We start from the raw sequence: 60,992 nt of genomic DNA, 5'->3' as shown, positions 1-60,992 counted from the left end.
AAGCAGTGGTATCAACGCAGAGTACTCAACGTAATGATAGAGAATATTTAATATATGAGATAAAACAAAAAGAGAGAGAAAAGAAGCCATACAAATTTTTTAGATAATCAAAAGTTACTGTCAATAACAGCTAGTTTATAAAGAACTCTTATATAGGAGCGAATATATGATTATAAAAATTTGTTTGTTTGCTACTATAAATAAATAGAGATTACTGCTTAATTATTTTTATATTAAAAAGCAATTAAAAAGCTTTCATATTTATATATAATAAAAAGCATATATTATAACATGTAGCACAACATGAATTATAACATCAAAGCACAACAGCTTTTTTTTAAATTTTTGTTATCATCTTAAGATGAAAGAGAGAGAATATATATTTATAATTTATATGAAGCATTTGTATTAAACAATTCTTTTTTTTTTTTTTTTTTGCAAGAAATGTAAAAATATGTTACGCTTTAGCAAAGTGTATAAAAATATTCTATTAGTACATAGTCATCAAAATTTATAAGAAGAAAATTAAAATAAAAATCTTTTCGTGCAAATAATTTGAATCTAACAATGAGCCATTCATTCATTCATATGTAGTTGCATGAAAGAAATTTCAGGTGGCGGATGATACTCCAAACAGCACAAGTGGCAAATCGTCTGGAAGTCTGGAGTATCGCGCGAGCGAGAGGCAAAGTTGTCGGAACAGCAGAGCGAAACGTGATAGCCGGAGAATGGAGAACGAGAGGGAGAGGCCACAGTCTGGCGGGGGACTCAGATGTAACTTGCCGCTTGCCGCTCGCTCGAACAGTACATTGCCGGACGTAGTACTTGGCACGCGATTCCCCTCAATTCTATATTGTTTCATATCGTCATACTGTTTTTTTTTTTCGATTCGCGAAAAACACGCTCCGTTTTGGTAAATTACGAACAATGTTATCTGGATAGCCAGATCCGCGAAATAGCGAACTCGTACGCGAAATGTCATCCGAGCGATTTCATAAGTGAGTACATCTCTTTTTGTTCTTTTGTTTTCAAAGAATCTTGTGTATATATATATATATATGTGTGTATCTGTGCAGAATTGCATATCGAGAATGTGCTTTTTCTTCTCTCCCTTTCTCTCTCTTTCCCTCTCTTTCCCTCCTCTTTTTCTCTGCTCCTGTTTTATATACACGCGCTTCCACGTAGGACTTGTCCTGAGGTCCGGAAAGTGAAGAGAAATGTCGTGGAACAAGTACTCGCCTCGCGATTGAAAAAATCTCTGAGTCTGACTATGCGGCTGATTGCGCGAAATGATTCAATAATACAAGGAGGATAAAACGATTAAGTGCATCGAAAGTCATAAACGCAATATTGATAAAATTTAGAAGTTAAATGGGACTTAAAATATATAATGTAGTTTTTTAACATTTTGTTTTACTATTAAAAATGTGGATATGACAGCATAACATTTAAAAAATTTGTTAATTATGTGAAAATTTGATTATTTGTATGTTGCGTTATTTTTTGCAATAAAAACGAGTAAAAATTTATTTTACGTAATATCCCATACAACACTAAAGCTTGCAACAACATTGCTGCAACATTGCAATATTGCATATTGCAGTTTCATGTTGCAGAAATATTGCCAAGATATTATTTTACAATATAACTTCAGCAATGTTACAGCAATATTACGAAAATATTCCAAAAAAAGTATTCGATAATCGGTAGTTCATTCGTTTACCGCTATGCGACGCATGTTGCGCTATCTATTCCGCATTTAATTTTTAGTCACGATGATTATATAAAGTTTACAAAGAGCGACTAAAAAGATTAAAGATATAATAACTATTTTTATTAGCTTAAATTGTATGATATAACCCCAACACAGGGGACTCAGACATTGGACTAAGAATTCTTTTAATAGTTTCCATTCTTATATAAAATCAAAAATTTGATAATAATTTTTTAACATGCAAAAGATACTTTAGATTTTAATAAATAAATTTTGAGATTATATGAAGACAAAAGAGAGATGTGAAAAAACTTGTATGCGTAAATCCACCACAATCTTTTTGCATATCTGAATATTTCGGATACAAAGAGATTGTTAATTTACAAAATTGCAAATTGAGTTTTTTCTTATTTCTCTTAGATATTCTTTGTCACTGAAGGAAGTCGAATGTGTACCAAAAAATTTGCAATTTATAATTTCGTTATTATTATAATACAGAAAATCTATATACACACTAGATGCTGACTCTTATATTCTTAATTTCTTATTATTTTTTTACATGTTAAGAATATTATGTCGATAAATATACATAAAGCATTATTGCATATATATTATATTGCTATGTTGCTGCAATATTATATTGCAATATTTCTGTAGGCGGACATTTTACTGTTGCTGGAATATCATAACAACCTTGCAGCAACATTTCGCAATGTTTTTGCAATGTTGCAATCTTGCAGAAAAATGTTGCTACAATGTTGTTGCAATCTTGCGGTGCTGTATGGGATCTTAAAATATTTTTTTTTTAAATACAGACACACATACAGTATATAATTGGCATTTTACACGTACATAAGCAATAAATTAAATAATTTGTACAAGATCAATAATAATCGGTTTATTACATCTATCACGAGAAATAAAATTGTGTCAAGATGTAATAAACAACTGGAGCGGAATAAGAAGATATTAAGAAAAATCGTATCTCTCTTGATATTTGTATAACTGATGTATATAATAAGTTATTAAAATAGAGATACGTTTCAGCAACACGATAATTAATATATTACGCTTTAACTTTATTAGTATCAGACAAGTAAAAAGAATGATAATAATCTCGCAAATATAATACATGGGATTTATTAAATAAAGATATACTTAATTAAATAAAAGATTTAGAATATGTAGTTATCTCTATAAGTGTAGAATAATCGCAATCACATGGACTGTATATGGATGTAATAGCATTGTGTGCATCAGCAGAGCGCGTGCGGAATTTATGTATGAGAAGAGCTCTTATTTCATTTACCACGGAAATTTATCGCTCAGATCATCTGTAGAAATTCCAAGCATTTCTATCAACTTTTACTCGCAACGTACAGTATTGTACGTCACTCTACAATTGATCTACTAATTTTACAAACAATATACGACACCAAAACTTATTATTCTTTACAATATGTCTTATCGAATTTCGAGATATATTTTCTTAACAATTCTTTTTGTCTATAAAACTGTCTTTTTTTAAATTTCTAAATTTTCAATATTTAATTTTTGAATAGAGAGAATATTAAAAACTGAATATTATATTAATTATTTTCAATTAAATGAAAAAAAGTTTTATTATTTCATTGTTTCTTAAACTTCAGTTCCAAAAAATTTGTAAAAAATTAACTTCAATCGTTAGATCTTTCAAAATAACATAGATTAACAATAACATAATTAATACTAGGAATGTATACAATTTTTATATGAAAATATGTACTTATTAAGCGTTCATAATTTATTTTAAAGAATTTTATATATACATATATATATATATATATATATATACATATATATATATATATATATATATATATATATATATATATAAATTTAGCTCGTTACATTATATTTTTTTATTGCTCAAAATTAATTGCAACTGGGATCATTAATATCATGACATACATTGTTGAAGTCATAAGTGATGAAGTATCAGGAAATAATATCTTCTCGCTGATGCGCTAAAATAATTTTTGAAATGCAACATCGGCAAATTGAAAGTGCCTATTATCCTCCCAAATCGCGTATATTTACGTGTCTCGTGTATTGTGTGTATTGTGTATTAACAGTTTAAATTGTAATTCATAAATAAATATCACGAGCAAAACATGCCGCGGATAATTAAATGTTATATATACATATATAAGAAACGTAGATATGCATACTTCGCGGAACTTTCTGTTCACGATAAAATCCGCGATTGTTCCTTAAGAAACGTGATAATTAAAGTAACGACACGGTTTAAATCAGATAAGATATTGCGATAGATCGCATGACATAACAGAAGTTTACGACACTGTATTTTGAAGAATTATTTTACTAAAGATATGACATCTGTTGATAAATAACGTTTGTTATTTTTTTAAATCATCAATTTATACGTATATATGTATATATGTATACACAAAAACGATATAATATTATAATTATATTATATCGTTCTTTGTTCGATCTATCAAATGTTCTTAGTTCAATTTCTTAAATTCATGGTCATATTAAACGTCAAATAACGATACTTGTAGAAAATTATATCTATAAGCAAGTGAAGATACGATATATATATCATTTCATTTATCAATAAATATATCGTATCTTCATTTGCTTATAGATATAATTTTCTACAAATATCGTTATTTGACGTTTAATATGACCACGAATTTAAGAAATTGAACTAAGAACATTTGATAGATCGAACAAAGAACGATATAATACATAGACTTCTCTTTGTCAAAGGGCCGCCCAAGAAGGAACATTGGACGTTCTGAAAGAAGCTACGAGAAAGGATTGTAACGCGCGAGATGAAGGAGGAATGACCCCAACATTATGGGCAGCCTTCGAAGGTCACATAGATGCCCTGAGACTGCTGGTCACGAGGGGGTACGTATGCTATATAATATCTTTTTGTACTATAATTATATATAAGTATGATCAACGTCATATTTTAGATTCATAGTTAATGCATGTAGCAAGATATTCTCATGTGATTAGATATAACATATTTGATTATCGCAACTTATTGCAAATCAAGTATATAAGATTAATATCTCTCTCATACTATGATAAATAAAGATAAAATAATAAATTGTGCATCAACACGATTACAATATAAGTTACGAAACCAAAGCAGAATATATTCGGCAGAACATATGTAACATCGTGTTTTATTCACTCATACGAAACACTGGTGCCTATCAGGCACGAGGTCGTCGTGCCCCATGAACACGACAGCCCCACTAGTATATATGCTTCATAATTAGTACTTACCTCAAGCACAGTGCTCACCGAACATGCGGGGGACCTTCCGCTCGTGTCAGCTCCAAAATGCAGGAAAGCTTCTCGATATTTTCGACCGTTTATCACACACACTAGTCAAACACTAACAGATTTCTGTAACAAACATCAAAAATAATCGTATTAATAAACTGCAATATATCTGTACATAATTATATATGAATTCTATATATAAATTATTCGTATTTTAAGCGATTGTATCAAGAAATAAATTAAATTGAGAAACTGAAAGATTTAAGAAAAACTACAGAATTATCATTAAATTAATATTATGTAAATTCAGTTGTTATATTTTTGAATATATATATATATATATATATATATATATATATATATATGAAATATATAAAAATAATTTGAATATATATATATAAAATATATAAAAATAAATATGTATTTTTAAAATCTTATTTATTATATATAAATTTTTAAAATTTTAATTATTGCATACAAAATTTACTTATTACATATTCAAATTTTAATTACAAAAACATATGCGAAAAAATTAAAAAATACCAAATAAATGATTTTTCTCGACTTTTCTTGCTAAAAATAGTTCCACAAAATGACTAAAAAATATATCAAAATATATGAAAAAAATTCGGAATATTTTTTATACGTATAAGACAATGAATGAAAATATTTGCGCGTAATAATTACTATATATAATAATTATAATTGTAGATACTTATATTACATTCCATCAACGATAATTATTGTCCGATAGAAACGATATTCAATAACTGATATCAACCGATCTATAACAATCGAAAAACAAATTTGTAATAAATAATTAAGGATAAACTAACCAAAGATCTATCTAAATAAATTTCAACAATATATTTAGCAATATAATTGTTTTTAGATTAGACATATAGCAACAAAAATGATGACTTAAATTGCATTGTTCCTAAAAGTCCTACCAACGAGCCTTCAGTCCTGCTATACCTACATGATAATAATATATGTGCGGAACCGGAAACACGCATTGCAGGTGTCCATCGACTGGCCATGGTGGCGGAAATTGTGATCGGATGAATGAAAAACAATACAACGCATATCCGATAAAATAGTCCGCAGCAAACTCTATATAGGATATTCGCGATCCGAAAATTCTCACTTCTATTTATGACTATTGATGAGTAAGATATCAATATCGCCTCTTATTCAAACAACCCGACTGAACAAAAATGATCATCGCAAAATTCCGAATTGCTACTTCACGCGACATTTTGAGCAATGTCGATATTTTCAAGAGATTGATGCTGCAAAAAAAATTAAGAATTGATAACATTCCCGACGATGTATATAAAAATGTTCGTACAAATGTACATATATATATATATATATATATACACAAATAAATACATACAAATAAATACTTACCAATCGCGTGATGAAATCGACGGTTGAAATATTCAAATATTTATCTCGTTTCGGAAACGAACCGATCGCCAAGTTTCGAGAAATCCGTATTTCTATATCATTCAGAAACTTTTAATCCAATAGATCCCTGAAAATTTAATAAACCCAGACAGCACAAGGATGTCCTTAGGACGTCCAAAGGGCATCCAGGACATACATGTAGGATATCCTCAGGATATCCCATTGTAATCCTCAGATCTCCTCTGGATGTCCTGAGGAAGAGTAAATGATAGCCGTATATTAACCTCTGGAGAATCCAGGGAGATCCTGTGGAACATCCTAAGGATTTTTATAGGATATGTTAGGGATATTTTTCGTATGTTTCAAGGAACAAATTTTAAAATTTAAATATAAATTAAAATTATGTTTTGTTATTTACTGCCAATATTAAAAATCTAATATTAAAAATAGTTCACCGTTCTTTAATATTTGAGGCTTTCGTGCTGTACATGAATATTTTAGGTTTGGCTCCCGGGTTGAATTGTGTAATATTTTCTAAACAATCCAATATCTGAATTCCCTATGTTGGGATTGCATCAGAAATTGAACTGATAGAAAATAATCACATTTGTAATTTCATGTCAGTTGCTCTTTGCAAGCTTTATATAATTCTCATGACCAAATCTCAAATACGAGTTCGCGTGTCGCATAGCGGTAAACAAACGAACTAGCGGTTGAATACTATTGTTTGTAAAGTTTTTGGAATGTTGCGAACAGTAACATTTCTCATAAAATATTAAATAAATAATAATTTTGGATATATGAAAATGTTGCGAACAGTAACATTTCTCATAAAATATTAAATAAATAATAATTTTGGATATATGAAAATGTGCGCATCAAATTCAATTATTAATATTAAACGAAATTAATGTTAACAATTAATTGTACATGTATATGTCCTCTGGAAATCCAAAAGACATCCAATATAATAGACAGGGCAGATATATCCTACAGACATCCAGGGGTTATCCAGTGGACATTTATAGGACATTAATACTTATTATAATACTTAAGATTTCTAAATTATATAAAATAGCCGACACAACTAAAAATAATTATGTATGCATATTAAATTTTTATAAATATATTTATAATAATATATCTTAAAACATCCTACAAATGTCCGGAACCGTCCTGGACATATTCAGGATGATCCTGAGGATGTTTTGTGCTGTCTGGGATATAGTCTATAATGAATAACTAATTTAAAATATTGAGAACCGTAAAACGAAGCACGTCGTTATGTTGATTTCTAACATAATCGCACAAATAGATATGTTTCTATTACTCGCTATATACAATTATGAAATGAAAAGGTTAATACTTTTCCGGCATAATTAACACAATTAATACTTCTTTCTTTTTATATTCTGATAAAATTCGAGACAATCCATAAGATTTTACACGAAGCCGTATGTATATATATATATATATATATAAGCATTCAAATATTCTAAAATCTTACCGAGAGATCGATGTTGGACTGTGCGAAAAGTACGTTACACGGGTACAAGTTTTTTTTAAAACTGTACGTTTCCGAAAAACAGTGATGCCAATGCAAGAATTTTATCTATCGTTCGGTCGCCTTGACCGTAAGTCATAGATCATAAGAAACAGATAGAGAGGACGCGTTTCGAGATACTATCCCTAGCTTAAAAAGAGAGATAGAATTTTGATAAATCCAATTTTTTGAATGTAAGAGTAGAAGAAATCATTGTAAGTTAAAAAAGAATCAGATACATTTCTGAAATTCTTTCTAATTATGCAATACATGCCGTTTACGATTAAGATATTAGATGCACTGTCTATATACTTATTATAGTCTATGTCTATGATCTTGATTACACCGGCAGGGGCGATGCGTGGCGCCGGGCGTAGAGTCGCAGGCTGGTAATCGAAAGATTACAGGTTCGATTCCGCTCGGGTCCCATCCTTCCATATGACCCAAAAAGAAGAGGTTTTCACACATTATCCTATATAATGCCTATATTGGTTTATCATATGTTATCCTATCCAATACCTATATTAGTTTATCATATATTAACCTGTCTAATATCTATACCTAGTTAATGGTGTTATAGACAATTCCTTTCGGAAAGTCTCCCAGCCATATCAGAGAAGAAGAAGATTACACCGGCAGCGGACCACGTGACTTTGACATTCTCATGCTTATTGTTAAATGCGAAATCGGAACCCGAAAATTTTTAATGTGTTTTTTCTCATATTAATGATATATAAATTATACTGAATGCTATATTGAACACGTACATTAATAATGTACATATAATAATAGAATTTATTATAAATATTTGTTATACATATATTAAATATATATATATATATATATTTATTAGATTATTGTTTATTAAAAAAAAATCATTATTTATATTTTATGTGTTTCTTTTCTTTTTCAAATCTAAAAAATCTGTCTCGTATTCATTTCAACATAATGTAATGGTTTCATCGTAGAGGCGATCCGGACAAGACTGATTATTTCGGTAATACATGCTTGCATCTGGCAGCAGCGAGAGGTCATGAATTCTGCGTGAAATTCCTGGTAAAATTTGGTTGCAATATCTGGTCATTGGACATCGATCGACATTCTGCCCGAGAACTTGCGGCGATAAACGGTTGCGAGAGAATTTTACAGTTCCTAGACCTCGCCCAAGCTGATCAAGAATTGAATAGTCGCAAGAAAAGCCGTCTGCTCCGGGAAAAAGCAGAGAAAGATGCGGAGAAAAGGTATAATCGCAAAATAATTATTGATCTCATTAAATAATCTCGGTTTCAATTTATGACTATTTAATAAAAAAAAATACTGGTGTAAGATTTTTTCTTTATATATATAACTGTATTAGAGTTTATTTGATCATAGAAATAGCCATAGATTCAGACATCAGTTATCGATAGTTTTTGTTATTTGTTATATGTTTTTTATTTTAAATATATAAATTTCCATATTGATTATAAAAATATTTATCTGTTAAGATTAAAAGAGTACATGAAAAAACAAAAGATGGCTGAAATTAGGGCGGAAAAGGAACAGAAAAAACTCATAAAGAATCGTGCCTCGGATCGAAGATCGGATTCCGAGGCGATGAATGATTTAAATTCTCAACGATCAGGCGTATTGACTTTTAAAGGTCGAATAAAACCTTCGCCGACATTTAGCGATATCGTTGGGACTACCGCGAAGAGACACGGTAGCACGGTATGTCGGAAAGCTTTAGCGAAGAAAGCCGCCAGTGACTTCAAGGTCGTAGAGGTAAAAAAAAAATTTTTTAAAGTTCGTTCAGTTTTTTACAACTCTAAGAAAAAATAATAAAAATAATATATAAAATTAATTTTTAAACAATATTATCTTTGATGTGACAAAATAAGAAAATAAAAAAAAATTATAAATATATATTTAAAAATTTTTGGGACTTATATCGTATATATGATAATTTCTTTTTACTTATTTTAATGATTAAGAAATTCTATAACATTCCAATTGTAATGTTGTATATGAATAATATATGCCATTATTATAGGTTGAAATAAATGGAAAAAAATCTATTCGAAGTCTGACTGGCGTTCGACGAGATTCCGAAGTTATGTACGTAGGCACATACGATACTGAATCTCAACATATAGGTAGAAGAGGGAAGATCTCTGATGTATGGGGTACTCTAAGCAAATCTCAGAGCACGCCCGATCTCTTAGGTGAAAGGATATATGACGAGGAGGAGGAAGATAGGCAGGAAGAGAATTTGAACATTGCAAAAGACACCGCTTTTCTTCGGGAACCGGCCAGCATCTTTAACCGACCTGGATTCGGTTCGGTGGCCTTTAGAAGGGCGGTTAGTCTTAATATTTGTACCTGTAAACCGTAATTTCATTTACATTGAGTAATCGTAAATATCTTACCTCCGATAAAATTAATACTAAAAAAGCTAAAAAAGAATCATAAACAAAAAAAAGTATCTTAAAATGTATTTTTTATATAATTTCATCTATATGTACATAGATGTTTTCTTTTCTCCTTTCCTTAATTATCTCAACTCTGATAGAGATAATATAAAACGCAACATCTTTTATTTGCAATTATTTTGATGCCATGCTTCTTACACACACATACACATTGTAATAATGGTCTTCATCTCAAATATATCTTCATACGGCTATCTTTACTATAATAACTCGACCCATAGAAATCGGTACGCTTTATGCCGTTGCGTTTCATAATAAGAGCTATTATTTGTCCTATTTGAATAATAATTCAAGAGGAACAAAGAGAGAGAAAGAAATATTGCGAAAATCATTCTGAGAATTATTGCAGAAATATTCGAACGCAATTTTTTAAATGATTACACTATAGAAATAAAAATATTTATCGTTTACATTAAATTGAATAATAAATTAAAATAGATTAAAAATGACAAGAAAATTAACTAATTTTTTATACATTTATTGTATCAGAATTGTCATTTTTATTAATAGATAACATCTACGCTGGACAACCTACCGGTCACGCAGATGGACGTTCAATTACAAAACAGCAATCTCTCTGGAAATGGTTCGACAAATGGATCCATAAACAGTAACAAATTTAGTCCAAATGGACACAACGAAGAGATCAGTATAGGAAGTGCTGGCAGTTTGGCACGCAGGCAAAGTTCATGGGACGAGGATCTGCTTTCAGGCAAGTTAAACAAACTTTACACAAAGTATAATGGAAATATTATTATATAACACAATGTTCCCTGCACAGATAACTTTATGTTCTGTAAGAAGCGTTGTGATAATCTATTATGTTCCCTTGCTGCGTCTTGTCTGCGAGAACGGGATATCACATTGTTAAATTTATCTGTGAACAGAAAGTGAAGAAACAGACGAGGAATGGACACCTTTGCAGAGATTTTTAGTCGCCAATAATCTCACGTCCATACAATCTATCCTGGAATCAGAGCAAATCGATCTGGAGGCTCTAATGTTGCTCACCGAAATTGATATAGCAGCCCTCAAACTTCCGCTCGGTCCTAGACGGAAACTCACTAATGCAATCGCAAACCGGAAAAAAGCACTGAGCATGCCGGAGAGCATTATCAAGGACAGTAGATTATAAGCAAATTATGTTTCATTAGCCATAAGGGATATTACTATTGTCGATGAAATTATCCGTCCATATACTAATGTATGACAACAAGTAGTTATTAATTGATTTATGCAAAAATAAAAATTTTGAAATTCTAAATATAGAAAAGTCAAAAATTTTATGAAAATTTATCGATCTAATCATATAAAAAAACATTTAAAGAAAGAAAAAGATAAAAAATTATTCAATTATACAATTACTTGAATCATACATTGGTAGCACTATTATATATTTAGCAATATATCTATAATTTTTATCACATATCAGGATAATCTTAATATCGAAGTCTTTCGTGCCTTGTAGTTTTTATAGTTTATTTACTATCAATATATATTTTTCTCCATCAATACCATATAAGATACTAAATTTAAATAATCTTATTGGAGACTAAATTACATATAATTATAATAATCATAAATTATCGTCAAAAAATATTGAAAATCAGGAAAAGAAAAAAAAGAGAGCTAAGCACTTGACCACTAAATAAGAATAGAATACAGTTTATGCCATAATAGAAAGAAAAAAATTCAACACATATTGCCATAAAATACACATAATGCCAATGATGTTGTTAATACTCAACATCAGTTTGACATATACTCTAGATTTACATACTACATCATTATATATGAAATCTTAAATATTTACAATAATTAATTAAACATTAATTATTTGTATTAAATCATTTACGAAAAAATCAGACATTAGAAAATTTTAGATATTACTGACAGACTTTATACTGTGTATAATCAAGACTTACACTTTCTATCATTTATGCGTGAAGCGCAATTATTAAAAAAAAAAAGTAAGCAACAATAACAATAGATGATAAATATTGATTATCTTTCAAATAATCTGATGATCTATTGAATGACAGTAATTATGTAGTAAAATTTGATTTTTATAATCATATCTCAAATATAAACGAGAGAGTATTGATAATTACTAAAATATAAATTAAATTACAGTATTATACATACTAATTTCGTAACATCATATATGATGCATATTATATCCATATTATATATAATATAAATAGCACAAGATGTACAAAACGTACACCTTGTTGTACAAAATAAATGTATAACAATAAAAATGTACAAAATGAATATATAACAATAAAGTATGTATATATACAAACATGATAGTCACTATCCACACAAACAGAAAAAAATATATCATAATCATAACGTGGGCAAGAAAACGACCACGAGGAGTTTCTTTCTCTCGTGATTTATTTGTAAATGATTATATTACAAACAAGAGGCGCAAAAATATACAAGCTTCTTATGTTCGCAAGAAAGTAACAGCACCATTTCACGCCTTGTTATGAACACATGTATTCATGTTTGATCAAGACGTTATATTCGTGCAAATCTCACATGTACACTCATTCTCGCAAAAGTGCACCAATGCAACTTGCAGTAATGTGCATCGGAATAATAAAGGAAGCAAAGAAGAATAGACTCGTAAATTTTTTGGTGCCTTACGTTCGTCAAACGTATGTTTATACGTTTCTACGCGTCATGAATGTACGAAATACAATATAATTGTGAATAATATAATACACAAAGTAATTCCTCCTCACTCTCTTCATCACCGGTTTTTAGCTTATGAATATACTATTACATCGGGGGAGAAGAGGTTTTGTATATTGATTTCGTTATATTCTCAAGTATATGTATTTTGTGTTTCTTAGAGACATCTATTAAATGCGTGTCTCTTCATCATTATATTATTATACATTTACATATTTTCGTATAAATATATCGTTATACTCATAAACATAAAAAGATATTTTTTCGTATTTTGACATAAATATCTCTTATATGAAGTTGGCTTAACACAATTTCGTACAAACTTCGTTTGTCGAAACTATCGAATTTTATTAAATTATAATTTTATATTAAATATATCAAAAACCGATTTTTAACAAACAATTTTTAAAATATAATTTTTCAGAATTACATAACACGTATTTGTTTCTTGTATCTAAATTTCAATGTATCTTAATCAACAAAACCATTTTAATTTTAAATTTGGTCGACGCATTGTATCTGTAGATATATTATCTTATAATGGCCCACAGATTTCCGACGAGATAATTCTTCCATGAGAAAGGGAAAGCTCCTCACATGTGGGAAAATTTTTTCGCTGATCTCAAAGTGTCGTCTCGTACGCGCCGGTGGTTTATTACGTAAGATGGGAAAATACCAATTACATCGATGAAATCCATTAATGTTCGAGTCATTTACTCGCAAATGAAAAAAAGGGTATATAATTATCATCGATCTCAATTTGTAAGTAATTCTCGGAAGTAAAGAGAGTAAGAAGCTATAAGTAAATAAAAGAATAATTCTCTATCGTATCCTCCACTGGTATTCGTAAATATGACTTGAGAAAATAATTCTCGACAATATATATTCTTTTCCAAATAAATATTAACCGATCAAGAACAGACATTGTTTCAATTATGCAATTAAGTATCACGAATACATGGAACGGAAACGAAAACAGATCGGTGCGTTTGTAGAGTTGCTTCGACATTATTTCGTCGAATTTGGTGTGCTCGCTTATGGATAAAGTGTACCTAAGTATGGCATCTTCACATACAATATATATCTAAGTAATGTATTACTTTCTTCTATCATAGAGTTACGAAAAGAACGACATTTACACAGAAAATGTTTTCAACAACTGAAATCAGATAGAAGGAAGAAATGTCTTAAGAACAATGCAAACGTACAAATTTTTCAATCGGTCTTTTTACATTATCGTGAAAGCAATACCTTCCTTCCATCATCTGCATGTACAATAGACATGTAAATGGTTCGTTCGCAAAAAAATAAATTCTCCACGGTTGCTGTATGTTCTCACTGACGCGAAATTGACGCATCGTCAACCTCGTCCAGAAAAATGTAATTGAGGGTAAACCCCTCGACATTTTATTAACTGCCGATCGCACGATATCATTGATAAATATCATTGTTAAAGCTATCGCATAGTAGTTAATACTAGTAATGATATTAATTATTAGCGATATATCTATGTTTATCATAATTAGCATATGCTATATTTACAACTGAACAATTTTTGCTTCTTTTATGTGACTGACGCTCGAATAATCTTACGAAAAAACGAAATTGGGATCGACTCCATAAGTAATTTTCAGAGAACGATAACTATTACAGACAGATTAAGCGATAAAAATAAATTTTGTATTTATAAATCAAATCATAACGAATTCATTAACGCGAATCGCAATTCTATTGATTTGTTTGCAGTCAAGACTCCTATTTTCTTGTTGCAACCATATTTAATTATATCATCAGAAATGAGAAATCACATGTGAATCTTTTTATGGAATGCGTCTAAATGAATTAGCTTCTTCTTGCATATATTATGCGTTCAAAAAAATATAGACTGATAAAAAACAAAAATTTTTTTATTATTAATAAATGCATGTATAACTCATCTGCATCTGTCACATACATTTCTAGTGAAAAACTTTTGATTTAATTAGATTTAATTAATTAAGATTTAGAACTATTTATTAATCTGCAAAACAGAAAAAATATATTTTTAATATATCTTTAACATATTTTATCAATATATCTTTAATATATTTTATCAATTTATATTATCAGACGCGATGGCATACCAAAAAAGTAATTTATTTTGATATTTTTCGTAAAAAAAATTATGTGATTAATATATATTATTTCTCATTTCAGTTGTCATATAATTTAATGGACCAGGAATTTTAAAATTGATGCACATTATACGACACAGCAATACGATACGGCACGACATAGTATAGCATGACACAATACGACAAAAACATTTTTTTTTTCTTTTTTGTGACGTATATAAACATATACGTTAAATCGGCAATAATATTTAAAGATAAAGACAGAGGGAACATGAAGTTTTGGATATCAATTGAAGAGAATATTTTGTCATATCATGTATCATTGCCTAATAATGTAAATGACTTCAGGCACGATAATTTAAGTACAAAAATGGTAGACTCCTTGCTTATATATAAAAAAATCCGAGAAATATATGTAATTTTATGTTGTGGTTTTCTATTAAAACTCCTTCGATGATTGAATATTGTTTTGTGAGATCACACATATATAATTTTAAAGTAAAATAGTAAGGTAAATTGTTAATTTCAAGAGATATTTATAAGATTTTATTTCATTATTTGTCTATTAATTCAAAAATAATAAATAATATGATATTGGAAACTTCAAAACTTTTCTTGTTTTTAACATCTGATGAACCCCAAAGTCGATGTTGTTTTGATCTTTCTTTCTCTTCTTCATTCAATAAAGAATCACATAAGATCAAATCTCTTTTTTGACCAAAGTTTATTTTTAAACATTTTTAACCAATTCTATTTTCTAAATTAAAATCAAAATAAAAATGACTATTGTCATGTCTCTTATATATGGTATGTGTGAATACATGACAGTTTTTGTCATGTAATTGTCGTATAATGTAAATCGATTTTTGAAAATCTGTGAAAATACAAATACATGAAAGCAATATGAGATATATTAGCTAGAAATAATGTACATTTACAATCAACCGCTTTCATATTGAACATATATGTGGGGCTCTCATTCTCTGGCACAAAACATTAAACGCATAATCGTTAAGCGTTCTTTTTTTTGTTTAATAAAATACATTGCTATATATCTATATGCATGCATATATATATATATATATATATATATATATACATATATATATATACATATATAAGTACATAAAACGTATATATGTACACATATATACATGTATACATATATTGGGACCATTATCTCATTTATCCTAACAAAGTCTACGTATATATAAGTTTTTATTGAGTGAACACGTCCTTATAGAGCTATGAAGTATTAAATCCATTGTTTATATTAACGTAGACTTTGTTTGAGATGTAAAAAGCTTGGTATCTTTTTGACGATCTCTTCTTTTTTCAACAAAGAAAATAAATCAAATTTTTACTATCGCATCACTTTTTCCTCGCTATATTGATATTGATTTATTATAATAGATCAGTTACACACGCCTACCGTCTTTTATTTTGCCCCCTCCATCTTGCTTATCATATTTGAAATACTTATATTAGAAATTTGGTTTATCATAATCAAGACTCTCTCTTTTCTCTCAGTAAGATCTCTTTAAGAGATATTATCGATTATATTTTCATTATATTCATAACTAGCGCTTTTCATATAGAGTTGAGAAATGAATGTTTTATTAAATATTTTAAATATTCTATATTTCTCTCACGAAATATTAATACTATAATCTTGTAATTTTAATTTTATTTCAATAACATAAGAGTCTGACCACAAATTGAAACCACAAAACTAGGCAATAATAATTTCCATCCATGATAATGCACTTGATGAAATGAGAGCATAGTGTAGAAAAAATGCAAAGAATTTAGAAATAAATAAACAGTAAACAAAAAAAGATGGTATGCATATATATATATATATATATATATCACTTGTATTATATATATAAATAATAGAGGCTCAAATTTACTATACATTCAGAAATACTTCAATATGAGAATAGATTAATCAATTTTGATAATTGTTAAACAAAACTTGAAATGTAACAAAAATCGAAAGTTTTGTGTGTACGGATCATACTATTATAATTTGTTATTATCTAAAATCAATAATATATAATGAGCAACTTAAAACCATGTTTAAGGCCCCTATTTTACCACTACAGCCACATTAAATCATGATTTTAGAAACAAAAAACCTGAATTTATAAAAAAAAAAAAAAAAAAAAAAAAAAATCTTTTTCTTGCATATGTCAAAATAAATTAATTTTTTGTATACCACCACTTGTATTCAATAAAATATTAATAAAATATTATTATTACTAATGACTACTATTTTATATTTATTATATATATACTATTCTACTAATAGTAGAATATTATACTATAATCACTATTCTCTCTATTATTGTAAAAATTATTTTTTTATTAGTAAATATATATATATATATATATATATATATATATATATATGTATTGTATATAACTCATCTGTGTTTTACATTCTCAACGAAAATATATCTTATGATTAGCCAAGATTTATGGCTATTTTTATTAATCCACGAATCGAAAAGCCTTCAATATATTTTACCAATCTATAGCAAGTGCGAGTGGTAACATACAAAAAATTAATCTATTTCAGTGTAGTTAAAGAAAAAAAAATTGCATGATTTTTCATTTCTGACATCACAGTTTAATATAACATCAGTGAAAAAACTAGACATTTTAATGCAAGAACAAATATTTTACAATGATATCTTTTCCCTTTTTTATTTTGTCATAAATTGTGCTTATTAATTCTGAAATAGCATAAAAATATTCTTTGTTTCATTAAAAATTTCGACTATTTATAAGAAGGCAACAAAATTGATTGACAAATATCAAGATACTTATTATTCTGCAAATTTGAATATACATATCAATATATGTATAAATTTAATTTATATAGACTTAACATTTCAATTAGCGTCATACATTTGCTCGTAATTCTTCTATTAGATTGATTTACAGATCAATAATATGATGATTCTGATGATACAAACTTTTGCACATGAAAAGTTGAACTAATCATCATACATTTTAAATAATATTAAATCGTAACATAATATTTTATACATAATAGTTATGCGCTCTCGTTTCTGTGATTTTATATACACAAAGACAAAAAATACATATATATAATATAGTTTCTAAATTTTGATAAAATCTAATATAATTGAAGATAAAAACGTTTGGCATGTGTGTAAACTATTATTTTGCCAATATATTGCCAAAATAAACATCCCACAAATATATACTATATATACATATATATATATATATATATATATATATATATATATATATATATATATATATATAGCTTGTGTCTATATTTAAATTATTTTAAATTATATGCGTCGGTCAAAACTAACTGTACAAATATAGCTTTAAGACGTTAAATAATTTTGAACGTGATATAAATCGAGATCGGCAGCAGAGGCTACTGGAGATACATACAAACGTACTTACCTGGTAGTGTGAACCACTACCGGTTTCCTCCAGTGATTAACATATAACCAGGAGTTATGTAGAGAAGAGTTGAGTTATTAGTCATTAGTCGGATCGATTAATCAACAGGGAGCGAGGGAGTAAAGCTACCATATGTATCGCGCGCCGTTACAGTGTAGTACGCGTACGTTTGTGCGTGGGTGATCCCATATCTACGTCATGCGAAGCGGGTCGTTTATGATGCCGAGCCAATTCGTTGTTAATAAAAGCCGACAATTCGGCTTGTCTTCCGCTACGTCGAGATATTGGAGAACCTGGAAAGATACAATGTTTCACAAAATTTCATCGTTAGTATATTGTTTTATATAAATCTGTTCTATATTTAATTAAATGTGATTGTATCTTAATTATTAATTCTATACACAACACACACATTTCAATATAAATATTATAGAAAGAATTAAATAAATATATTGCAATTTTAAAATAAATAATATAACCATTAAATGTAGAAAAGTTAAAAAGATGTGTAATTATTTGAAATTAAATTAAAAGATAGAAAATAATATACCAGATAATGCAATGGCCTCCCTAAAAGTATGTAACTCAGGGTCTGGATCACTGCCTGTTGGTAATGCTGGAGCAATAACCATACTTGGCGTTTGACTATGCGACGATGGAGAACCGCATACCATCATACGAGGCTTAGGTGAACTTCTATAACATTGCGTCATATTAGTTTAAAAAGCAATTACATTATTCACTTACTTGCTAATTTAATAAAATAGTGTCAACATGGACAACAATCCAATTTAATAATACATTGAAAATAAACTATAGAGAAGACAAACCTATGTGGATGCGGTCGAGGTGGTGGTGGCTTGCCAGCAAGATACGCAAGAAGATCTTCCCTGCGTATCATACGTCTTTTTTTTCTAGCCCAATTCATTATTTCTTTACAATGTTTCTGTTTTCCCATTTCCACTCCCAGATCACTGCATCTCCTCATACAATCCACTGAATCTGTTTAATTACAGACACATATAAATAAGTCTTACACAATATATTCCTGAAACAAGTGATCAAACTTCAATAGCGTATTCTGCTTACAAGAATAAAAAGAGTAGTGTGATACGAACATGAATGCAAAACCGCTATTATACAACGATTTTTTTATTACACATCCACTATATATAAAAAGGTATAATAATAGCTTGCCAAAAACATATATACAAGTATAATTGATATAAGATGCATTACAATGACTTGCTGAAAATCTTTATATGTAGATATTGCAATGTATGATTATTAATTACACTGCTAAACAAACTTAAAAATAATTTCTTAAACAATTTAATAATGCAAACAAATTAACTTTGCATATATAATGTGATAAAATTTTATATATATATATATGTGTGTGTGTGTGTGTGTGTGTGTGTGTGTGTGTGTGTGTGTGTGTGTTTCAATTCTACACATATAATAAAACCTCTTAAAATAAAAAAGTACATAAGCGTTCTTTAATTTCTCGGTATCATATTAATTATAAAATTGCGTTTATTGTTCACAATTAGTAACAGCTGACCCTGAGTGCGGCCAGCCATTACAGGTACTTATTTGTGGCTTCATAAATGACGGTTATATTTCAAGCATAAGTGATATTTCAACAGAAACGAGAATATAAGCGAACGAAGATTAAGCGTAAAAAATACAATGCTTTAAAGCGCTACGGCATGAGAAAATGAGATGGCGGAAGGGAAGGTGAAAACGGAGAAAGGAGGGATGGCCATGCGTTTATCTAGGGGTCATTGTTGACAAAGGTGATCATAAAACTGAGGGACACGCACCTTTGTATAACGATGTTACAGTACCAGCGGCGGTCTGAAAGGGCACCCATAATGAGACGCCCAGCGTGCGGTCTGTAAAATGATAATTAAAGGTTTAAAGGTATATTCCTGGATCGATATAAAACGGACCTATTAAAAGCTGCGAGAACGAAACGTTGTAAGATCGCCATGCGTAAAGGATCGTTCTTGTAACCTTCGCGACGAGACGGACGTGACGATAACCGCGCGTTTACAACGACTGGTCGTCATCGAATGATTCAGGCACTCCATCGAGCATTTCAAGATAGAGAAGGAAATCGGGAAATACATACATCATTGCGAACGTAGAATCACCTTTGTACAATTGGGCGATGGCCGACGCGGTGGTTTGGAATTTCGTCCACATCTGCTGCGAGTAGAGCTCCTTCTCGTTGTGCAGCTGATTCTCGTAATCGGGCTCGGACTCGAGCGCCTCGACGCACTGCTGTTCCCAATTGCTGTACCAGAGGTCCATTATCGGATCATCCTCGCTCCTATCGTCGCTCATCGCTGCCGATCGCGCGATCGACGCACCACCGCTCTCACTCGCTACTTCAATGCACTCACTTACGCACGTACACGCAACGCATACGCGCGCGCGCGCGCGCGCACACACACACGTGCACTACTCAACGAGTCGCACGCGCGCGAGTGATCCTCGCTGTGTGCAGGGGATGGGAGAACCAGAACACGAGAACACGCCTCGCCTATCTACTTGGAGCTCTATCACACGCACGTATGTACACTTGTAGGTGTATATACGTATGCTAGAACAGACTACTATTGCACCGTTTTTCGATAAAATGAATGAGCGATTAAAAGCTTCGATGACGACAATGGCAACGATAACGACGACACAGTGGCGTTAATAGCGTTTCACTCTCTCAGTCAATCTAGTTTATATAGTTTATTATACACAATTCTCTCTCTTTTCGTTTACACTCGTTCTTGCCTTCGTGTGCTTCGCATAACGTGACAAACGTGTGTGCCTTCTGCCTAGAAAAGTCAAGTCGCGGCCATTACAATTACGCTTCGCTCTAGCAGTTCAATCACGAGGAATCTACACGATCAGTCTCAATCACGCATATTTGATACTGTTCGATACGAAATCCAGATTAATAACTCTCCGCGGAAAATGATGAACGAATGACAAGCGTCCTACTCGGAGAAAATTTGTTCTATGGTATAAGCGAAGACTCTAGCTCCCTCTGCAGCGTATCAACGAAAGAGGTAACAGGATTGTGAATCACGCATTCTTGTTCTCTGTATGCACACTCGCTAATTATTATTATAATTTCTTGCTTGTATTTCCGTTTATCGGACGAAATATCATATAATTAAATTCTATACATGGAACGCGAGCATCCCCCATATAACCCTCCGTATAGGGGTGTGTTCGAAAATCAATCAATCAATCAATTAAACCTTCTTGTTAAGTTTCTTAGAATGCTTGATTGTGATTGGTCGATTTGCTGACGGCCTTATGATAAAACGTGCAATGGCCTTTAAGTAGCATTTAATTGACCAAGCAAGACAAAAGTAGCTTTGCTCCTCTTGTCCTGATTGATTAATTAAAAGCTAATTAAGAAACAAAGATACTATCCAAGATTTATTCTCTCTCTCAAATCACTTTATCTTTTATTTACTTTTATTGTATGGAGTTGATATGAATTAAGTCTATTTCCCTCTATATGATACACTAAACTCAATTCATTCGGTATATATGATAAAATTCAGTAAGCTAATATTGTAAGATAGAAGGATCTTTACAGGTAGAATTTTTGTAAGCTTGGTTATACATAAGTACATCATGTATAATCATAACAAATTTATAAAGTATACTGAATTAATTTACAAAAAATTATTTTTTTGTCGCTATTTGTAAACTTATCAATGGATTTGACGCGCGAGCTTGATGTCTTGATTTGACAGCCGTTGCTCCCGATGATGCAGCATCTCTATCAAATTTTCTTTTTCTCTTCCCTATTCCCATGATACCTTTTAAAGTTGGCGGTACTATATATTCAGGTACATCTTTTAAATGTGGCTGCAGTTTCACAGTATGTAATGCCTTGTCTTGCCGCAATGATTGCAGATCTCGCGGATTATCTTCAAAGTAACTTTTCAACTTTTCACAATTTATAACTTCCTGTCTAATTTCTTTTAATCGTGCCTCTCGGACAGCAATTCTTGTAACAGCTTTCCAACCATCTTTTGCACGATAACTGAAATTATTACAATTTTACAAAATGAAATAAATTCGCATCAAAAAATGTTATATTACGTGAGAGATAAAAAAATGAAACAAATAACAATAAGAATAAAAGTATGTTTATACTGTTTTACAATTCAATTATAACGACGTGTTATATATATAAGAATTGGGCAATACATACCGGAAGCCTTCCACTTCTTCCAATTTAAATTGATAAGTCTTAAATAGATTTTCGCAATTGTATATGCATTTTAAATGCTCTTCTACTTGCTCCATCAGCGGTCTTTCTCTGATCGCTACAAAACTAAGGGCAGTTCCTTGATTCTTTCCGCGAGCAGTGCGTCCTGCTCTGTGTATGTAAGAGTTTATATCCAATGGAAAATCAAAATTGATTACATTGGACACAAATTGGAAGTCGATACCGCGCGCTACACCAGATTCTTTGTCTTTCCTTCGTTTATCCTTTTTCGTTTTTATTATATGTGGCTGTAAAAAATGAAAATAATGATATATATAAAAATTTCATTACAACATATATATTTCTTTACCTCTTCTAATGCCTTCTCATCTGATGCTATTATGATGTCGTAAGTGCCACTGTTGAATTGCGAGACTGCTCTACATCTCGAACTTGCCGGTAACTCGGAATTTAAGACACAAGTGGGAATACCAAATTGTTCAAGGAACAATTTCAATTTATAACATCTATCAACTGTATTTACAAAGATTATGGTTTTTCCCCTAATAATAAGAAATAATTTATTGAAAAATATTTTCTATTAGAAAGAATTACAGAGCTCTAATATTATCTAAAACTTCAGAATTAATTGCATTTTTTAAGTGATTTTCGAATATCACACTTTTCTGTCGCTCGCATTTTTGAAACACATAAGTATGTGAAAAAGCTTTAAAAATAAGAGATGAAATAAAGCATTTTAGCTACAAGCATCAAATAACTGTGTTCAAAAGTACGAGTGATAAAAAAATAATAGGTATAAGATTTTAAAATTGTCGCAAAAATACAACTAATTTTTAAAATATTGCGTTAAGATATACTACCTTATTAAATGTAACTTCAGCAAAGCATATAAAATAGCAGCCTTATCAGTTTCCTCTGCAGCCAAAATATAATGAGCTAATTGGGTTGGAGGAGCCAAAGGTGGCTCCTCTAATTTTAAAATTGCTGGATTGTGTAGAACTAATTTTTTCAAGGCTTTGACATCCTCAGATAATGTAGCAGATGCTAAAATTGCTTGGTATGCGGTTGGTAGATAAGTTAATACGTCTTTAATTTCGTTTTCATATCCAAATGAAAAGAGCTGAAATAATTAATGGCATAGTTTAAGCATCATTAAATGATTCTACTTACATAATAGAAAAATTTAATTTGATATTATTTATATTATAAGTATGTACCAGATCAGCTTCATCGATTATTAATGTTTCTAGACTATGTTTCAGCATCAAATTTCCTGCTTTTAGATGCTGCAATAACCGACCAGGTGTAACCACTATAATATCTGGCATTTCATTGAGTAATAGTTTCTGTGCATTTAAATCTGTTTGTGGACTAATGTCAATTACTCTGATTTCTCTATAGCATTTTATAGTCAGCCGCATGATGACATCGTAAATTTGCTTGCACAGTTCCTTACTAGGTGCAACAATAAGACCCTTAATCTGTTGTTTCTTTTGCGTTCGCTTATTTACTAATATTTTCTGGATAAGTGGTATTGCAAATGCAGCAGTTTTGCCTGAACCTGTACGTGCTCTAATTAAAACATCCTTTCCTTCAAGTATCAGAGGTATTGTTTTTTCTTGTATTAATGTGGGCTCTGTCCAACTCAGTCTTGCAATAGCCTAAAAAATTTTTTTATTTCTTAGCATATTCTTCAAATTATTCTTTAAATTATTCATATTACCTTCAATAGTCTGTCGTCTAATTCTAATTCGTGAAAATTTTTCGGTTTTACTTCGTCTTCTTCGTCTAATTCTATCTCATTTATAGGCATATCCATGGTGTAAAGTATAAATAACAAGGTGTGCTATCCTTTACGACGAATTTTCGTCACATTCCGCGCAGCAGGCAGCACCAAGTTTCCGCCATCTTGCAAAATCACCATAGCAACCAATAAGCAACGTGACGATAAAGGCTCCCGCACAACCGAAAATATGGGTCTGTTCTTTGCAGCTGAACTGGCTGCACTGGTTCAGAATTTATCTTTTTCTGTCCCCATTGGAAGGAGAAGGATGGGCTCTGAACTGGCTGCGCCAGTTCAGCTGTAAAGAACAGACCCATATAGAGGAAAGCAAACTATAATTAGAATAAGTTATTATTTTAATTTCATAACTCATACACTTTCTTAAACATACCATAAGCTATTATTTATCATATAGCAAACTACAGATAATGTTTACATTTTTGTTCCTTAAATCCCAGATAGATGAAAATTATAATAAAAATGACTATATTATTATTTCTAACATGAAATGTCACTTTGATACGAGATAACTGGAGTAGGAATATATTTTTGGTTTAACTTGCTACTTAATATTGGTATAGGCAATGGATGGATGTGTGGTTTGGCAGGAAATCTAGTACCAGCAATATCAATTTCATAATGGGCTGTTGGATTCATTATAAAGTCTTTTGTAATAACATGTCTTTCTTGCTTAGATCTTGTTCCAGGGAGACTAATGAATCCAAGGCAAATGAGTTTCTCTGTTACAAAACCATAGCTGAAAGAATAATAGTAACATAATAATGTGCCAATGAAGAAGTAATGTGAAATAAACAAGTGATAACGTAATAATGCAATGTTTAATGAAAAAAACAGATATTTACCCAGCTGATGTAACAGTACCAACAAATTTACCATTTCGATATAATGGTTCACCACCCCATGCCCATACATCTTTATTCAAATCCATACCATCAAGAACAAATAAAACTAATCGCTTTGTCACTCCTTGCATCTTTTGATGTTGTAAAGCAGATTTTCCAATAAAATAGTCTGGTTTCTGTACAGCATAATTATGAAATATTTAATACTAAACCCTATCTAATCTATTTTATTTTAACTCAACTGTCTTTAATCTATTTTCTATTTCAGTATAATTATATTGTTTCTATATTTTAATTTTTCTTTTTTTTTGGCAATTTTCTATTTTTCGATTTTGTATAGTATAAAAAAAGAAAAAGAAACGACTATGTTTTATTAAACTAGAAGCATTCATTTTATCTTCAAATATATAAATGTATACAGAGAATATATATAGTTTCTGATACTAACATTCAGTTTTACTCTGTAGCCATTTCCAGCTTCGTATGGAGTTACATATGGTGTCAATTCTTCAGCCCAGAATGGGATAAATCTCTCTATCCTCATAAAACGTTGCGTAAGAACGCCAACGTCTCTTGCACCATAATCCTTTCCTATAGCCATTAAGGTTGAATAAACATGTAGCGCATATTCCGAGGGTATATAGAGACAATAACCAGGTTCACCCGTATGTGTAAATGCCATTACCATAACGTCTGAAGCATATGCAATGTTTATTGTCTACAATTTCAAAAACATAATTAATTCAAGATGTCCATACAACAAAAAAAGTAAAAAAGAATTATCAACAATGATTAGAAAATAATCTGACCTTGTAAGTGAAAGATGAAAGATTGATATCAGAATTGGATAACTCAGAAAGGAGTTCAGTAGCTTTGGGACCTACTACATTGATCACTGTATATTTTGAAGTTACATCATTAAGACCTACCAAATGATCTGCCGGTAAATGTCTATTTTATTGCATAAAAAAGGATGATTAATTACATTAATAATAATAATAATAATAATATTTACACATAATGCTTAATTAAATAGACACTAATTTAGGCACACACACAATCGAAATAATAAATTTAATTCTTATAGTGAAAAATCTCTTTTTAAAAAAACATTTCTTCAAACATGTTTTTTTTCTTATATTGATATTTTTGTACTAATACTTAAAACTGGATTTTTATACGATCTCATGCTTATGTGTGTCTTCTCATTTGAGATTATAATCAGAAGCAGAATATATCATCTACCTAGACATCCATTGATAAATACGCGTCTGCTGTGATGTGGGCGAGACCATGAAATAACTATTTTTGCTTTGTCGCACTAGTATACAGTCATTTTCATAACCACCTTTCTCATTTTGCATTCCTGTATGAACTATTCCGCCGACTGGTATATTAGCATCATTAGAACACAATTGTTGTAGATACTCTACTACCTCTTCATGACTAGACTGCAATAAAATCAATCAATGAATTTGAAATGAAAAGATAGTTTAATCAGTGAAACCAGAAACTATACATTTTTTATCAAGTTTTAAATAGAAAATAAATTTTTCTCATAGTTAAAATTTGAAAAATGTGATTTGCATAAAAAAAATTCGTAACGAGTTTCTAACTTCACCGTTTTAATTACATCATTCATTTACTTTAATTTCGATCTTTGAAAATGAGCTCATGTCTATTATTCCAACTCCTTCTCTGCATGCTTGAAATTCTTCCTTCATGAAGTCAAAGAATTTTGGTTTATAGAAACTGCCTTTTGGCATAATTGGCTTTTTTTCTCCTCCTTTCAATTTTATATAATACTTGTGAATGTCAAAAATGTTAATAATATTAATGTAAAAAAATTTTGTTGTTCAAAAAACTTACGTCTATAAGTTGAATTAAAATAAAGTGGACGTTCATAGGCCATTTTTACGCCAAAAACTGCGCCACGTTCCTCCAAAACAGAATACAAAGGTGAACAACGTAACTTACGGGCATATTTGTATTCTGATTGATGAGGGTATAATATAGCATAATTTCGACCGACTATTTCCTTCATTCTTTGCTGTAGATATTGTTTATTATTATGCAAATCTAGAAACCTTTGTACATTGAATGAGAGTACTTCCTGTGTTGATTCACCATTTATTATAGATTCAGCGATTTCTTTACCAATTCCACCAGCACCTTTTGAAAAAATGTATAGCTAAAAATATCAAGCTTTATATATAATAAAAATATATAGTAAAAAAATTAACAAATATTAAGACATGTTTAAGAAGTATACCTTGCAATGAATTGCCATTCATTCCAACAGCAACAAAATAATTTTTTACTTCGGGACTTTCCCCTAATATCCATCTACCATCTGGAGTAAAATTATCAGGACAATTATATATATTTGGATATTTCACTTCTTTTAAAATTGGTAATCTATGTATAGCTTTGTCCCATAATAGCTGCCAATGAGCTGGATCATTTTTCACATATTCCATCCAATTTCTTGGAGGAACATGACCGCTTCCAAATGCAGGTTTTGCATTAGGTTCAAACCAGCCAAGTAAAAGTCCACCTATATGTCATTATCATTGACAGTTTTATCATCATCAATAATACATGCAGTTTTAAATGTTACATATGCTTTTTTATCCATCGATAATATTTAACACAATGTTAAAGATATAAGAGAAGAGATATATACCTTGCCATTCTCTCACATATGAATATGAATCAAAATCTCGTATATAAGGCAGAGATGTATCGATTTTTGATGACAAAGGCGGTATGACTGCATACAAATGTTCCGCAGGATATGCAGGAATTCTGACAGGGGTTGTGCATCTTAATCCTAATTCACGAGCCCACTAAAATATTAATAAAAAAATATATTAGATTAATTATGAAAATACTATTATTGTGTATTTAAAATTAATACAAATATATATTTACCATCCCAGCACAGTTAATGAAATATTCACAAGAAACAATACCATGTTCAGTTTTGACATTTTTAACAGCCCCTTTCTCAGTCTTTACTTCTTCTATATGACAGTGCTCAATATATTGCGCTCCTCCTTGCTTTGCCAGCTTTGCTAAAACTTCACAAATTGCACTTAGATTAGCAACAGCATCTTCTGGCACCAAAATTGCTCCTTCTAGATCGTCAACACATAAGTAAGGATGTAATCTTTTCAATTCTTCTTTGCCCAAGATCTATAATATATTAATAATTTTATTGACTTGATTTTAATATGTTATAATGTGTGTACGATTCATTATAATATAATTATAAAATATATATTAGAAATATATATAATATATATATACATTTATTTATTTATATATAATTAACTTTTCCTCAAGAATTCACAGCTATTATAATCTTCAATTGGTTTACTTGAGCACAACCAAATTATATTAAATCAATGTAATATGCATTGTATTGAAAATTGTAAAAAATGAATTATATACTTCACAATGCAATCCAGTTGGTATATTGTAAGCCATTCTTCTTTTAAGAGCTACCATCCTATCCTTGGATTGCGCCAAATTTAGACTACCACATTGTCTCAATCCTATATCATAGCCCATATCTTGCAACTGTTGATATAATTTGATGCTGTATGCAATCAGATTTCTACGTGAAATTGATTTGAAGAGTCCAAGTGTACCAGAACCAAAGTGTGAGGATCCGCTGCCAATCCTAAAATCAGAGAATATTTATTTAATCAATTTAAAAAACTTATTGTTTCCCTAATTGTGTCAATTGCTATATATGAATTTTCTTCTGCTAGATATGCAGTATTTAGCTAAAAGATAATTATGAACTATGAAATCTCTAAGATATAAATTATATAAATTAGAAATAAATTTACGTATTTTGTTCCAGAACGAGAACATCATTCCATCCGTTCAGTATCAAGTGATAGGCAACCGAATTGGCGACTGTCCCCGCACCGGCGATAACAATCTGCGATTGAGATGGTAAGTGCGGAGAGTTTTCGGATGAATAACTCTTCTTGCCGGATGACAATTTGCGTTCAGCATCTGTTGATGAATATCGTAAGGAAGTATCATTTCTGTAGGTTATATATCGCATGCCAATAAAACCCTTCGTATTTTTCTTTTCGAATGACAAACATACACATCTTGAATATGTTCGCCTTAACATTAAACACTGGCAAAAACGATTTGCAGCAGCGAAAAGCGTGTTTTGCAACTGCCGATACCGTTAACAAAAATTCGACGCCAATTGAGCAAAGAGAACAAATAATTTAGGAAGTGCGAGATATATACCTACCCTATACTATACCTCGCACCTCTGTCACAAGAAGAAAAATATAAAATTCGCGCAATCTGAAGCACGACTTTTCGATGAGACTTTTAAAATGGAAATATGCTCTCTCTCTCTCTCTGTAATATAAGTATATTCTATTTTTTTATAATATATATTCGTCATTTGGAATATATATTTTGTTATTGAAATATATAGCGTTATATATAACACAAAAAGTGTTCGTATTATCATCATAAATAATAATTTCTATCTATAATAAAGAATAATATCTCTAAAATCTAAAAGAATATTAAATTATTTTACGTATCATATTTTATGACAACTTAATAATATAATTTTTTATTGAAATAATAAAACTCATATATTACATAATATAATATATAAATATATTTAATATATAATTATACGTATATTTGATAAGAATAAAGATTATTTTATATCAAGAGGAGGGTTTCCTCGTTTTTTTTCATTTTTCGAAATGAGAGATTGACAAAAATTGGCGCTATATTTTATTTGTTCAATATATCGCAATCTACTTTTCGAGAAATCGTCATAAAACAATGACGATATATTCAAATTGATCTAAATTTTACTAAATATTACGCATAAAATATTACAAAATTAATAGTAGAAACGAAATTTACATAAATTATATATATTTTCTGTTATTCTGCTTTTACTGTAAAATGTGTGCGTGGACAATCTTAAACCTTTATAACTTAAAGATATTATGCATCTTTACTTTCGTCGAATTATGTATTATGGCATTCTTGATACTTTTGGTGAGAAAATATCATTTTTTGTCTTACTTAGAATCAATTTTCAATTATATGTTTATTTCAGCATAATACTGAAATGATAGAATTGAAAAAGCGTGTGAGTATTAAGATTTTTATATTAAATTCTTTAGAAAATTATATATAATAATTATAATAATTATATATAAATGTATTTTTTATATATGATATATGAATTGGAACAATTAAATTTTATACATTCAGTTTCAACGATCCCGAGATGAAATAAAAAATGTAGAAAACGTTTTATCAGACGTTGAAAACAAGACTCTGTTCTGTCGAGATCGATACAAATCTATAATAGCAGGATTGAAGAAAGACGTTCATAAAACGGAAGTCGAGGTTTGAATGTTAAATAAATAGAATTAAACTAATAACGAATGTGTGCTTTCAATGAAATCAAATGTATCAATAGATGAAGATATTGATGGATCATGTTTCTAGATTGTCTTTCCAATGAGAAGAGCTTATTAGTAACGAAATATTAAAAGTGCGAATCGTTCAACTAATGTTTGGAACAATTGATTGATTTTATGATCGTACAAAACATAAAAATATACTAATTATTGCTAACATCTTAATTGTTTGCTGGGTACCCTATATAATGCAAAAATGCAAGCAAAAAATATTATTCAATATATTTAAATTTTACTATATTTTTTTTAGCAAGCCAAAGACTATCATAGAATATTCAATATTTTCGCTATAAAGATGTAGAGAAAAAAAAAATAATATTGTACTCTTATACGTTATCGCTAATGAATCTCCTTTTTAACGGTTTATTTAAAAATATAATATCGTGTTTATTTCAATCACTGATTTGAACAAAGAAAAATAGAACAATTTGAACAGTCTTCATATGTAATTACATATATTTATGTTATTGAATAAAATGTTGAAATTGATTTAATTTTATATTTTTATCTTTTATTCACACATTACAGGTAACATTTAATTTAGGAAGAACTTATTAGTATTTAACTTATCGCACTAGTGGAATTATAGCAATTAATCATATAGCATAGAAGTGAAAATTTTTAAAAAAAATTTAATATACTATGTATTTTTTATGTTAATATTTGAGATAATATATCTGATTTATTTCTAATTCGATCAAAGTTTCAAATTATAGTGATTAGTTAACTAAATTGGTTTATACATCCCCATATTTATAATCTAATGAATAATATTATCAAATACACATATAGTAGAATATTGAATTCATAAGTTTTTTAAGGCACTTAGTTCTTATGATTCCAAAAAAAAAATTATCAGATCTTTTATCACTACAAATTCTATCTGGCTGAATAGATAAAATAAATATCTCTCCTTTTTCTGAAATTTATATCGCACTTTACTTCTCCAGAAATATATTATTCGTCATTTACATCTTTCAATTCTTTTGGATGTTAGAAATAAATTTTACTCCATCGAATTCGTTCACACACTGACAAAGCATAGCATTAATATTTTAATCTGAATTAAATTTGAGATATCTTCCTAAAATTCGATAGTCAATAATTAAATAATACCTGATGGTATTTCTTATTCAATTATCAGGTGTCTTTTTTTTTTTAATTTTTAATAAAGTTTCTTTGATCGATCTAGTGATGATTATTTCTTTAAAAAATATCGAAAAAAGTTTATTATACTTTTTAAATCCTTAACATTACATATTTTTGTAAGTTTCAAATTAAAATTCTATATATTGTATATCAAGTAAACCGTGAAATTAATTAAACACAATAATATTGTCATCTATTTCCTTTTATTAACTTAAACTCGCTAGTTCTCTATCTTCAATCGTTAATTATTCGAAAACTTCGATTATTTTTATGAGAAAAAGATCTATTACTAATCGATTGAAAAAATTGTATATGAATACTGAAAAAAACATCTGTTTTTTTTTTTTTGGAACTGTCCGCATTTTATATTATTTGATTAAAGGAGAAAAATTAAAGGAGGCCGTTCTTTGAATTTTTAATAAAATGTTCTTGTACGAAAGTTTCAAGTTTGAATTTTTCTTCTCATTATCATACACTTTACAATTCCGTATGATGGGACGGGAATTTCTTCAACACTGCGTGATAAAGATTATAGAAAGCGTAAAAGCTCACGCTCAAAATTATTAAGAGGACTGATCCGAAAATCCAGGACAAGAAATTGCCGTCTATTATGTCGGAAGTCTCTTTTCTTTTTCGGGCGCTAATTTCTCCCAGTGTCGTGCCCTTTCGCTCCTCCATGAGTTTTTTCATATTGGCGAGCTTCTCTCGCAATTCATCCACTGATTCGGCGATCTCCTCGATTGACTCTTCGGTGGGTAGATCTGTAACTTATGCAAGTTTGATATTATCGCGCAGAGACAAGCCGTTTTTGATTAAGCAAACATATGAATAATTATATATATAATTAAAAATTAAAAATTTAATTAAAAAATGTATATATATGTATATATATGTGAGTGTGTGTAATAGATGTATATAAAACATTGAAAAACAACTTTTCTTGAGATATTTATTAATTCTATCTTTTGATTTCTTTTAATTCGATATATTAAGTTATGTAAACACATTTCTTTCAATAAAACAAAAAAAAATATAGGGTATATTTATTAGATAAAAATTATGCTGTTTTCTTAGAAAAATTAGTGTTAATATCGAATATCTATATTATAATATATATCTCGTCTCAAATAATGTAATTTTCGACTACTCCCTTTTACGGAATTTTATTCGGAGCAATGTTCGAGGTTGGTGACGCTTCAAGTAATTGATCATTTTCATTCTTTAATAACTTTCTAACGTTTAAATAATCGAAAAAATATATAAAATAATATTAAAGATTGAAAAATACACTCACCGGCGATACCTGGCACGCAAGTATGTGGCATGGTTTTTATGATCTTGTTAGACGATGCGTCCTGCTTTTTTGATTCCGATCTTTGGTCCAAAATGTGACAGTATTGATCATCCAGCATCCCGCGACATAGCGCAGTCTCTGTTCTCAATACAGTGGAGATAGCGACGTGCAAGTATTAGATTTTCCACCGACAAAAAGAGTTAGAGAGACAACACATGTAAGGATTCGGAAATCTTATATTCTACCCGTAGAATAAGTAACGTCTGATTATCAAGATAAAAAGAGCAGATTTCTTTGTCTCAATGGATCAATTAAGTGCTACTCTATTCCAGATAAGATTTCCGAATGCATCCTAAGAAGAGTATTTATTTCTTTCTAACTAAAGAAAGTAAGGGTAGTTAAAACCACTGATTGTGAGCAGAAGACGCGAATGAATGAGAATAAGAGATTCGTCTTATTATATTTCCTCTTTTCTTTATTTTATTCTCACTAATATTGCAAAATATTAATTGTAATAATAATTGTAAGCATTGAGGTCGCTCGGTCTATTTTTATTACATACTTATATGTTTACGCTTACAATCTATCTTTTTTTTCACGTGATACACAAGCAGGGTTATGTCGTTTCTTTATACTCATTTATATTACATGAATTACATTCATCATTTTTTATAAGTTTTATCTCCATTTATTATATCAATATATTTACTGTAAATATAAAATATATATGTACTCAATTTCTCTCCCCTATTCACTGGTATTTGTCCAGTTAGGTTTGTTGCTGTTCAATTGTTAATATTTGCCAGCATAAAAATACAAGCAATATAATCTTTACTAAAGCTTAATTATTAACTTCAATAACTTTTTTTTCAAAAACTGCTTGAGAAGCTAAACACTGCAGACTTATATTAAAAAATTAATTTAGTTATTTAAGCAAGATATATGATATAATAGTAATTTACATTTATCTAAAAACGCCCTATATCTTTGATTTCAATGTCACTTCTAACATCACTTTACGATGCCCATGCTTCCAATTCTTTCAAATCATCATCTTCTTCTGGTTTAGCTTCTAAAAAATAAAATTACAATATTTTATATTGTAATACTACAATACCATAAATTATAGTAATACTTATTGCTACTTTGTGTCAAATTGGTTAAAATTTTTCTAAACTATAATGCCTAAACTATAATTCTAAACAATATGCCTTATAGAAGAATAATAGTTACTTGTGCGGGTCTTATTTGGTACAACAGGAACTGAAGTTGGCACTGCTGGCAGTTCATCTGTTGTTGTATCAATACCGAGTAATTCTTTGTCAAGCTGTTCTTGTTGAAGCTCCTCCAACTCTCTTTCTAGTTCATCCTCATCGGCATCTTGGCCAAATGCTACTGGATTAGATATGGCATCAGAAATTTCTCTGGCCACATCTTGTTGTTCCGCTATGTCATCCATCATATCGTGCACTTGGTCAACATCCCTGAAATAGAAACAAAAAATAATTATACTCTAATCTGGATAGACGCATAAATTATTATACGATTGTCAAAATATACAATCGTTACTTATTACACTATTTTAGATATGATACATATGATAATTATATAAATAAAAAAATATCTTACATATGCTGATGCGCAGCCTTCATTGCATCTGCAGCACCTTTCATGGTGGTAAGAACAGCAGTATTTGTGTTTGCACTCTCCAGTGCTTCTCTTTGCATTTCAATTGTAGATAGCGTACCATCAATTTGCTGTAACTGCTTTTCATATCGCTTTTTTCTTTTCAATGCTTGGATAGCAGCTAAAAAAAGATATGTTAACGCTCGCTCAAACTATTGTTCATACCATGACAAGTTAAATTATTTACACAACTATGTAAGACTATACAGATATTAGTCGGACGCAAAGTAGATGACCATAATTCAACACAATAGTGAATTACGAATGAAATGAATCGACAATGTATAAATATTGTCACGCGATGACAGTTGAATTGTAAAATCTAATTTAAAACCCACGAAAAGAGACTCGATTTGCAGAAAGAGCGAAATTATTATTACCTCGCTTATTTTTCGACGCGTTTTTTTTTGCTGTCAACACTTCATTATCTATTTTAGTCTCTAGAAATTCCTGTTTCTTTATTAACATATCCTCCGTCTCGCGCAATTTCTGAATCGCCTCGGCCGTTGAAGGAGCAGCTGCCTCCTTCTTGCCGCCGAATACTTTGGTGAAGAAACTCATCGTATTGTGCTTTTTTCAATCTATTGAATATTTAATTATTATTCCCGATCGTGAGAAACACGAGCATGTATTTCGAAATCGAAACCGAAAATTCACCCACTTCTACGATACTACGGTCGCCATCTCCTTTTCGCGTTTGACTTGGTTTGACTTGTGCAGTTGCATACGTCATATAGATGTATTCCTTTTAACTACGCAATCTGACACTCTCTACACTTAAGATGAAACAAATACACATCCATGCGTTAGAGAGAAAAAGAGAGAATTGTAAGAAAGTACAGAGAAAATGCAAGTAAGAACATACTTTTTTCGTGACTCATAGTGTAGTACATATATATATACATATATACATATGTCACTGCTTTTTACTTTAATCTAAATATCTAAAAACTTTCGATTATATGAGCCGTTTATTTTGAAAGTGGCCTAAGTCCATTTGTCAATTATTTCCGGTTGCCCGTGGTTACATGTACAACTTCAAGTTATTTATCAATAAAGTATTTGAGGTTACTTATATTCCGAGTAGATACGATAATTCTGTACACATAAGTTTTCAGAGTTAGTTCAATAAGTGAGCTGTTTACTTTGAAAGTGGCCTAAGTCCAGTTATACTTAAATTAAGATATTAATTATTGATAATGTCCGAAGGCAGTGATGAAGGTAATTTTAATTAATTAGTATTTAACAAGTTAACCTCAGTTTTTGGACAATTGCTTTAGCTGAATAATCAGTACGTTTAATTAATGCAGTTAAACAAATTAAATATAAAACTTGAAATCAATAAACTGGTTAAAAATATGTTGGATGCGTTTTGTCAGAAATGAACCGTATAAAATTTTCTATAAGACATCAATGAATGAGAATGAAAATTTTAAAGTCCTGAATTTATTACCACGTCGGGGTAGACCAAGAAAGTTCGAAAATATTGTATTGACACCACTGTATAAAAATATCAGACAAATTACAACAGCAAAATTCAAGGACATAATTGACCTATTACGATATATACCACCGGAACATCATGATTTCTTCAAATCCCTTTCACACACACAAAATGTAGATGAGTAGTAAATTGTTTTGTAATTTATGTTTGTACGTTGTAAGTTATGTTTGTAATTTTGTACGTTATGTAGTTAAAAAATGTTTTGAATCGCATAAATTATGTTTTTGAAGTGTTGTAAAGATATGTAAAATAAATTGAGTATTGTTTTTTTCAATTTGAAACATCTTAAATTATGTTGAATGGACTTGGGATCCTTCAAATTTTATAACGAATCTGGTTGTTAATCTTGAAAGTGGCCTAACTCCATTCTTGGTAAGAAAACGCATATTATTCACTTAATAATTGCCATTATTTTAATAGGAACTTTAAATTTAACACCTTTAGATACACTTAAGCAGTATGACTCATTAGTATCCTGTACGTATATTTTTAATTGCATTGAAACACAAACCCTTAAATATCTCAATTTAAGTATAAATGGACTTAGGCCACTTTCAAAATAAACGGCTCATATATTCTTTTTACAAAATATTTCTAAAAAAAAGATAATTCATGAAATCTTAATAAAAGTCACTCTCTAGATTTTAAATCGCACTGAATATATAAAAAAAAACATATACTTTTCCCAAATCAAAATTTAAAAGCTGGTCAAAGATGTATGAAGTAAATTTCAATATAAAAGAAAGTGCTGAAATTTTAAAAGTATATATATTAAACTATAGTTCATTTAGTTCATTTAGCATTTTATTTCCTAAATTTTGAGCACATATTTATTCTCTGGTTGCATATATTATTTCATTAAATCCTTTGAAAATTATATAGGCTAATATTAGTAACAGATTTTTATAGAGCTGTATCACATATCCAAATATAAATATGTACTAACAATAAATATACATAACATATACAGAATAATGAGATATTTTGTAATACGAATTTTGAGTGAGAATCTGAAATACATCATATATAAAAATAATAAATTATCATAAATTTCTTTGTTATAAGAACAATAAGTCATGTTTGTATAAAACTTATAATTCTCCAAAAGTCTCATCTATATTTAGCATAAACCTGTATTAATTTTTCTTTTATATTTTATAAAAAAAAGTGATAAAAAAATTTGTTGTTATTCCAGGAGAAGAAATAACAGGGTATTTTATATACAAGACAATAACAGTATATATAATGGTTTGCGCAAATTCTAATGCGCACTTTCTTTAATTTATTGACAAGAATAGGAAAGAAATCCTATGACTTTTCCTTTGTACTGAACAATTGTACAGAATATAAGAATAGAAGAGGTTTTGATCTTGCTTAGTAAGATGAGAAAACAAATATATTTGTATTAACACTTTGTGTTTTACTCAGGATTACTGCTTGCAATAATTAATAACAATCAATATTTCTTGTTTATGGGAAACTGATTGTATTAAAGTTCAATACAATGTCTCTTATGTATGAGTTTTGACATAAGAGTAAAAATTAATCAACTAGTAATATGCATGTTAAATATTGTGGAAATAATAATATTATATTTTCTTCCCAGATATAGGGCTCCAACTTCTTCAAAATCAGATAAGAGATTGGATATTGAACACTTATTTGAACTTTGTTCACGCATTACAATATAATTTGTACCATTTTAATGTCTAGTTTGATTAACTGAACAGTAATTTACGATTTTTCTTCTTTAGTATCACGAATATTAAGTTCATAACTTAAACACATAATAATGGACTATATAGAATAGTCCAGCAGTTAATTGAGAAATGCATTAATAAGCCATTTTAATGGTTATTCGATAACCAGTAAATCGGAATAATTATATCTGCAACCAGCTGCTTAGAAAGAATTACATTACATCATCAATATGTTCTTACACTAGACATGCATTTTGCTGCCTTCAACAATCTCATATATGTAACAGCGATAATTTAAGCGATTTTGCATCTTTTAAATCATTTCAATAATGCATTGTTCAATTTTTACTAAAATAAGTTGCAAATACAATATTTATTATTTATAAAACATTGGTCATTCTTATATAACCAATTCTGCTGATTTTCTTATTATATAATTACAAATGTGTTACATTATGAGATTATTGATCAATGATCCCTATCACCATTTTGTACGATAAGGCTACTCTGTAGATTTAAAGATATATAACAGATGTTGGTTATATATAAATGGCGTCTTTCTTGCAGCAACACGAAAGAACAATTTCAAATGTCGTGTTTAAATAATATATAATCTTAAACATTATACATATTGTGCTTCTTGGGCGTGCATCTTGACATTTGTCATAAATCGTTAATAATATTATAATAAATGCGTTAAATCAGTTAGAAAGGTACAAATTGTTAGCAGAATTTTAACAATAAATGATGTAATTTATTATCTTTACAAGAAAATTTAAACTGTTTCAAGATTTAATATTTTAATATTTTCTGGTTGAGATTCAGTCTTATAAACAAAAGAAGGTATCCATACACATTTTTTTAAAAAAGCAATCTAAACTTACATAGAGAGAAATTATCTTATCTTATATTACATTTTTGCATTATTGGGTATAGAAGCAACCCTTTTTAATCAAAGTATGATTACAACTGACAACTTAAATTTTTATTTTGACCGTTGACGAAAAATGGAAGCTATGAATTTTTTTTTTTTTTTTTTTTTTTTTTTTTCCAAAATATGTATGTTCTGACAAATGTTAGGAAAGAGATTTTGCCTTTCTTTTTCTTCATATAAGAAAAACGTTATTTGAAATTCTATGTGCAATAGACAAGGCATTTCTTTAAGAATATTTTAGACATTTTGCATCTAAAATGGTTAAAATTTATATGCATATATATATAATACAATAAAATACAAATCATTGATGAAAAATCCTGTAAAATAATGTGATCTAGTATAAATATAAAATAACGGCAGTAAATCGATGGAATACACATATTTTTTTACGCATCTTCTTTCTATACACATAATCTATGCTGGAATGAGCGAAGAAATAATTCAAAATTACTAATAAATTAAATACCAAAAATCTGGATGCAGGATGCTCTCATGAAACTTTAGAAAGGCAAAGTCTTTTACAAAATGCATACATTACTTATATAATGCTCATCGATCGGCGGTAGCGTTTTCTAGTATTGGTTATAACAACAGGAACCGATACAGGGGCGGGAGGGGTTACAGGTGTAACTGGCGTTACTGGTGTAAGAGGAGTTAGAGGAGTTTCAGCCATTTGGGCTGAAGAGGGGGGCCTGAGCTACCAAATGTAATTCTCAGTTTGTGGGGCTCGCATTACTCCCACGCCTCCGCCAAGTCTCCTGTAATTCATACAACCACATAGCTTCCATTGATTCTGTTCCGGATCGTATACTTCGATTGTTTTCAGATACGCAGTTCCGTCGAATCCGCCCACCGCGTACAATTGACCATTTACTACCGCCAAACCCACCTGAGATTCATGAAGACAACTATTAATATTTATATATTTACTGTTGTACATAGTTATACATGAATTATAAAATAATTCAAATACATTAATAATTCATTCGCAAACAAATCATACATGATACATACATTCTGATATTTTAATATATCTGTAATAAACAAAAAAAATGAACTTACTCCACTTCTCCTAGATGTCATCGCTACTATAGGACTCCAGGAATTCGTATGGGGATTGTAACGTTCCGCACTGGAGAGCTCCATACAATCGTCTCGTCCTCCCACAGCATAAATTAGATTATTAAATACAGCACAGCCTAGATGCTTACGTCTTGTAGACATCGGTGACACTTGTGACCATTTATTTTGTCTCGGATCATATCTTTCTACCGTATTGAGAGGTGATTGTCCATCAGACCCGCCGATGGCATATAAATAACCTCCGAGCACAGCAACCGCTACTCCTAATCTTCTGGTAGTCATTGGTGACACTTTAGACCATTTATTTTCCTTAGGATCGTATCTGCAAAAAATTATACATTAGTATTATTTTACATATTTATATGTTAAATGTTTATTGGAAAATTATTAATACAGATACTTGCCTTTCCACATGATTAAGGCATTGCACTCCATCCTGGCCACCAACTGCATACAGAAATCCATCTAACACAGCGACACCCACACTGGTTCTGCAGGAAGTGGTAGGGGCAACATCACAAGACCACTGATTCGTTTGTGGATCATATCGTTCAATGCTATTTAAGTAGCTTTGTCCGTCGTGTCCGCCGACCGCGTACAACAAATCATTTAATACCGCTACACCCACTCCGCATCTTCGTTTGCTCATAGGTGCGACCATTTTCCAATCGGCAGTATTAGGATCAAATCTTTCGACGCTAGCGATAGCATCACCAGAACACCATCCACCAACAGCGAACAACACCTCTCCTCGTCTCGTAGGTTTTCTGGGTCTTGTTCTAGGTCCTTGCATCAACGGTCTTTCTTGCGGCAAAAGCAAATAATTCTTCGCTTCGTCCACCAAGTCTCTACAAGCGTCATCGGAACGAACTAACAAATCAGACCCGACGGTACCGACTAGAAATTTCGGACTAAGTAACGGCAATCGCACATGCTGCAGAACTTGAGATAGATGTTGTCGTCTCTCCGTGACATTATATTTGACCCAATTCATCACGGCGCTAAATACTTGCTCCTCCGTACGTACATTTAATTCATCCGATGAAATAATGTCCACCAATTGGCCAACAGGTAGTAACAAAAATTCTTCGCTTTCCATTACCTGAAAAGCACATAAACTCGTAAAATCATAAGTATTTTCAAATTCGAATTTAACTAATGTTTATTTTTCTTGCACATACCTCTTGAAAATTATGTTGAGTGAACTTGTCGGCAATACGCAGAAGTTCGCGGCACGAATGGGTATCCGCAAATGCTCGGATACCCAAGCAATTTGACGGATCTAATTGGCGTTTGAGAAATTCGCAACATATATCTTGAATTTCTGCTAATTGAAGAAGGCACGCTGCTGGAAGGAGAGTTTGAACATTTGCTTCTTCGACGATAATGTGAGAAGTGTAACAAAAGTCTATGAGTAATTCCATAGCCATCTCGTCTATATCGCGTATTGTTACTTCAGTTTGTCTAGATTCCGCCAACTCCCCAGTAAACATTGCCCTAAAGATAAAAATTTAATTTGTATATGTGTTACATTACAGATTCTTGCCATAGCTCTTGAGTAATAAAAAAATATTAATTGCATATGACATTACCTGAAGTATGGACTACATGCTGAGAGAATGACACGATGTGCAAATATTTTTCTGGAGCCAACATTGAGAACGACATCGCACAGTTCCCGATGACGCCGAAGAACATTAAGCTCAGTTAGAGTTGCACGAGGATGCTTCTCAGAAGTATGACTGAGGCGTGCTGGGGAAGGAGCGCGTTCTACAACAATTTCACCCATCCTCTGTGAGGATGGCGCACCCACAGCTGCTCTCCCCGAGGCACCCCTGGTCCCCCCGGCTAGCTGGAGGCGCAGCGGGGGTGACGCCCAGCCCCACACGGAATCTATCTGCAACACCATTCACCAACCACCGCAGGTCTCAAATGTGCCTGCAGCGGGTTCCTTAATATTGTAGTTTTCCTATAGTGACATGAAGATGATGTAATGTCGCGTGAAATATATATCGTTAAGTAAATCAGAAAAAAGATTATATTTGTTGTTTATTATTACTTTATACTTGTATAAAGATGATGTATGCTTATATAAAAGATACGTTATATTTTAGGAGAAAATATAATAACGAATAGAGAGAAATATATGTCTACGAAATAGTCATATCTATTAAAGCTATATGATAAGCATATGAGTCATCTGGATATAAGCTATTGAAAATCAATTTATCATACTGAATTCTTGCAAGTGATAACAGTTATTCTTCTTCACAAAAGTTGTACACAAAGTGTTTCTTATCTTTTAACATTTTTTTTAGATCTTTGATTTCTATATATATGATTATACATTCCATAATTTAAAAATTTATGTAATGTAAGTTTTAAAGATTCACATTTACAAAATAGAATATATTACAATATAGAAAAAATATTAAATTTTCATTTACATTTGTTAAGATTTTGGCAAATAGTGTAAAGCATAAAAAAAAAGAGAAAGAAAAATACATTACTATTCCAATCCAAATAGATGAGAATGACTCATAAGTACACAATTTTTCGCAATATCTCCAAAGCCTCTTTACGCGCTTCGTCTTAAAAAGGATTAAGAAACACACGTAAAAAAAAAATTTATATTTATATGATTCCAGGGGGACAAGCATAAATACTTAATGCAGGAGTGGGAAAGTCATTAGGATCCGTACGTACACACTTTGCTTTCTCCGGAACCGCCAGACGATATCAACAAGAGAATTATCAATGAACTCGACTTGCTTTCGCCTCGCCGTTTTTGCATCAGCGTAGGCGCCTGTCGCAGAACATTGAACGTTGCCAATGTCCGTCGTTGACGTTCCCCCGTTCGGAGCTAAACCGCGGACTTTGACTTGCACTGGGTCGCGCCGCGAGCTATCACGAGGGTGCTCTCATTTTGATGTTTCTCCGTGATGATGCACGGCACATCGGTTACCCCAGCACCCCATCCGCTCATGAACTCAACCACCGAGCTCCGAAAAGGAGGAGGGAGGGGAGAAGCTTCAGGGGCGCCCTCGCAATCGTGTGAATGCATCGAGTTCGAGTTTCGATTCTCGAAGTATAGCGTTTCGATAGATTTCGAAATTATAGTCAAGAAATCCGTCGCGCCGGATCGTATGGAGTCGCGTTCGACTTATAACCAGCGAATCTCTCGTGAAATGTCATATATTGTGTATCATAATGTGTTAAATGTGCACATTATGTATACGATCGATCTTATACGCCAATATTAATGGTAATTTCGGTTTGGACGATCCGCTTCTGTGTGTGAATCCATTGGCGCCGTACCGTATGCCCATAAGGCACTGAAGCTTGCAAGAACATTGCTGCAACATTGTAATATTGCATATTGCAGTTTACTGTTGCAGAAATATTGCAAAGACATTATTTTACAATATAACTTTAGCAATGTTACAGCAACATTCCGAAAATATTACAAAAAAAGTATTCAATAATCGCTAGTTCATTCGTTTACCACTATGCGGTGCATGTTGCGCTATCTATTCCGCATTTAATTTTTAATCATGATGATTATATAAAGTTTACAAAGAGCGTAAGAGAGTAAGATTAAAAAGATATAATAACTATTTTTGTTAATTTAAGTCGTATGATATGACCCTAATACATGGGCTCAGACATTGGACTAAGAATTCTTTTAATAGTTTCCATTCTTATATAAAATCAAAAATTTGATAATAGTTTTCTAATATGCAAGATACTTCAGATTTTAATAAATAAATTTTGAGATTATATAAAGACAAGAGAGATATGAACAAACTCATTGTATGCGAAAATTCACCACAATCTTTTTGCATCCGGATATCTGAATATTTCGGATACAAAGAAATTGTGAATTTACGCAATTGCAAATTGAGTTTTTTCTTATTTCTCTTAGATATTCTCTGTCACTGAAGGAAGTCGAATGTGTACCGAAAAATTTACATTTTATAATTTCGTTATTATTATAATACAGAAAAACTATATACAGCTAGATCCTGACTCTTATAGGCCTAATTTCTTATTATTTTTTTCATATGTTAAGGATATTATGTCGATAAATATACATAAAGCATTATTGCATATATATTATATTGCTATGTTGCTGCAATATTATATTGCAATATTTCTGTAGGCAGACATTTTACTGTCGCTGCAATATCATAACAACGTTGCAGCAACATTTCGCAATGTTTCTGCAATATTGCAATCTTGCAGAAAAATGTTGCTGCAATGTTATTGCAATCTTGCAGTGCTGTATGGGTGGGCATCCCCGTATTCTTCAGCTCATCTTCCCGCCAAAATGCAACAAAAACTCAATTTCTGCACAATTGTTATCAGGTATGTATGTATTTCGTTGTTCTGCTAATAAATATATTAGTTATAACATTTGAATAATGTAGTGATTTGATAACCACATATTTTATGCCATTTTCTAATTTTCCAATGCTTTGCGCATTGATAGAATTTGTTATTAAAAACTATATAATTATAGTAAATTTTGTTGTTTCCCGAGGTTACAATTATGATATCAATAAATCATCGAAAAAATCGATCGTGTTTGCGACACCCGCGAGGTAAAATAAAGATAACGCTTTTTTAATTATAAAAGTAACTTTTAATTATAAAAGTAATAATAAATTTTAATTCACATATAACAATGTAAAGAATACTGTTTGAATATTGTCGGCAATCGTTTTAATTAATTAATTTATTTCCATTTATTATTAATAAAATTAGATCAAAATTATCAGGGTTGGGAAGTAACGCGTTACTTGTAACGCCGTTACCGTTACAGTTACTTTTTTTCGGTAACTGTAACGGTAATGGCGTTACAAATTTTATTTGTAACGGAAAAAGTAACTTCGTTACATTTTTCGGTAACGAGTAACGAATTTAACAGTTACTTTTATCGTTACTTTTTTCAAATTTTTTGATTTATTTAAGATATTATTCTTGCTATTGTGCGTGATAAAATTTTTATCTTAACCGTAAAGCCGTAAGCAAATCGACCAATTAGCATTCTTATTATGTTGTAAAAATGCTTGAATGTGATTGATCAACTTATGGCTCTTGCAGACCAGTGCGATGACGCGACGCGCGATATCCAATGAGAGCTTTATCTTTTCGGAAAAGCAGAGCTCTCATTTACTACCAGTTCTAAGTACCTTGCAACGAAAATTAGAAAATCTCAATAAATCTGACCTTATAGATTGCCATTCATTAGTTGAAGCTATTCAGCAAGGTTTAAATAAAAGGTAACTTATTAATTTGATTAATACATATGTTATTTAATTTTACATAAGGATTTAATTGAAAAATATTATTTTATTTTAAACTATTGATTCAAAAGTATTAATTTCAATAAAACAAACAATGTCGCTTAATTTATTATATTTGATTTTAGATTTCTTACAATATTTGAAACAAAAGAATTAATAATAACAGCATGTTTACATCCAAAATTTAAGTTAAACTGGTTAACCGGAGAAAAAAGAAAACGTGCTGAAAATTACTTGGAGGATTTATTGGGAATTCGATCTACTGAAAATTCTTCAAAAGCTGGAAAATCTGACGATCACGATGATTTTTTCATTTTTGAGCAAAAAACGGTGCAAAATGAATCTGAACAAGAAGAATTGCAACGGTTTTTAAAATCGAATAATTGTAATATAGAAATGTTAAACGACTATCCAAAACTTAAAAAACTTTTTATTAAATATAATACAGCTCTACCAAGCAGTGCATCTGTAGAAAGAATGTTTAGCATCGGTGGCTCTGTATTAACACCACAAAGAAGGCATTTAAATGATGATACTATGGAGCAACAAATTTTATTAAAAATTAATAAAGAATTTCGATAAAATTTAATCATTTATTTTGTAATAAACCTTGAATGAAATCTTGCTTACAATTTTTTAAAAGTTTTTCTTATGCAAAATAATTTATTAATTTGTATTGTAAAAAAGTAACGGAAATTGTAACGACTCGTTACTTTTTAGTAACTGTAACGGTAACGAGTTACTTTTTAAAATTGGTAACGAGTAACGGTAACGAGTTACTTTTTAGAAAAAATAACGGTAACGGTAACGAGTTACTTTTATAAAGTAACTTTCCCAACCCTGAAAATTATATTTATAAAAATAAATTTCCTATTTTTGTGTATGCTGAATAAAACTCAGTCAATATATATATCCATATTCTATATTACTGACAATCGATTATATCAACTTCTCCAATTATCCTCGACTCATTAAGTAACCTCATTTGATAATTAAATTTTTTCGAAATTTTCGTTTGCGTTTCTACAGATGGCAATATAAGTATCATAAATTTTTTCATTCCGTGTGTATATGAGAACTTTTCCCTATATATATATGTATATATATATATATATATATAATTCATACACAAAGAAAGTTATTCATAAATTATATAACAATAATAATACTTTGAATATTTTTTATATAACAGAAGTATCATTCATTATAAATATACCTATTTATTAATTAAATATAATAATATAATATTATAATATAATATTAGAATGCAAAGAGAGAACATTATTTGTTTTTCTTTTAATTTTATGAGTTTTTGACAAAATTAAAAAATAATATAGCAAAATGCAATAACTTAAGCTATTAACAAATATATTCTCTTAAAATTAATTAAAAATGTACAAGCTATCAAATATACAAATCTATTTTACAAAGCCTCATTAGGTATATGTGATTGAGAGAAATTTAATTTGCAGTACATCATTTGATAAATAATAATAAAAAATCATAATAAAAAATATATACATTATGCTTCTTTTTTATTTTATTATTATTTTACGACAAAAGAAAGAAAGTATAGTAGCTTTATCTAATTTTAGCGCAGAGTAAAATTGAAATGTCTGTTTGACTTTTAGAAATATTAAAATCCCAATCCGTTAATTATTAAGTGACAAATTTGGCGGTATCCAGCTTTTTACGCTCGGTGATCTCAGGGGTTCGCTTGGTACGTGGCGGTATGAAGAAGAAGCGCGTAGTTTACGTCCAACGAACGTACATACTTTCGGCAAGGGAATGTAGAAAGGGGGGCAAGAGGCATCTTGTGCCAGCTGTCCAATGTTCTTTCAATTTGGAAAAGCGCGAGTCATAGGACTTCAGCGTTCTTCTCTTTTGTCTTTCGTTCGATTAAAGATAGCACATCCTTATATATTATATGTCCTCGCACACAGATAATTCTATAATCCGGAAATATTATGCGAGAATGACTAGTATAACCGAAGACCACAGGTGCGGTTTCATTGTCCGACTATGCTTCATGACATTATATGGATTTAAGAGAGAATGCGAGCGTAATTGCAAAGGTGCGTCTTGAGAGAAAAATAAATTGAAAATTCATGATTCTGTTATATACAAATAAATTATATATGTATATATATCTGCATTTACATAGATATGTATGAAGCATTCGAAAGTAAGATTTATATAGATAATTTTGTATAGATAATTTGAGATGGTTAAAACTCTGAAAAGTGTTTTTCTATTAACAATCGCGAAAAATCCGATTCATGTATATATACAATCTATGTTCCTTCTTCTTGCTTTAATCTGCATTCTATAAACGTGTTATTTACGTGTGTGTTTCATATATTTTATATACAATGAACCAGGGTTGGGAAAGTTACTTTATAAAAGTAACTCGTTACCGTTACCGTTATTTTTTCTAAAAAGTAACTCGTTACCGTTACTCGTTACCAATTTTAAAAAGTAACTCGTTACCGTTACAGTTACTAAAAAGTAACGAGTCGTTACAATTTCCGTTACTTTTTTACAATACAAATTAATAAATTATTTTGCATAAGAAAAACTTTTAAAAAATTGTAAGCAAGATTTCATTCAAGGTTTATTACAAAATAAATGATTAAATTTTATCGAAATTCTTTATTAATTTTTAATAAAATTTGTTGCTCCATAGTATCATCATTTAAATGCCTTCTTTGTGGTGTTAATACAGAGCCACCGATGCTAAACATTCTTTCTACAGATGCACTGCTTGGTAGAGCTGTATTATATTTAATAAAAAGTTTTTTAAGTTTTGGATAGTCGTTTAACATTTCTATATTACAATTATTCGATTTTAAAAACCGTTGCAATTCTTCTTGTTCAGATTCATTTTGCACCGTTTTTTGCTCAAAAATGAAAAAATCATCGTGATCGTCAGATTTTCCAGCTTTTGAAGAATTTTCAGTAGATCGAATTCCCAATAAATCCTCCAAGTAATTTTCAGCACGTTTTCTTTTTTCTCCGGTTAACCAGTTTAACTTAAATTTTGGATGTAAACATGCTGTTATTATTAATTCTTTTGTTTCAAATATTGTAAGAAATCTAAAATCAAATATAGTAAATTAAGTGACATTGTTTTATTGAAATTAATACTTTTGAATCAATAGTTTAAAATAAAATAATATTTTTCAATTAAATCCTTATGTAAAATTAAATAACATATGTATTAATCAAATTAATAAGTTACCTTTTATTTAAACCTTGCTGAATAGCTTCAACTAATGAATGGCAATCTATAAGGTCAGATTTATTGAGATTTTCTAATTTTCGTTGCAAGATACTTAGAACTGGTAGTAAATGAGAGCTCTGCTTTTCCGAAAAGATAAAGCTCTCATTGGATATCGCGCGTCGCGTCATCGCACTGGTCTGCAAGAGCCATAAGTTGATCAATCACATTCAAGCATTTTTACAACATAATAAGAATGCTAATTGGTCGATTTGTTTACGGCTTTACGGTTAAGATAAAAATTTTATCACGCACAATAGCAAGAATAATATCTTAAATAAATCAAAAAATTTGAAAAAAGTAACGATAAAAGTAACTGTTAAATTCGTTACTCGTTACCGAAAAATGTAACAAAGTTACTTTTTCCGTTACAAATAAAATTTGTAACGCCATTACCGTTACAGTTACCGAAAAAAAGTAACTGTAACGGTAACGGCGTTACAAGTAACGCGTTACTTCCCAACCCTGCAATGAACTATAATGATAGTATCTATCAAATCGACGAATGGTATCACAGATCATATTTTCTCGCTGCATTGGTATCTGTGCAAATTAATTCAACAAACAGGGCGATGACCAACCAACGTCAATAATATTGATCCATCTCGCTGTACGTATTTCTTTTTTTTTTTTAAGGGAGAAGGATAAAGTTATTATTTACTGCGTCCCGCAGATCATTGATTTATGGTTTATTGCGGTTTATCGGTCGGTTTGCGCCATCGATTTGGCGGCCTTGGCAAAAGATGCTTATCGCAAACGTGCGTGGAGTGAGTTGTCAGTGTAATTTTAAATTTGCGACGCGTTGTATTGCTATTACGGGTACGGGTTTGATCCTTTTAAACGACGTTACTGCGATTTTCGTAGTTAAACATGATGCCTTCCGAGCATCTTATAATCTGCACTGAAATAAAGCCAGCAGCGATTCAGCACCGGTCAAATAGCATACCCTTTATTCGTATTACTCTTTTATATATCGTATACTTTTATATACTATATTAATTTTTTTTTCTTTTTTTCTTATATAAGTTACAAAAATATTACGAGTAGACGAAATTTAAAGAATAAGAAAAATTACTTTCTTTTTTAAATAATATTTAAAAACAAAAAATACTGCATTCAGAGACTGAAGGTATACGATAAAATTTAAATCTCTAATAATGCTCACATTAAGATTAATACAATTTCATTAATTAAATAGTAGATTAAATTTAAAAGATGCTTTAATTCGACGGCGACAAAATGCAGAATATTATCTCTGAAATAAAAAGAAAGAAATAATTACAAAAATCGTCCAATGTACATTAAATGCATTTATGATTTATGAATGTGACACAACATGGACTACGCTCCATCGATCCGGGTAGCACGTGCCCGATCATAAGCGGGTGTAAATGAGTGGGCATAAAAATAAGTGTCGTGCAGTTGACGGAATCTTACTGACTATTCTTTTTCTCCCTTTCTTTTAAGACGCAGTTAAACAGAGAGACAGCTGAAGCTGCACATACGTGCATTATGTGCGTACGATCGCATAACTGATCATATGTACGCATTACGTGTACGTAGATTTATATATGTGCAAATGAATATATTGCGAGCACGCTTTTATAGGCCGCTTTAAAAGTCCTCTCATTTCCTTTCATTGGTGTTAAAGTAATGACAAAATTGCTGGAAAATAATTAATGTGTTTTCCAAGAAGATATAAAAAAGATATAAAAACCCAGACAGCACAAAACATCCTCAGGATCATCCTGAATATATCCAGGACGGTTCAGGACATTTGTAGGATGTTTGAAGATATTATTATAAATATATTTATAAAAGTTTAATATGCATACATAATTATTTTTAGTTGTGTCGGCTATTTTATATAATTTAGAAATCTTAAGTATTATAATAAGTATTAATGTCCTATAAATGTCCACTGGATAACCCCTGGATGTCTGTAGGATATATCTGCCCTGTCTATTATATTGGATGTCTTTTGGATTTCCAGAGGGCATATACATGTGCAATTAATTGTTAACGTTAATTTCGTTTAATATTAATAATTGAATTTGATGCGCACATTTTCATATATCGAAAATTATTATTTATTTAATATTTCATGAGAAATGTTACTGTTCGCAACATTCCAAAAATTTTACAAATAATAGTATTCAACCGCTAGTTCGTTGGTTTACCGCTATGCGACACGCGAACTCGTATTTGAGATTTGGTCATGAGAATTATATAAAGCTTGCAAAGAGCAACTGACAGGAAATTACAAATGTAATTATTTTTTATCAGTTCAATTTCTGATGCAATCCCAACATAGGGAATTCAGATATTGGATTGTTTAGAAAATATTGCACAACTCAAACCCGGGAGCCAAACCTAAAATATTCATGTACAGCACGAAAGCCTCAAATATTAAAGAACGGTGAACTATTTTTAATATTAGATTTTTAATATTGGCAGTAAATAACAAAACATAATTTTAATTTATATTTAAATTTTAAAATTTGCTCCTTAAAACATACGAAAAATATCCCTAACATATCCTATAAAAATCCTTAGGATGTTCCACAGGATCTCCCTGGATTCTCCAGAGGTTAATATACGGCTATCATTTACTCTTCCTCAGGACATTCAGAGGAGATCCGAGGATTACAATGGGATATCCTGAGGATATCCTACATGTATGTCCTGGATGCCCTTTGGACGTCCTAAGGACATCCTTGTGCTGTCTGGGAAAGATATAAAAAAGATTAGAATAATGTTATAATTTAAATATATCAAAAAGAAAGTATGACTCGCTCATATTTATTAAGTTACTTTCATTAAATCGATATATTGATTGTTTTATCAATCATTCCAATGTTTAAATATTTTGACTTATAATATAATATAGATTAGAAGTTTGTAGAAATCTAATTTTTATGTAATTTTTATGGGCTTGTAAAAAACGTATTTTTAGATAAATATATATTTTCTAGTGTGAAATACTTATGGACGTACAAGAACGGGATCTGATAAAGCGCGCAAATTAGTTATTATCATACACTTGCTGCCCAGTTTAAGGCGCATACGTCGGGGTTACCTTCGTAATTTCCAGACGACGATGATCTCTCATCGCCGGCCTGCACGCGCACATGATCGTGTTGCACAGGCGTATATATGCGTAACAAGCATATGCACCATCCGTCATCATGCAACCTGCGCTGGTTTTCCTCGCGTTTGTGTATATCTGATCAGTCGGCGAAAGTGAACGACGCGAGCTTGGCGTGAGCTTCTCGAAACTAAGTTTCGCAAGGTCATTGGGGTAATGTAAATGAAACCAGTTTAATGATGATCAAGAATCAGTTTTATTAATCATCTGGAAAAAAGAACTAGAACTTTATCAATTACAGCGAAATCTTAAAAATGGAATACTAATTAGACATAGAACATGATTACGATGAGTGAGATTATAGTTATTTTTAGATTACAATGTTAAATGTAATATACAAAAAAAATATATTTATTTATTTCAAGAAGATAAAATAATAGTTTTTTTGATAAAAAAATCAATGGCTTTTTTTATTCAAAAAACACACTTTCCCCTTTTTTGCTTTAGAGACATTTGTCGATAAGAAATTAATTATATTTCTCCAATTATAAATCTTTTGTAAACTATTTTATTTTATCATATAAAGTATAAAACATCAATTATTGAGTTAAGATGTGTTATGTCCATTTTGTATCTTTAATACAATATTAATCGTGCTTTAAAATTAAGGATTTTACATTACGATTTTATGTTTAATCAAAAGAAAGTTGCGTAAATATTAGATTTTATCTGAGTCTGAAGCAAATTTTTTCACGATAGAAAAGAGCGCGTTTTAATTCGGATAATTGCATATATTTCAATTTTGAAAAACATACATATATCGTGTTCGTGAATTTAATGTTTATATTTTAATGTTAATTTAGTATCTTCTTCTCTCTTTACTGTTTATATATATATTGTCTTTTATACCAAATAAACTTTTTCCAGCTAAATTAACTGATCAGTATCAAGTAATAAAATCTTTTCTTTGATATTCGCGATAATTTTACAATCATATATTCCAACTATGTATATATAAAAAAAGGAGCGCGATGGCTTGATTCGTCTAATTATAATTGCTCGATCACAAATATTTTACACAAAGTTCTTCCAACGTAATTTCTTAAGAGGAGACCGTTAAATTTTAATAAAAACGATCAAATAAATACAAGTTACGTCGAGAAACACAAGCATATAGAATTACTGCACCATATTGTATGATAAAAATTTATACATGCATTTAAAAACGCATGTAGGTATTTTTTCTCATATATTTTTAGTTGGTTATTGCTTGTATAACGTAACTTTATGGAGAATGCGTTACCATTTTTCCAACGTGATAATGTCTGTAATTTGATCGCTTTATAATTATTATAAGATTTATTTTAATATTATTAAAAGCTTTAATGTTATATTATATATTAATAATGTTCAAAAGTTAATTAATTTAAAATAAAATATGAATATTGCTTAATGAAACGCTTACTGGTTAGGAAAGTATCCTAGAATGTGTAAAAAAATCTTTCGGTACATCTTTAATACGTGATACATATAGATATTATAATAATATAATATCTATAAAAACATGTCTATGTTAAGTTGAAATTGATTTCGAGAAAAGATTACATCCTCTTTAGATGTACAATAATAACGATAGGATTATATTTATTATATTAGCATATTATTGTATTATAAGTTATTGATTTAACATTATATACGCGCTAACAAAAAAAAATTTATATATGCATTATTAAATCATTTTTATATAATAACAGTGGTTTGTCGCCTCTCGCATTAAAAGTAAATTTTATTTAGATCACACACGCACTTTGGATATCAATGTGTGCGAATTTCGTTCAAGTTTCCATACGGGGATCCTTAACAGCATCGCATCGGTCCATTTTTCAAGCCTGACGGTAATATCGAAGATTATATATTAAAGGGGATCGCTGCTGCCGCCTTCTTCGGTCGTAAAATGCATAAAAGTGCGAAAGTATGTTATTATGATTTCTTGACGGCCAAAGATTTCTCGAGTACTTCCGTAACCAGCAAGTGTTCCATTAAGCGATATTCTTAGATTACTTGGGATTAATTGGCTTTTGGATATCTAAACTATCAAAATTTTATGATATTAACATAAATCTCAAAATATAATTATATAAAGCGACAAAATTATGAGCATTATTATAAAAAATGGTAATTATTCTGCAACCATAAAATTACAAGCAATAAATAATTTAAAAACAATAAATAATCTTAATAAATTATAAACAAATTAATAAAAACTTAATTATGTTTATATGCGCCGAATCAGAAAATATTCGTACAAATTACAATCACTATATTCTCTTTTTTTTTCATTGTATTAAGACTAGTCGTACGAAAAGACAATACTGTAATGTAAGGAAACAAAAAATCAGTCAAACTAAAATTAGACATGGTCGGCACTGATGAAACGATCGCTCAGATATGGTAATAGTCAAGTACCGGGTATATTCATGGGCATTCCGGGAATATCAATGATCTCTCACGTACGATGTGTGTGTGTGTACGTTATGTACGTGTGTGTGTGTATGTTATGTACGTGTATGTGTACGTTACGTAGGTATGTGTGTGTGTATGTACGTTACATACACACACACGTACATACGTAACGTACGTACACACACGTACGTAACGTACGCACACACATACGTACGTAACGAACACACACACGTTCATAACGTACACACACATACATACGTAACGTACACACACGTACGTAACGTATACACACGTACGTAACGTACACACACACATACGTACGTAACGTACACACACACGTACATAACATACACACACACATACGTACGTAACGTACACACACACGTACATAACATACACACACACACATATGTATGTAACGCACACACACACGTACGTAACGTACACATACACGTACATAACGTACACACACATACGTACGTAACGTACACAAATGTACGTATCGTGCACACACACGTACATATCGTACACACACACGTACATAACGTACACACACACACACACACACGTACATAACGTACACACACACACACACACGTACATAACATACACACACACACACATACGTACGTAACGCACACACACACGTACATAACGTACATACATTCACATATGTACGTAACGGGATTGTCTCGATTGCGCACATTCCGATCGGACACGACAATATTTCCCCATCGGACACAGACCTGATCGGACACAGTCCCAATTAGACACAGGCTCGATCGGACACAGACCCGATCGGACACAATTCCGATCGCACACATATGGTTGCAATCGGACACAGGCCCGATCAGACACAGATCCTATCGGACATAATTCCGATCGGACACATATGGTTGCAATCATGATGTAATATAAGAATAGGTGAAACATCACGTATGCGCAGTAGTCTAATGTCTCGACCAATAAGAATTGGGTCCAAATACTCAAACATATGACTTGAACACGAAGTTAAAGAGGTTATATGTAAACATATAAGCAGTGATTTGACGTTTATGAATGCGTGATTTATATTAAACAGTAATATATTATATTTAACAGTGATTTATATTAAAAAGTGATACATTGAAAGTAAGTTATATTATAATGTGCAATGTAATGTGTAATGTTTTATAGTGTAGTGTTATGTAATCCTAGTATAATGTTTTTTTTTATTGCAGAAATTATGCCGGCGTATAATTAATTGTACCAGCCGCACAGACAGTGCACACAAAACAATAAAGTTATTTCGATTCCCGAAAGACAAATCCATTCGTCAGCAATGGATTAAAGCGTGTAGACGAAATGAAATAGATATAAATATTGATGCTGGTAAGTATGCGTACACACACACCCACACACCCACCCACACACACACACGACACACACACACACACATTATGTATTATATCATTAATTATACATTCAATATATATTGTAGCAAGAATATGCAATCTGCATTTTCAAGAAGGTTGTTTCGAAATAAAAATGGACAAAACCATGTGCAGAAAATGTGTCAGCGAAAGAAATACGTAGATTAAAAAAGAATTCCGTGCCAAGTTTATTATTACATTTAGAAAAGAAAAACAAAATGAAAGCAAAGTATATACTATATTTGTAAAACCTCTAATGTGATGTTTTAATTCTACTATAGACAAATACTTGTTTTTCAGAGTAAGAATGGGTATACTAACTTATGCTGAACTCGTAAAATATGCACAGCAAAAACAGCAGACACAGGAACATGAGCAAAATCTTTCAAATGAAATTGTTTGAAAAGAAAACATACAAGACATACAAGACATACATACAATGTACGGTATAATGTTTATATTAAACATAGGCCCTGCATACAATAAAGAAAATATTTAGAAATAAATATTAATTTTTAGAAATTTTATAACGGGGTTACTTTTCGCGAGTGCGTGGATGAGTTCGGTCGGGATCAAGGCTCGTGAAAAGGTAAGACACACGAAAGATTTAGTTAACAGATATCGTCTTTATTTGCCTCTTTCGGCAATGGTCGATTTATAATAATGAGCGCGCGACGGATGGTGCAACGCGCTAGATGCAATGCGCGTTCGTTATTCGGTGCGCGATGTTCGATATATCGAACTGCTTATAATATTAACGGCAAAGCCGTGTTTATTTTGACGGCACGCGAAACGCGCAAGAAGTCGGGCGCGGTCGGTCGGCGCGTGTACGGCAAGGCCGTGTTTATTTTGACGGCGCGCGAGACGCGCAAGAAATTGGACGCGGTCGGTCGGCGCGTGTACGGCAAGGCCGTGTTTATTTTGACGGCGCGCGGAATATAATGGAATATTAGGCGACAGGTATTTCGGCGTGGTGATTATAATTCGCAAGTATTAAAATGGTTAAATGGTTTTGATCGTTGTCGCGGGATTAATCGCGTATTCCCAGTGGTAGGGGAATGCGATCGGAGATCGAGTACCCTCGACCGGGCGGAGAACTCTACGTCCCTGCTTCCGTTCGCGGAGTTGAGGATAGCGCGGCGGAGTCGAGAAAACTTGACGGGGCAGCGAACTCGCAAACCCACGGTCCGGCTGGCTGGAGCGGTCGGATGATAGACCGTAATCTAGGAGAGCGGCGAACACTCCGCTCTCGTCGAGTTAGTCGGATTTGTGTCAGGATTTCGGAGACTGCACGGAAACCGAGAATGCTCGGCGGAGGCTGCGAACACGTCAACCTCACGTTCCGTCGTTGCTGCGAATTTCAGGAGCGGTTCTGGTACAGTATCTCGGAGCGTACTGCTCGAGCGTATTCAGGAATTGTTCTGCCCCCGAGATGCCGAAACGCTGTCTTTTTATACCCGAGCGTCTATCGGTAATTGCGTCGTTCGCCCCCGGGTGGGGATAACGACGCGTTGTTTTCGGCGGGTAATTACGGTAAACGCGTCGCTTCCTCTGGGCGAAACGACGCGGCGTTTCGGCGGGCGACGCTCGGGATCTTCCGGCAGCGTTCGGCTATCCTCGGTCTTCGGCGTAACGGCGGCCGTATAACGGCCGTACGGTTGTTTATCGCAACCGCGGTAATTTAGGTATTAAAAAGGGCGCTCGGCGCCTCTGCCACTGCCCGGCTGGTGTTCGCCGGGCGGCAGACTTCCGTGCCGGGTAACGATGGGGGGTGCATCGTTACAATTTTAAAATAATAAAATATAATAAAATATACATTTGTATTTTACAGGAATAGCGAAGATGTGAATGAACAAAATATATCCGCAGAAGAATTAAAGCAGCTGTTAATAAAAGAAAAGAAATAAAAGGAAATGTTACTGAAAGAGAAAAATGAATTATTACAAGAAAAGCAGACACTTCTCGGAGACAATGAAAAGCAAAAGGAAATCAATGAAAAGCAAAAGGAAATGTTACTGAAAGAGAAAAATGAATTATTACAAGAAAAGCAGACACTTCTCGGAGACAATGAAAAGTTAAAACAACAGATGGATGTATTAATGAAAAAGATAACAGAAAAAAAAGTAAAGAAAAAGATGATAAAGTGCCTATACATGTGTTGTAGAAAGTATTTACTACTGGACAAATAAAACTATTGACGTCTTCAAACACTAATACTCGCATAAAATGGTCTGCTGAAGATATCACGTCTGCTATTGCTTTACGATCCATAAGTCCAAAGGCCTATCGATACCTACGGAACGTAAAAAAAATGCCACTGCCATGTATGAGCACTTTAAATAACTGGGGTGTAACATTTAATATTCCACCGACATTCTAACAGATGTGCTCCACATTATGAAAGAGAAAGGGCAAAATTTGTGTACGGAAGACAAATTAACAGTTTTAACATTCGACGAATTATATATGTATTTCGAATAAAATAGATTTACATCGGAAAGAACAAAAGATATGGATCTAACAAAACCTGTCAATTTGTAATGACTCGAGGGTTATTTAATAAATAGAAACAGCCAATATATTACGAATTTGATAAGCCTATGTCTGCGCATACTCTGTTAACAATAATTAACAATCTTTATGAAGTGCAATATATTGTTGTGGCTGTGACGAATGACATGGGGCCCACAAACATGAAGCTATGGAATAAATTGAACATAGGAATTAATGTTACCACTCAGAAACACAATATACAAGAAACTATCCAAAAGCAACATTTTATTGAACATCCTGCTGACAGTTCGCTAAAAATATATTTTTTTGCAGATGTTCCGCATTTGTTGAAATTGGCACGGAATAACTTGTTCGACTCTGGCTTTACAATTAATGGCAATAATATAAACAAGACATGTTTAGAAGAATTATTAACACTTAATGCAGGAGAATTAAAAATAGCACATAAATTAAGCCAAGCACATCTGGACGTCAAAGGCTCACAGAGACAAAACGTAAAACTGGCTGCACAAGTGTTTTTGAATACTAATGCAATAGCAATACGTTGGTGTGGCGAACAGGGTTTACTTAAGTCTCTACAATGGAAACAGACCGCCGATATATTATTAATATTTAATGACTGGTTTGACCTGTTTAAGCAAATGTAAATATGGTCATAGTAACACCTCGCATGCATATGGTATGAATTTAGAAGAACAAAATACCATTCTCGATAATATGGATGATTTTATTCAAGCAATGAGAGTTGTAAAACGATTAGCATTGTTACAATTTCAAAAAGGCATTATATTATGCAACAAATCTCTACGTGATATGTTTGTATATATAAAAGAGCAACATTCATCAGAAGCGCGTTCAATTCAATATCTATTCACTAACAGATTAAATCAAGATCTTCTAGAAAATATGTTTTCTTATTTAAGAATGATGGGTGCAGGATATGATCATCCAACACCAGTCGAATTAAGAAACAAACTTAAATGGTATATACTGGGCAAACATTCTGGATACACTATTGCATCAGGCACTAATACTGCAGGAGACAGTTCCACAATCCTTACAAATATTGACGACACACCTTGCAAACTAACAAATGCTCAGTGCGTACTACAGGACACATGTATGGTGGATGAAGAAGAAGAGGAAGAAGAAGAAGAAAGGTTAATGAACTTTGAGGAAATATGTAATGAAAGAGAGGCAGAAGCAATGGACACAGATATTGAAGAAGAAGAAATCAGTGAAGGTATTGCAAAATATTCATATACATATAAAGATTTAAAAAAATATATAAAAACAAACATAAACAGAACGGCCTTTATGCAAAAGTCTGTGCTTCAACCTTGAGACTGAATCTACAAGGTGTAGCTCAAGCAATAATCAGACTAGAGATTGAGATTGAATTGCAATTTGATCAATCAAAGCAAAATTCACAAAACGTGAGAGGTTTTCTTTCTTATTATTGTTCAAATTCCAACCTAATCAATCTATCTAGTTTGATTATAGCTTTAATCTTTAAGTAATTGATCAATCACAGTTAAATGTGAAAATAATCTAATATATTAATTTTTTACAGTTTTACCTATTGTAGTTTCAATCAATTTAATAATTTCAAAATAATTTGTATTTCCAGCAATAAACTTAAGTAATTATATCCTTAATTTGCAAGAATTAGCATTATTTGACGTTTTGGAACAAAAGACAGCAATGGATTTAATCGAAAAAAATGCTTTAATATATGTTGCTAGATATGTTGTACACCGATTCCGAAATATCTGCAGTCATTTGGGCGTCCCAACCAAAACACTTCCTCATATACCAACTGATTGGCTTTCCTTCATATCCAGAGGAAATTGCATGTATCCCAGTTCCGACTTTTTAAAAGCAGCAGATATTATGAATATAGAATTCGAAAATTTCCATGGCAATTTCTTTAATCGGGGACGTAATATTTTTGATAAATTAACAGACATTGTATGCACTAAATTGAACAACAATTTTCCTACGAAAGTAATTGCATGTCTCGTTCGTACTCGTACATACATCAGATTACGAAAAATCAACAAAGAAATTGTCGCAAACAATTATTTAAAGAAAAAATGTAACAAACCCAGTCAGCCAGGTCTGTTCTAACAGATATTGCCAAGTGCTTGCTACAAATTATTGTCAGCAAAAAGGCTACAAATTTGGTACAAGAGTTGTTATTACCGATTAAGCTAGCAGATTGCCGGCAAGAATCAAGCAAAGCTTGCTAACATAACTACACAGCAAATTGGCGGCAGAAACCGAGCAAAGCTTGCTGACATGATTGACATCAGATTGTCGGCAAGAACTGAGCAGGATCTAGAGTGCGCAATCTGAAGGCAAATTGGCAGCAAAAACCGAACAAAATCTGCAGCTTATTTTATAAAGTATTATAAAATAGTTCAGTCGCTTATCGCTATGCGGCGCGTTATT

General features: G+C 31.1%; 7 protein-coding genes and 1 long non-coding RNA gene across 11 annotated transcripts; 2 read left to right on the top strand and 6 right to left on the bottom strand.

The window, feature by feature from the left end:
• The first annotated feature begins 773 nt into the window (after positions 1–773).
• Positions 774–12,507, top strand: Sans (SAM_USH1G_HARP domain-containing protein Sans). The gene is made up of 7 exons (XM_070301307.1): positions 774–998; positions 4,493–4,636; positions 8,948–9,220; positions 9,467–9,743; positions 10,012–10,320; positions 10,961–11,162; positions 11,338–12,507. The coding sequence occupies exons 1-7, from the start codon at positions 976–978 to the stop codon at positions 11,583–11,585; spliced, it is 1,476 nt and encodes a 491-aa protein (XP_070157408.1). The 5' UTR covers positions 774–975; the 3' UTR covers positions 11,586–12,507.
• A 5,199-nt stretch (positions 12,508–17,706) lies between these two features.
• On the bottom strand, positions 17,707–21,714 carry LOC138935987 (HUWE1-associated protein modifying stress responses). Its single transcript, XM_070300998.1, has 5 exons — positions 20,880–21,714; positions 20,547–20,618; positions 19,551–19,722; positions 19,271–19,416; positions 17,707–19,013 (listed from the first exon to the last, which is right to left on the bottom strand). Exons 1-5 carry the CDS (start codon positions 21,070–21,072, stop codon positions 18,868–18,870), a joined length of 729 nt encoding a protein of 242 aa, XP_070157099.1. The 5' UTR covers positions 21,073–21,714; the 3' UTR covers positions 17,707–18,867.
• LOC138935988 (uncharacterized) lies at positions 20,883–31,312 on the top strand. Of its 2 annotated transcripts, XR_011447317.1 has the most exons (6): positions 20,883–21,300; positions 21,570–21,794; positions 29,499–29,593; positions 30,750–30,782; positions 30,908–31,045; positions 31,148–31,312. It is a non-coding gene; the product is annotated as an uncharacterized lncRNA (long non-coding RNA). The 2 variants fall into 2 exon arrangements; XR_011447318.1 differs by lacking the exons at positions 29,499–29,593; positions 30,750–30,782; positions 30,908–31,045; positions 31,148–31,312 and adding an exon at positions 24,788–25,803 and having other exon boundaries at positions 21,570–24,584.
• On the bottom strand, positions 22,378–24,902 carry Hlc (putative ATP-dependent RNA helicase DDX56). Its single transcript, XM_070300997.1, has 6 exons — positions 24,702–24,902; positions 24,196–24,639; positions 23,839–24,098; positions 23,328–23,520; positions 22,961–23,265; positions 22,378–22,789 (listed from the first exon to the last, which is right to left on the bottom strand). The coding sequence occupies exons 1-6, from the start codon at positions 24,795–24,797 to the stop codon at positions 22,426–22,428; spliced, it is 1,662 nt and encodes a 553-aa protein (XP_070157098.1). The 5' UTR covers positions 24,798–24,902; the 3' UTR covers positions 22,378–22,425.
• On the bottom strand, positions 25,188–30,016 carry LOC138935985 (pyruvate dehydrogenase phosphatase regulatory subunit, mitochondrial-like). Its single transcript, XM_070300996.1, has 12 exons — positions 29,485–30,016; positions 29,081–29,312; positions 28,559–28,822; positions 28,311–28,473; positions 27,897–28,181; positions 27,494–27,796; positions 27,271–27,410; positions 26,870–27,075; positions 26,434–26,575; positions 26,073–26,342; positions 25,625–25,800; positions 25,188–25,518 (listed from the first exon to the last, which is right to left on the bottom strand). The coding sequence occupies exons 1-12, from the start codon at positions 29,778–29,780 to the stop codon at positions 25,260–25,262; spliced, it is 2,736 nt and encodes a 911-aa protein (XP_070157097.1). The 5' UTR covers positions 29,781–30,016; the 3' UTR covers positions 25,188–25,259.
• Positions 31,313–31,683: 371 nt separating the features above from the next.
• On the bottom strand, positions 31,684–33,762 carry LOC138935982 (uncharacterized). The gene is made up of 2 exons (XM_070300993.1): positions 33,563–33,762; positions 31,684–33,029 (listed from the first exon to the last, which is right to left on the bottom strand). The coding sequence occupies exons 1-2, from the start codon at positions 33,678–33,680 to the stop codon at positions 32,746–32,748; spliced, it is 402 nt and encodes a 133-aa protein (XP_070157094.1). The 5' UTR covers positions 33,681–33,762; the 3' UTR covers positions 31,684–32,745.
• Positions 33,763–34,072: 310 nt separating this feature from the next.
• Positions 34,073–35,988, bottom strand: Shrb (charged multivesicular body protein shrub). 2 transcript variants are annotated; one of them, XM_070300991.1, is made up of 5 exons: positions 35,910–35,988; positions 35,629–35,829; positions 35,192–35,369; positions 34,796–35,046; positions 34,073–34,634 (listed from the first exon to the last, which is right to left on the bottom strand). In XM_070300991.1, the coding sequence occupies exons 2-5, from the start codon at positions 35,807–35,809 to the stop codon at positions 34,579–34,581; spliced, it is 666 nt and encodes a 221-aa protein (XP_070157092.1). In that variant the 5' UTR covers positions 35,810–35,829; positions 35,910–35,988; the 3' UTR covers positions 34,073–34,578. The 2 variants fall into 2 exon arrangements, with proteins under 2 accessions (XP_070157092.1, XP_070157091.1); XM_070300990.1 differs by having other exon boundaries at positions 35,629–35,955.
• A 2,073-nt stretch (positions 35,989–38,061) lies between these two features.
• Positions 38,062–43,473, bottom strand: Dbo (Kelch-like protein diablo). Of its 2 annotated transcripts, none has more exons than XM_070300989.1 (6): positions 43,179–43,473; positions 42,065–42,441; positions 41,654–41,969; positions 40,877–41,574; positions 40,452–40,794; positions 38,062–40,278 (listed from the first exon to the last, which is right to left on the bottom strand). In XM_070300989.1, the coding sequence occupies exons 2-6, from the start codon at positions 42,379–42,381 to the stop codon at positions 40,087–40,089; spliced, it is 1,866 nt and encodes a 621-aa protein (XP_070157090.1). In that variant the 5' UTR covers positions 42,382–42,441; positions 43,179–43,473; the 3' UTR covers positions 38,062–40,086. The 2 variants fall into 2 exon arrangements, with proteins under 2 accessions (XP_070157090.1, XP_070157089.1); XM_070300988.1 differs by having other exon boundaries at positions 38,063–40,278; positions 42,065–42,410.
• Positions 43,474–60,992: the final 17,519 nt, after the last annotated feature.

The sequence above is a fragment of the Polyergus mexicanus genome, unplaced genomic scaffold (genome assembly GCF_030449975.1).
Source record: "Polyergus mexicanus isolate NDT 795.1 unplaced genomic scaffold, iyPolMexi1.0 SCAF_9, whole genome shotgun sequence".
In the NCBI taxonomy this organism is placed as follows: Eukaryota; Metazoa; Arthropoda; class Insecta; order Hymenoptera; family Formicidae; genus Polyergus; species Polyergus mexicanus.
The sequence above is the reverse complement of the archived record's forward strand: the minus strand, read 5'-3'. Positions and strand labels throughout refer to the sequence as shown.

What these genes read in the sequence shown, in the direction of transcription:
- Sans (XM_070301307.1), top strand. Translation starts at nt 976, where the DNA reads ATGTCATCCGAGCGATTTCATAA. An exon ending in TCATCCGAGCGATTTCATAA is followed by an intron (nt 999 to 4,492) that starts GTGAGTACATCT and finishes TCTTTGTCAAAG; the next exon opens with GGCCGCCCAAGAAGGAACAT. An exon ending in AGACTGCTGGTCACGAGGGG is followed by an intron (nt 4,637 to 8,947) that starts GTACGTATGCTA and finishes GTTTCATCGTAG; the next exon opens with AGGCGATCCGGACAAGACTG.
- LOC138935987 (XM_070300998.1), bottom strand. Translation starts at nt 21,072, where the DNA reads ATGAGCGACGATAGGAGCGAGGATGATCCGATAATGGACCTCTGGTAC. An exon ending in CATCGCCCAATTGTACAAAG is followed by an intron (nt 20,619 to 20,879) that starts GTGATTCTACGT and finishes ATCATTTTACAG; the next exon opens with ACCGCACGCTGGGCGTCTCA. An exon ending in GGAGGCCATTGCATTATCTG is followed by an intron (nt 19,014 to 19,270) that starts GTATATTATTTT and finishes GTATCTTTCCAG; the next exon opens with GTTCTCCAATATCTCGACGT.
- Hlc (XM_070300997.1), bottom strand. Translation starts at nt 24,797, where the DNA reads ATGGATATGCCTATAAATGAGATAGAATTAGACGAAGAAGACGAAGTA. An exon ending in TAATCGATGAAGCTGATCTG is followed by an intron (nt 24,099 to 24,195) that starts GTACATACTTAT and finishes TAATTATTTCAG; the next exon opens with CTCTTTTCATTTGGATATGA. An exon ending in GAAGAAGTGGAAGGCTTCCG is followed by an intron (nt 22,790 to 22,960) that starts GTATGTATTGCC and finishes TAATAATTTCAG; the next exon opens with TTATCGTGCAAAAGATGGTT.
- LOC138935985 (XM_070300996.1), bottom strand. Translation starts at nt 29,780, where the DNA reads ATGTTAAGGCGAACATATTCAAGATGTGTATGTTTGTCATTCGAAAAG. An exon ending in CAACTGGATTGCATTGTGAA is followed by an intron (nt 28,823 to 29,080) that starts GTATATAATTCA and finishes AATATATTATAG; the next exon opens with ATCTTGGGCAAAGAAGAATT. An exon ending in ATTTATCAATGGATGTCTAG is followed by an intron (nt 26,576 to 26,869) that starts GTAGATGATATA and finishes GCAATAAAATAG; the next exon opens with ACATTTACCGGCAGATCATT.
- LOC138935982 (XM_070300993.1), bottom strand. Translation starts at nt 33,680, where the DNA reads ATGCTGGATGATCAATACTGTCACATTTTGGACCAAAGATCGGAATCA. An exon ending in TTGCGTGCCAGGTATCGCCG is followed by an intron (nt 33,030 to 33,562) that starts GTGAGTGTATTT and finishes CATAAGTTACAG; the next exon opens with ATCTACCCACCGAAGAGTCA.
- Shrb (XM_070300991.1), bottom strand. Translation starts at nt 35,809, where the DNA reads ATGAGTTTCTTCACCAAAGTATTCGGCGGCAAGAAGGAGGCAGCTGCT. An exon ending in CGCGTCGAAAAATAAGCGAG is followed by an intron (nt 35,370 to 35,628) that starts GTAATAATAATT and finishes ATCTTTTTTTAG; the next exon opens with CTGCTATCCAAGCATTGAAA. An exon ending in AAGGCTGCGCATCAGCATAT is followed by an intron (nt 35,047 to 35,191) that starts GTAAGATATTTT and finishes TTTCTATTTCAG; the next exon opens with GGATGTTGACCAAGTGCACG.
- Dbo (XM_070300989.1), bottom strand. Translation starts at nt 42,381, where the DNA reads ATGGTGTTGCAGATAGATTCCGTGTGGGGCTGGGCGTCACCCCCGCTG. An exon ending in GCATGTAGTCCATACTTCAG is followed by an intron (nt 41,970 to 42,064) that starts GTAATGTCATAT and finishes TTTTATCTTTAG; the next exon opens with GGCAATGTTTACTGGGGAGT. An exon ending in CTCAACATAATTTTCAAGAG is followed by an intron (nt 41,575 to 41,653) that starts GTATGTGCAAGA and finishes TGTGCTTTTCAG; the next exon opens with GTAATGGAAAGCGAAGAATT.